The 54,727-nt window shown below is 43.3% G+C and overlaps 1 protein-coding gene across 1 annotated transcript; it reads right to left on the bottom strand.

The window, feature by feature from the left end:
* Nucleotides 1–2,414: 2,414 nt before the first annotated feature.
* Nucleotides 2,415–51,012, bottom strand: MYO7B (myosin VIIB). The gene is made up of 48 exons (XM_059822581.1): nucleotides 50,995–51,012; nucleotides 49,556–49,669; nucleotides 48,785–48,937; nucleotides 47,339–47,523; nucleotides 46,366–46,487; nucleotides 45,522–45,664; nucleotides 45,317–45,430; nucleotides 43,501–43,654; nucleotides 42,471–42,547; nucleotides 42,040–42,159; nucleotides 41,682–41,824; nucleotides 40,173–40,383; nucleotides 38,352–38,487; nucleotides 38,027–38,124; nucleotides 34,998–35,144; nucleotides 33,877–34,029; nucleotides 33,251–33,349; nucleotides 32,586–32,684; nucleotides 30,921–31,001; nucleotides 29,659–29,877; nucleotides 28,886–28,993; nucleotides 28,127–28,303; nucleotides 27,149–27,358; nucleotides 26,063–26,230; nucleotides 25,706–25,786; nucleotides 25,013–25,140; nucleotides 23,323–23,449; nucleotides 21,760–21,879; nucleotides 20,723–20,896; nucleotides 19,531–19,758; nucleotides 18,926–19,090; nucleotides 18,219–18,336; nucleotides 17,999–18,125; nucleotides 17,071–17,240; nucleotides 16,186–16,367; nucleotides 15,251–15,378; nucleotides 14,536–14,693; nucleotides 13,886–14,039; nucleotides 11,771–11,926; nucleotides 8,927–9,032; nucleotides 8,678–8,791; nucleotides 7,702–7,789; nucleotides 6,499–6,605; nucleotides 5,847–6,032; nucleotides 4,887–5,003; nucleotides 4,233–4,316; nucleotides 3,408–3,527; nucleotides 2,415–2,619 (listed from the first exon to the last, which is right to left on the bottom strand). The coding sequence occupies exons 1-48, from the start codon at nucleotides 51,010–51,012 to the stop codon at nucleotides 2,536–2,538; spliced, it is 6,471 nt and encodes a 2,156-aa protein (XP_059678564.1). The 3' UTR covers nucleotides 2,415–2,535.
* Nucleotides 51,013–54,727: the final 3,715 nt, after the last annotated feature.

Here is a 54,727-nt window from a genome sequence, read left to right as displayed (position 1 = left end):
AGTATGTGAAGCTTGTTTGTATTCAAAGGGTATGTTAATCACCTGCAATCTTTCTTTATGGCAACCTAATCTGCTCTCTAGGGTTTGCATCCTGGTCTTTATTTTTCCAGCAGTCTGTGCAATGTAGGCAAATATTGTGCAACCTTCTGTACAGAGAGTTTCTAGATGTCGCATGTTTTGTATTAGATGGTGTGACTGACACTTTTTAAAAAAGTGGTTGGATGGTGAAGGAATAGATTGCAGGCAAATATGTAATAAATGTGGTTGTACTAGTCTGTAAAGCACTATTAAGTGCTGAGGATGGTATAGAGTGAGTAAAAGAATAAGCAGCTACTTGCCTTGGTTCAGTCCTTGATGAGCAGTGTGGATTCTGCACCGTGTGGAGCTCTCATTTTATCATATACTGCTTGTGCTGTTTAACCAAAACATCTGATTGTGGATTGAAATGTTTTAATACTGTACCTTTTTATGTTCCTTTAATAAAGCTAACTGTAATACATTTTATATCTTCACACACAAAAAAAAATGTAAAAAAGTTGTATATTGTACAGTAGAAAAAAAACCCAAACCCCCAAACATTTGCAGTGCTGAGCCAGAGAGCATTACGCACTCTGAGGAGCTCTGGGGATTGCCCAAATCTGATGATGCACTGTTGTGAATTCACATTTTGGATCTCTGCTGCTTCTATGGTGATGTGTTGGTTGATGAGGATGTGTAGAAAGGGGTATCATCCTTTTAGAGGCTGTGCTGTACAAATTGTGCTGTGTATATGGCAAGTAGATGGGATGCTATGGTCATTTACAGGCTGTAGTGGATGTTTGGTAGGTTTAGGTTACATGGATCTGGAGCAAATACTCAATTTTTTGTTAAAAAAGACATTGTAGTTGGTTTTCTGCAGTGTTTATTGAAAAACCAGAAACAATACAGTTTGGCTGCAAAATTTTGAAGTATTGAATGCTTCTCACTTACAGCCAGTTAGACCAGACCTAGGATGACGAAACAACTCAGTGTCATTAGTCTCAAAAGTTTCCATTGCCAGCAATGGGCATTACAGCAGGAATATCTAATTGCTTGCAAAAGGATGAACTATTCTGACAAGTGTGGCACTCATTTAGATGCACAAATAGAGTGGGGCTCTTCCCTGCCACCCATGTACAAAACTCCCATTAGCGTCTGAATTTCACATGCACGCACATCTGAGGGAACAAGAGAACCATTGTGCATACGTTGGCAAATTTGAGAGATCTGGCAGAGCTGCTTTTCCAGCACTGCCAGATCGTGTCTCAAGAAACTTGGTGTGGATGCTTTAAGACATGTCCGTGTTTCACTGTGAGCAAGGGAGGGCTTGTCATTGAGGAAGGAGTACTTGTTCTCTGATGGGGTAAGCATCTAGGCTTACCATCACCACAGTGCATATACGCTTTACATATTCTGAGCACACGCTGGTTCCTGTAGGACCAAAGTTGTGTGTTTACAAAGGTCTGAGAGATGAACAAGTGCTGAATCAACTTTTACCACTCAAAATGCCTGCTAAACAGGAAATAGAAAAGATCAGGAGAAATTAAAGCTATTATTCTTGTCTCGTGAACGAATGTCTGCATAATTCCCAGCTGAGAACACTTTTATAGAGCGGAAAAATATCTCTTCAACAGATGTCTGTTAGACTTCTTTGATTCTCATTTGTACTGAATAGCACATCTCTAACTTGAAATAGGAGGAACTGAGTAAAAGTAATGTACCCAAAATCCAGACCCATTTCAGGGTTTGTTTATGCTTACTAGAAACTGCATAGTAGAAAGTAGTTGTTAGTTTCCAAGTGCATTATAAAATAGGGAAGAAAGAAAACCATCTAATTTAACCAAGGCAATCGTAAACCAGTGGACAGCCTGCAAATTTAGCAGCACACAGGAATGACAGTTCTATTCTGACAGTAACCGGCTGTCATAGTCTACTGTAACTTGCAGCACATAACCTAGCGATAAAAGGATGAAAACCTGCATCTTACCTTTCAAGGTGTCCAGTTATCCTACAACTAAAGGGCCACTCCCTTAGTTCTTTAATTCTCCACTCTTAGAATTTCCAATAACATTACCTTTGTTTGCAAAGACTCAAGGAGTTTATGCATTTGGTAAGAGCATATGCAATAAGGGAACATTTTCTTTCCAAAAGGAAGAAAACTGTTAATGTGTGTCTCTCTTTAAGAATGGAGATTTCAAGTATCAGAAGAGGCTCTCATATCAGGGTTGCTCTGCGTCCCACCCCCATATTACATTAAAATCCAGCTAAACTTTCTCTAAATCTAAAGTCTGAATGGAATTCTTACACTACATCTAAGACAGACAAGTGTTACAGGTATTTGAAAGCACATGCTCACTTGAGCTTCCCTTGTGGTAATGTTTCAGCAACACAGTTCATTCAGTGTGTGATCAGAAGACTGATCATCAAGATTAATATTTTTTTAAATGGCATTTCTTCTGGAATATGAAATTATAGGTAGTTTGGCACAGATACAGGTCATGGGTTCTATTTCCACTCTCAGGCTGGGAGGTTCTTTTGCTTGTTTACAGCATTCATTAGTAGGTGTACATAGGATGTTAACAGGTCATCCATTTTGTAACCCTGTCAGAAAAGAAAAAAAGTCTTAAATCTCTCAAAGAGCTCCAGAAGCAAATACAACTATAATTTCCTCCCTGTTTTATCTTCTTAGGTTCTCCCCTGCATGGACATCTCCTCTTCCAACAGCTATCACCGTTTTGATAATTATTTACTATTCCTCCCTCTGCTTTTCCCTTCATAGAGCTACAAAGCTTTACAGAGCATAGCTCTACTGTCTCCTTGTCACTCAAACTAAAATTTTATTCTATAGATTGACATCTTATACTTAGGAATCGCAGCTTTTCTGGGAGAGAAGTTATTCCTTAAATGTTTTTATGTTATCATTACAAATTTACCTTTAAATATCAATACAGTGATGCTTGTCTGAGTCTGTGGACAATCTGAAACCAATTCTTAAAAAGGTGGTACCACTCATTGACAAGTGTAAAATCTTACAAGGATGGTGTTACTGCATTGATGGATCAAACCATGCAAGACAAAAAGCCTCTTACATAGTTTTTTGGGTAAGTGCAGTCTTTTCTTAATGCTTCAGATAGATAGAATTTTGATGTATGGGCAGAATTTTGGAAATCACTATTTTTCCTTGTCTCTGTGGCTTACTTCTTTGCATCAGATGGCATTATATAGCACTGAATCAGTTCTAAACTACAGTTTTATTGACCTAGCAGTGAATGCTTTTTATATCTGCACTGGTTTTAACATCTGTTTTGGCAGGATTGTTTTATAGCAATTCTGGATGTAAAGGAAAAATTAGGAGTTTCTTGTGTATAAGTTAACAAAACTCTTCTTACCAGAGATGTCTCGCATAGGATCCGGCTTCCTCGTACCAGGCTCCCTATTGTCATGTGAAAATACGTGCTCCCACTGCTCCAATTGGAGATTTTATTGAAGGGGTAGACTGTTAAAATATCCTGTAAGGATATGCAACATTTCTCAAATGAAAATGGGCTGTTATGTAAGAAAACCTGTAAAGCCAGAGCATTCTTTTTCTTCCCCACTTCATTTATAAACACAGTGGATCAAGGTAGATCTTGCATCCAGAATAGTGGTATATTGTATTTTCACCAAGCAGGTGAGTCTTAATCGCTCTAATGAGACTTCCTTTCATTATATATTGATCTTTGCCTTAGCACACTGCCATTATATTTACAATAATCTAAAACTCGCTGGATATTTGTTCTCTTATTAAAAGCAAATAGTGATATTCATAAATGCTTTTGCCTGGGAATTTGGTAATACTGTACTGTTTGTCTGGGTTAGAGAGCTGGTAAAAGCTGTTATTTGACCTGATCTTTTAGACAGTTTGGGTTTCCTGCGAAGCATTTCTCTGAAGCAAATTCTCTAGTGCACTGTCCATCCATCTGCCTGATCTTACCGCTTTGCCCAGGTCCATTATGATTACCACTTTTTTTTCAGAAATGCTCTATACTGTTTCCTTTCCAGTGCAGAAACTGCAAAGAAGTGGTTTGAGGCAGTAACATTTTATTCGGTTTCACACAGAAAATAAATAAAGGGACTCTATCCTCTCCTTCAAGGAGAAGGTCCTGTCGCTGTCCCTAAACTAGCACTGTCAATGAAATCCTTCCTTAGACAGATTCTTGAGAAGCAACTGTTACCTTTGTCTTTTGATGTATCAGTGAGACTCCTTGCTTGTTGATTGCAATCAGCACAATCTCTGGGAAATTTGGCTCCGAGGTTTGCTATAAACAAGTAGCAGAGCAAGATAAGCAGAAAATGAAAAAATGATCCCTATTAGATGCATAGTGACCTTTAACGGTGTCCAATTATATATAATATTATAATATAATATTATAGCTTAATGGTTGGTTGCAAACCAGTTAAGAGCCTAGCGAGGGGAAATTAAAGGTAGCAAGTGGGAAATGATTCCTGGAGGTATCCACTGCAGAATGAGAGGATTAGTACAGTTCTGCTCTGAGGGAAGAGTCCCAGAGATACAAGGCAGCATTTTGTTGTGGAGAACAATGACAGGACAGTTAAGTATCTTTACAACTAAAAGACCCCATCTACTACACAGTTGTAATATGAAGTATTACAACTGGAACAACAACATAGCCAGTAAATAACAGGCATAGTTCAGAAGGGATAAAAAACCCATCTCCCCACTTTCAAGGAACTGAGGTTTCCTCAGCAGATGATGGGAAGCCAGCCTGTAATGCATTCTCACTTAACACAGATACGGAATTATATCACTCCATATCCCCCAGTGCTGGTCTACTACCAAAGCCATTCATAAAGGCCTTTAAACCTACCTTCACCTCAAAGAAGGCTGATCCAAATGTTGGCCACCGGTGTATCATTTTCAAGAAGGCAATCTTGGCCTCATCCACAGTTTTTCCTTCATGTTTGCTATATGCTGCAGTAATGCTCTGTTTAGAATAAAGGATACAAAGCCTATTCAGTTGGAGATAAGCAAGTTTCCGATGTCCAGCATTAGCACTAAAGACAGCATCAGACCATCACCAAGATCAGTCTTGTGCCCACAGCAACAGACGACTGTGGAAATGAAAATAGCCTACCATGCCATGGGGCAAGGTGGAGCCAGAACCTCCCCAGTGTCCCTCAGTTGGCTGAAGGAAGTCCAGGAGCCCAAGGGAATGGATTTCAGGGCAGAGGGGCAATATGGGATGAAACAAAATTCAGAAAGCCGGTGTTCAACACCCACAGACAGGTATTGCATTGTCTTCTGAAACGTGTAGGGTGAATTTTCCCTCTGTATTTGAAAGTGTCCTGTGTCTTCCTCAGTGGACTAAGTGATAAGTGCCTGCTGAAACTTTCTTGCCTTTTGGTGGAGAAAAGAGCCTGTTGCTATGAGCAGCATGCACACAGTGCAAGGTGACTGATTTGCTGGCCAAACTGAAATATTTAGGACACATCTTAATTTTCTGTTTCTCTACAAGATCCTCAAATGCCCAGTCCTATCACTGACTTTCATATCTCTAACTCTTCTTCTGGGCACTGAAAATAGATTAGTATCTCCAAGAAAAATGCACATCTGAAATCAATCATCCAGGCCTGCAGATACCTTTCAGAGATTTGGTAGAGAGGATGCAAAATCTAGATTCTAAGAGGCAAAACAGCAACATGCATTAGCATCCCTCCATGGTGCTTCCAAAGACTGTCAGATCAAAAAAAGTAGTGTGTCTTGCTGTCTGTCTTATCTCACAAAGCTCTGTGGAAGTAGCATGGTTAATGAAAGCTGATGTTCTTACCTTCTTCCACTCATCTGGTGAGATTGCTCGGAGCAGATTGTCTGGCACCAGCTCTTTCAAGATTTTGGGGATGGTTGCCAGCTGCATGCGGTCATTGTTGAAGCGCACTTTATAAATCAGCCCCGCCAGCTGGACAGCTTCATCCTTGGAACACTTGTGGTAGCCTCTGAGGTACTTTGGCAACTCCTGGAAGAGACTAGCTTTGAATCCAGATGGAATGGGCTGAAGCAGACACTGACTTATGTATGCTAAATCTGTGAGGTCTGGACGTGAGTCTCGCCAAACACAGCCCAAGGGCATCCCAAGATCTTTTGACTCCTTCTGGACGTTCTATGGATGATCTTTAAAGGTCCTTTCCAACCCAAACCATTCTATGATTCTCCATACAATTACAGAGTAAGATGAGTACCTCCAGGGAACAGTTAGATTAGGGAGCTGTGTTCCTAACATAAGCAATATAGCTAAGGTGTGAACACTGAGAAATAAATCGGCTCCCAAGGTGAGCTGTGCCCTCCAGAGGCATTCCTCTGGAGGGTCTATAATGCAGGCCTTGGTGAGGGAGACGGTAATAATCCAGCAGGCTTACTTTCTCAGGAGTGTTTCTTGGATCACATTGTCTGCCATTATATTTATGCTTTAGGGAGCTGGTTACCTGGTGGTAATGAAAAATGGAATCAGCTTTCAGGTCCTTCCCAGGAGTTACATTCAGCCACAGCTTTCTCATGAAGTACACCTCATAAGCCACAGACATAGCAGCCCCTAAGGAAACACACCTTGTTAGTATGTATCACTGTAGAGTTCTGCACTTTTTAAATGGCTTGTTAAGTTTCTTCAGAAATGAAATTCTGGTTTTAACAGTAACAAAACTACTAACAAAAAAGTACAAAAGGCCATTTTAGATGAACAAGAAAGTGATTAGTTGTCAGTTCTTGGGCACTGATCATGCAATGATCTAAGATGCAGGCTCTTCAGAGATGGAGGAAGAAGTTGACGATGCCAGCAATATGAGTGTTGTCATTTCTTGATGCTCATGACAGCTGCCTGCCAATGTGCAGCATACCTGAATTCTGTTATACTGATGCAGGTACATTCCCTGATGCCTATGTTTACAGAAATGAATTCTGATTTAGTGCACAGATAAAGAGATCTTTATGCTGTGATTTTCAGAGCTCCTAGCAGCTGCATCAGCTGTGGGGAGAAAATGGAAGTTAGAAAGTCTTAGATACATAGATAGTGTTTCAGGAAGTTAACCCTCAGCTGTCCTGAAATAAATTAATATGAAATTTGAGTGGAGTTTGATGTAGATTTCAAAATGTATGTTATACATGGGGTTGAAGTGCAAAGAATTGCTGTCATTAGTGTTATACTGACTTATTCCAACAAGTGTTCCCCTGGCAATATAACTTGTGCTTTGGTATCACCAGGTAATAATCTAGACAACAATTTTCTAACAACCCAAGGATGGGAGTGACACTGTGTAAAGAACCTATTTACATGTGTTGACTGATACCTGACCTGCCAATGCATGAACCTTGGACTGTAAAGAAGATCAACCTATCTAACTTGTGTGCGTCAGGCTGTGTGTTTCGGATGCAACAGGTCAAAAAATCTTTGGTACCAATTTAAAATTTCTGGAGAGGTGTTCTGGTGTTTCTGATAACCAGCGCTGGGCTGCATCAGGTCACTGGATCTTACTGCTGGTGCAGGCAATAATGGTGTATGTACAAACAAAAAGGATATAAGGCTCTGCCACACACTTCCCAAGATGGAGTAAATCCTACTGGATAAATTTGCTGTTTTCCCAGTTCAACACATCATCTCATGCAGCTTCTTGTCATGCTGGCATTCTCCTTACCATCTTTCCCTGGTTTGTTCCTTCTGTTCCAGTCTGTCACCTGCCTTAGTGAGTCAAAGAAGTAGTCTGCTTCATTCTGACTGATCACCTGGAAGAGGCCAAGCAATGAAGGGGGCAAAGGAGGGATTAGCAGATCATATCAAATACTGCCTGTGCCAACATACCCAAGTATCAGGCTGAATTTTCTTTCCCTGTCTATGGTAAGAGAGCACAATTATGGGAGGAAATACAGAGGCAAGGGGAAAGAAGTAGAGAAATAGGAGGAGGATGGCTCAAATGATTTACATTTTGTATAGGGATTTTTATTGCATCTTCTGTTGCTTTCTTCTTTCCAACCTGCTTATTGAAGTCAAGCTGAAGATGCCTGCTTTACTTTTGGCAATCTCCTTTTTGTAAAATATTGGCACATACCTGTTTCCTCTTTTCAGGAATGCAGCACATCAGAAACTCCCTGTGCTTGGACTCAGTGCTTGCTTTTTCCTTGATCACAGTTCCAGAAAGAAGGGACCTCTCAGCAAGGCAGCCAACCCAAGCGTCAGCTCAGGCAAGGCAAGCTTCTGAGAAACTAGAGAGCAATCAGCTGGTGCTGGACAGCCACTGCTCTCCCTAACACTAGTGGGTACTGTACACATGCAACACACCTCCTGGGCAAAGCCTTAGTGGAAAAGGGCTGAATACAGCAGTATGCAACACGGAATTTGCTGCTATCCCAGCAGCTGCAAGAAAGCCCGCATCTTCTCTGCTGTGTGCTGGTAGACTGATAGAAACTCTGCATCTCCATCCAGCCCCTTCAAGAGACTCAAAATAATTGTCAGGTCCTAAAAGTTCAAGTCTAGGTTCTATCCCCTCAGTAAGACAGAAGCAGTAGTGACCTGCTCTGTTGCTTGTCTTCATATATGGTTGTTTAGGTGGTCTAGTAAATAAGTAAGAGAGGAGGGGAGAGTCTGGCTACACTGCCATAGCTGAGATGAGTTACCTTGTCTGCAATCTTCACAAAGAGGCTGAAACCTTCCCAGGAGCTCAGCTGCAATTTGGAAGCGATGTTCTGACACAGAGTTCGGACTTTGGTGTTTGTTCCCACATCAAATGTCTATGACATAACAATACTCTTGTTACACAGAGGAGAGGAAGAAATGAGAACACTGCATGTCTTGAAACGTGCTCCTGTATGAACATATCATGGCTGGGAAAATGGTCAAGGCTAGGAAAACAAGGAAGTTCTCACCTGTTCTGTTTCATTGGGGAAGCAAATCTTGTGTGAGATCTTAGTGTTGTTCTGTAAGATGGCCTCAACCTCCACAGGATGAGGTGCCCACTTCCTGGAGCCACTCCTGGAAAATGCCACCACCGTCATAAGAGAGATCAGTGCTGGATGTTTAATCTTTGAGAAGGTGAACAACAGTATTCCACCCGACCAACAGACTCTACCCAAAATGCTAGTACTGTGACATGGGGCAGGCACTAATGGACCTTCACCCCAATGCAAATTAACAGCATTAACATGTATTAACAGCAAGAAACTGAGGGTCTTATTAGCATGTATATTAAAAGTCTGTTCTACTCTGCAAGGAGAGTGCATGAATAAGGCACCTTCCTAGCCAGCACCATCACCTCTTCTATATATTCAGTGACATTTTTCCTTACTGTTACTGAAGTGTGAAGATAGTGGCCACAAGGAGAAATACATTTTATTTAATTCTTGTGTCAGCAAAAAGATATGCATTCAGATGCAAAATGAGTTACAGCTCAGGAGGCAAGTACCAGAAAAGTTTGAAGGGCTGCTAGTAGCATTACATTTTATATAAGAGCTTGCACGTAATCACTGACTCAAGAGGTACTTAAACCGTACAATCCCAGTTCTCTGAAATTATACCTCATGCAGAGCTGCCTTCTGAAGCAAAGAAATTGTCCCTGAAGTCTGGGTCATGCAAAAGCCTTGATACAGTTAAAATGAGGACAAATCTTGCACATTACTATCTGGGGCTGGTATTTTCCTGCGCTCAGTGGCACAGAGCAGGCTGTTTGGAGATTTTGTACGCCATAGCTTATGGGCCAAACTCCTTTCTCACACTGGGCCAGTCTCTCAGGAAGGGAGCTTAGTCTGGCATCCAACTTTAGTCATGTGGATTTGAAAACTAATTTTTTTCCATTAAATAAAGTAGCAGTTCCATTTGGAGAAGGAAAACCTGATTGTAAACCAAGCTGAACACCACGTGCTCTAGTAATGTACAGGCACTGTAAGGAGTGTGGACCTGCCCTACTCAGTCATCTGTTTTTGAACTTGCAGTAGAGGGAGGCTGTGGGAGATGACAGAAGTGCAGCAGCTTGGCTGGAGGCACAGGGCCATCTCTCCTTGCAGCCTCAGCCAAAGCAAGATCTGCTTAACCCCCATGAGAGTACTCGCTGGTTCCCTGGCCAGGAGTCTGGGGATGAAGCTGTTTATGGAGGAAGAGGTGTACCCAAGGGCTCAGCTGGCTTCTAGTCTATGTGTTGTAGGTCAGTCCTTTGAACTGCCTCTCTCCCCTTTCCAAAGACAGCATATTACTTACAGGGAGAAGTTGGACTAGATGATCATTGTAGGTCCCTTCCAACTGAAATATTCTATTATATTCTATTAAAAGCAGGTGCAGGTTTAATCTTAGGAAAAGAAATGCTCTTAGAAAACAACATTTGTCTTTGTTCCTCTTCCCATCCCCCAGGCTCCAGATCTGGGGCAGTTTAGCAGACAGAATTCTCCCAAACAGCCCATTCTGCTTCCCCCCCCTGCCGCGTTTCACCACTCTAAAGAAGCTCTATACAGCTCAACAGGGCTTAGAGCATGAATAGCACATGATATAAGGAGGCAGGAAATTTTCAGTCTTCTCTGTAGAAAAAAACAATGAATAGCATTCCTCGCCATGCATTTTTCAGGCACTTCAAAAGCGAGTTCAATGTGCAGTGACATTTCCCCAGCAGTGCCAAAACCCATCCGCTGCAAGGGGGACAGCCATTGTGTTAGCATTCCCCTCGAGCCTGGCCCACAGACCCAACACAGGGCCCAGCCTAAGAGAAGGGGGAGGATGGAAGAGCTGGAGGGAGAAATCATTGGGCAGCTTCTTTACTGAAAAGGTTTGTGGCAGGCAGGTGGTAACTCACAGCAGCACCAAAAGGGAGAAGGCTGGGGTTAACCTTGATGCCAAAGCACTGTGCTCTCAGAGTGTCAAGCTGAGTAATTCCAGTGTCTGGAGGAATGTAGGGAAACCTTCCCCCTACAGTTCCATTGATCCTTCCTGAAAACCAGGTAGCCCTTCCACTATCTCTGGTCATGTCAAGTTCATTACACCAACAAGTCATTCAGAAGCTTGGGAAGCACTGGGGGCTGGAGGCCCTGTTGCTTCAACCCTCACCAGGACAGGGGTAATGCCTAGAGTACTGAGAAGGGCCTTGGTGTGAGCAGCCATGTAAATCTTGAGGCTTTGCTCATTTGGCTTTCTTCAAAGAATAGGAAATGACTGTGTTGGTCCTGTCTTCCTAGCATGGATTTGCTTTGCTTCACCATCAGAAAACGAGCAGAGCCGCATTAGCACTGCAGATGTCAGTGACTTCAGTGGTGCCACCCCACTATGAGTAAAACCTAGTACTTTTAGCTGCACATGTGCAGCTCTGTGCTGCTGAGATTCAACGAACTCAAGACTAATCCTCAGGCACATGTAAGGGGGATATGGATATGCTGCCTGACCAAAGGAAAGCAAGGTCAGGACCTCATGAATGACAATGCAAGATTTCATTTCAAGCTGCACGCCCTTTAGGATGTTTGAAATTCCCAGCTCTGGGAGTCAAGTGACTATGTGTGATGCTGAACTTCTTAAAATGTTGCTAACTCTCTGAAAGAAAAAAGGGAATCTGTGACACAGACTTCTCTTAGTGGTTCAAAGTCCATAAGAGAATTAAAAATAATGGTAACTTAAAAAAAAGGGATGTAAAGTGAGAAAGGAAAGTAAGAGTCTCAATATTTTTAGCCCCTGTGCTTTTTGGCACCTGATTCATGATTTTTTAACACTTTGAGCTGGCTACATGCCAGACTGTTTACCTCATCACTGTCTGAATCCTTCGACTGCACTCCAGGGCCAGTGTCTCTTTCTGACGTGTCTCCATGAACTTCTGGGCATGTTTCAGCAGTGACTTGCTGGGTGGGAACAGGCCAGTGCAGAGCCAAAGGAGCTGCCAGCCCTTGGTCACGCTATACCTGTGAATACAAAGCAAACGGTTCTGCTATAGCCACATATAATTCCTTGTTTGACCGCACACCAGCTACAGGGAAGAGAAACACACTCCCATCATGGTATGTTGTGCCATTCAGCAGAGAGCTACAAATCAACAGAGCCTTCACACAGAATCTGGCAGCCGTTTTCTGTGCAACGACCACAGCCTGTATGCAAAGACAATGCTAAATCCTGACTGATAAATATTCATGACAGTTGTGAATCTCATGAATAAATATAAGCTCCAGTTTAACAGTCATCTTGGCAGCAGTGACCCTGGTGCCATCCTCTTGGAAAGCCACTGTCAATTTGCTGTTCAAGCTCACATGAATTTGGATTGTGCTTGATCAGCTGTTTGTATTCACCTGCCCTCTGTGCTAGTCAGCAGTGCTCAGAGCACAAGCGCTTTGTTTGTAACTGACTTTCCCTTACACATGCTCCTGCTCTGAAAAATGAGCAGGTAGATGGCATTATGTAATGAGGTAGTTACGGTTCTTCAAAACTCCAGATCAAGTTTGTACAATTTTCAGGCAGAAAGACAGATCTTCCAGCCTCTGGACCTGTGAAATCTGCCAGTCAGAGCTCTTCTGGCATCTCACCCTCACCAGTAAGAAAGGCTCTGCAGCCAGGAGGTGGTCAGTCATTCTACCTTCAAAACCAGGAGCAGCTGAAGGACACACTTCAGCTGTGTCCCAGGGATTGCTCTGAAATGCTAAATGGTGTGAAGTGGTTTTGATTGGGAAAGCCAGCAGGTCTACCTTTGAATGGGCACCAGACTGCTGAATAAAGAGGTCCTGGCTTCTTTATTCCCATTTACTTTTCTAATTTTGCAGATGAAGACACACTATTTTAATCCCATTTATACTCTATAGATCAGTGGTGTTTGTGTCTGTGTGAGAGCGTGACGTGGTCCACAGGGCAGTAGCCTGGGAAGGATGAAAGATTTGTTGCTCTGGCTGTTCTAATGAAAACATATGGAAATAGCCACCTTTCAAGCATTGTTTTTTCCACATCAGTGATCCCTCTCAAAACACTGAATGACCCACAGGACTAAATTGGTAGAGTACATCAGGCATGGCACTGGCACCATGGTTACAGACTATGTGTTAAATAGCCTGTAACATTTACCGCAGGCAAGGAAATTTACCATTTAGTAGTTACACTCATGGTAAAAGTTCCACTAAGTTTAATATTTGTGGAACAGTAAGAAAGAAAATAAAGAAATAGAAGCTCCTTCTCTAACTTTTGCAGTGACACAATGCAGCTAGAAACAGACAAACCATATTGTTAATATTATTTTAAGCTTCTTTTTGCAATTCAGTTCCCCTGAAAGTAGGTCAAATTATAATTTTATGAGTGGGGAAGCAAACACCAGTCTGTTTCAGAGACTTATGCATGGGCAGGGGCCTGTGTAACCACTCTGTTCTGCAAGCTAGTTGTGTAACCTAATTAATGTAACGACTCAAAAGGATTCACTGGTAGTAAAAGATCTAGTGTGAACTACGTGCTTATAGGAGGGAAATACTGTCATTGGGAAACAAAAAAAAATGGAGAGCTGTCAGTGCAGTCACTGAAAGCATGCAAAAACTCTATGCAGTGCCATATTTTCTCTACAGCTGCCTTGGGAGTAAGAGGGCTTCAGTAACACCTTGCCTGTGTCACACCATACTCCACAGAGACAAGCACTGAATGCTTATGGGAGCAAAGCAGCAGCTCAAGGGAGACAAGTAACGGTCCTGCCAGTCAATGGTTCTGAGTGCTCTGCAAAGGTGAGCCCCACAGCACTGCCTGGAAAAAGGGGGAAGGGAAGGTCTCACTCCAGCATTTGGCCATCCTTCCCCCTCTGCCCCCACCCCATCACAGGTGTAGCAGGGATTCCTGCTCACCACCTGCACTTCAGCCCTGGCTCTGCAGAAGCAGGGTGTTTGCACCCAGGTGAGTACCTGTTTCTGTTCTCAGTCAGTTGCTTCATAATCTGACAGTAAATCTCATCCCGCAGGATCTCCTCCTGGATAGCTGCTACAAATATCTGGTCAGTGACTTCCACAGAGGAGTGTGCCTGTTTTGAGGGATAGTCTCCCATGAATTTCATGATGGGTGAATGTGCTGTTAAGGACAAAAGCAGGCCAATTTTGGAAGGTAAATGGGAAATCTCACCTGGATCCTAACATATTAGTGACTCTGTTGATGTCTAAGTGGCAAATACTGGGAAGAGGGTCTGCAACATATTCCCTGCCTGTCCCCTACCCCCTTTCCCCGTGCAGCAGTCACTGCTTAGCTGTGATTTGTACTGTATTAGCTGCTTGCTCTGGGCATATGCGGTAAATCTCACTCCTAAAGCCACATTCTCAGTTAAGTGAGCCATCAGGAGTTGTGGAGCATTGGGAAGGAATAAGAAACTTTCCTCTGTAGACAAGGGAAACATTGCTAAGTTGTGCAGAGTTGATGCCCCCCCCCCCCCCCACCTTGTTGTAAATGTATCCCCTGTAATGTGGATGCAGTATTATCTCAATGAAGGTGAGTTTAGTGGAGGTAGCTAGCTCTTCCTTCCCCTGAGTGTTCTCAGGTCCCAAAGAGAAGAGTGAAAGGATATCAATGAAGGCCTGACAAGCCAAGTCCCGAAGATCAGGGTCTGTGCATGCTGCCTTCAGCAAGGGCTGTTTCAAGGGCTCCTTAGAGTGTGCCCACAGTTGACTGCGCCCACGGGATTTCTGGAGAACAGCTTTGCTGATGGATTCCTTCTCAGGAGTCCTGAATGAAGACAAGTGCAGGCAATACAAAATCACTGGATCAGTATTGCTATGAACATAGGAGGTCATTATCACAGAGACTTATCTCTAGGCATGTTCTTTCCCAAGACAGTGATCTTGTATCTCCTTTGATTATGCATGTCAACAAGAACAGGAAAATATATATTCTTTTAGATCCAGAGGGGAGAAGGCTTGCAAAAAGAAGACCGGTTTTAGAAAACTAATTTTTCCCTTACTCTCCAAGGCCTGAAATATTGCGTACCCTAGCTAGCTGGTAAGTGCTGAAGAAGGGGTGAGAATTAAGAATAGGGCCTGCTAGAAAGAAAAGAAAAAAGTCCAGCTGGGGTTCTTCTACCCTTCCCTTTGCATTTCTGCAGACAAAAGATAACAAGCAGGCATGTGCCAGAATCGCTGCATGTCCAAAGTCACACGTCATTACAGGGAACAAAGAGAAGAAACCCAATCAGAAATGGGAGATGCTGTTACATCCTAGGCTTTAAGGATCACTAACGATCAAGTAGAACTTTCCTAGGGCACACACTATACAGAGAACTTCACCTGAAGTGTTCATAGGAGAACTCCTCCAGGGTGTAAGGCTTCACTTTGAGATCCTCTTCATCAGGTTCGTCCATGTAGGAGTTCTGTGAAGCTGTCCTCCTCTGGTCTGGAGACATCATCAGCAAACTCTGGAATGACACAGTCACGTAGAGATGTCACATGGACACAGGTCTCTGCACATATTGTCAGGTGTTACTCAGCATATATGCACAGATGGTGTATACTAAGCTTGAGGAGACCTTCTGTCCACTAAGCAGCATCTTCAGAGACTCAGGAAAGACTTGGGAGTAGTCGACTCAAGGAAGTAACTGCCATAGACCCAACAGTAGTGACCATCAAAACGATGGTCCAAAATTATTATCCAAAGCACAACATTTGTTAAAAATGCACCTGCTTATCACTGGTGTGTTTTTCTGTCACTTTTTCAGCTTTTTACTTGTTAGCACACTATCCAATATACTGAGTCTCTAAAACTAAAGATAAAATTTTTATCAAACAGAGTCATCAATGGGAAACCTTGGCTCCCTTGGAGAGCATATTCTTTTAAAGTAACCTGCTGCACTTAGAGCTTCCCTTGAGATGTAATGTTTGATCACCGATCAAGCCCAGTATGGATGCAGGAAAAATTCAATGGCACACCCATTTCCATTAATTGCTACCGATTCCAGGCACTGAAATCCCTAATGGTGAACGGCACGGTTTTTTTTGAAAGTCATTGCTTTTGTGCAACTGCAGTCTTCTCCTTAGAGTTTGGGCTAGGTTTTAGTTTTGTTTTCAAACAGGACGGAATGAAATGCTTTGCTTCAATGGGAGGTATAGAACTTGTCTGACTTTGGAGGAACAGTTAACTTCTAGTTGTAAATTTAATCATATTTAACACTGTTACTATCATTTATCTTCCAGTCTCTTCAAAGAGAGAGCTCAGCTTTTCTTACCAGCACTTGACTAGAGGGTTTTGTGAGAGAAGGAATGATGTAGATGTCTTCCAAAAATACATTCCCTGTTTTGCCTGTCCTTTCACTCTGGGCACAGATCCAGCCAGAGTTTGCATCCAGCCTTTTGTCTTCAGTGAAGATTAGCAAGTCTCCCTTCTTGAAGGACAGGATGGCAGGGTCTTCTGGAAAACAGAATAAGGCAGCACTGTTCAGGCTTGACAGTCCAAGAAAATGCAAAGGGATTGCAATGTGAAAGACAAGGGAATTGTATTTTGAAGGCCTGAATTCAGTTAGTAATAGAAAGTGATTTCTGTAAATATGGCTAATTATCCGGTAACGCTTCAGAGAAATCACTTAAATTTCCTCTAACAGCCTGATCTTGATCCACTGAGGGCAATGGCAAAACCCCATTTGATTCAAATGGATGCTGATTTTGTGTCTAGAACTGGCAGCAAAGCATGGGAAGAAACTCACTAGTTGTAAGTAGGTGAAGTTGTTTACATTCTAATCCCCTCTTGTCTGTTCCAGCCAACTATATTCCACAGAAACTTCCAGTTTACCACCTCTGTGAAACTTTTCTGGAAAGTATTTCCAGGGAGCCCAGATCCAACTTTCTACTATATAAGCAGGCTGAGTTGTTGGACACTGTAATATCTAAATAAAATATGCAAATAAGTAGAAGGGAGAAGGAAGGGAAATTTGTGTGCAAAGGTACTGAATGACATTGCCTCATGCTCTGTATGGTGTGCTGATCATTATGCATTCCTCCTGGAGCAAAGGGACTCTTGCTGAAGTTCTCCCATTTCCCTTTGAGCTCTTTCAAACAAGTGCTGCGGGTTCTCTCAAGACTTCTTCCCTACCCTGTAGTAAAGTTATAGGACTTACCTTGGGATTTTTTCTCATGCATTGCCACAGCGAATCGTGATCTCTTCTTCAGTCCTTCCAGGAACATGACCACCAGTTCAGCAATGACAACGCTGTTTACAGATGTCAGGACAAACTCCTCGGCACGAAGTGTGATGAGAGTGCAACTCTGTCCAAATGACTTCACTGCCCTATGTATTATTCAACAGTTTGTTACCAGAGCATCTGAAAAACTTACAGACCCATCTGCAATCACAGCCAAGGCTCCTACACCCCCTTGCAGACAACCCCCTTACAGTGGGTGTTGGTAGTTCTTAATTTGCCTTCTCATGAGTTGGTACGTATGAAGGACTGAATGGTTCAGGTTCCCTCTGGACTCTGCCATGTTTTGTACAAAAGTGCTTCATTATAGACAAAAGAACACCCTTCTTTCGGAGTAACTGGGCAACTAATGAAATCTGTGACAGTCGTCACAGAGGTATTTTTTGTGTATGTACGACTCTATTCTCTGACTGATCTGATTCAAGGATGTGTGCCCTGAGCAAGCCAATGGTTACCCTTTTCCCCTCAGTTATCCTGTTCAGGTCCATCACACCTGAGAAGTATACTAACTCCCAGCATGCGTAACAGACAGCGGCTTAACTATGTTAGTTATTTGGGCCATTCTTGTCTTGATGCCTGTCTGTGCTTCCTTACACCTTTCTGACTAAGCAGGATCATCTTTCTTTCCACCAGCTGGGAAGATGTAGAAATTTCAGTATTTCCTTTACAGTCTGCTCAAAACTTGTCCCCTTCTGTTTCCCAGACCAAGGCTAAATCACCTTTCCAGGCTCAGATCAAATCACCTAGGGGGATGGCAGAGAAAGTATACCTCCCTCCTACATGGAAGACCCTTTTTGAATATGGGCAGCGATGCCTTCTTCAGATCTTGCCTTTCTGGGGCACTCACCTGTTGGTGTGGATGCCAGTTATCTCTGGGAAGGTCAGCTCAAGGAGACGCTTTTCTGACTCATCCAAGAAGCAGATACCTTTCCAATTTACGGCAACGATAAAGTGGTTCTTGGGCAAGCTGGGACCTGATAATGCAGAAAAAACACCTTACCAATGCTATACAAGTCCTCCTCTATTGGTCTTATATCTGTCCTCTACTCCCACGCTCCAGGCGTTACCTGAAAACTTAGTGACTTCAAAGAATCGTGAAAAAAGCAAAGGCCACTGAAAGCGAGCAAAATCTAGAAGCTGTTCCTTCACAGTCTGACGGGAGAGACGGTCCTGTGTGTATGGGGCCTGCAATATAAAAAGATAGCCAAGGTTTTCTCAGTAAAATCTGGTTTGCATGATCTGCAAACAATAAAGAGCAGGCCTGATCCCAGAGGTACCCAAGAGCCCTCTGCTATCACTGGTGTCAAGGATACCTAGAGAAAGTCGAATCAGAAACAGCCTCCAGGGGCCCAAGCCACATGTAGCTGAGGCTGCCCACAGGCCTGTGAATCCCAAATTTCCCTCAAATCCCCACTGACTGATCTGTTCAGAGTCTAACACACTTTGAGTGCCATGGAAGTAATTCAGGTAACCCATCCAGATCATTTCATCCCATGCCCAACCTGATTCAATTGTCAGCTGTAAGACAGAGAGCCTTGAAAGATACTCTATTCAGAGATTTAAATACACTTTTTTCATTCTGTCCCCTGTTGAGCCCTACATGGAAGAGTGAGTGGAAAAGTTCTTCTTTCTCCCAGTCTTAATTATTTGGGATATACAAACTGAGATGTTTTTCCTTCTTCCCTCAACAGACTATTCATAAAAGGAAATGGTAAAAGAAGCAGAAGCTGGTGCTTGAGAGTGGTTACCTAGCAGTGCCAGACAAAACTCTTACCTTCGCATGTGCATAGGTTATAAGGCTCACCCACTTTTCCAGGGGCTTGGATTTCAGCTGTTTCACTGGGATACAATCATGGAGCACCTTCTGCACAAGTTCATTGTGGATGGAATCTCCAAACTGGATGTAACAATATTTTGCACCTATCTCCACCAAATCCTCCTCCTGAAACAATTAATCCATTAAAAGAGGCCTAGTAAGATGTCATAAAGTCCAGCTAGCCTCGTTCAACCTTGAAGCCAGTTTAGGAATGGGGTTTTCTCCTTTTTTGTCTGGATAACTCTCGACAGTCATCCAGCATAAGGAAAGATGAACTTCACACAACCATTGCATCAAAGAGATTATTAGCAATTTAAAAGGACCTAAACTGCCCCCTTGGACATGCCTCCAGCTGTCATATGAACTGTAAGCTGCAGAAAAAAAATATGTATCAATTACAGCTGCCAGTGTGACAGCTGGTATAATCACCTGGACGGGAACTGTCCATTAAGAAGGGAAGGGTTGTTCACAGCTACTAGAAACTTCATTCATTCTCCTGCTTTTTAATGTGGGAAATGTTAATATAGTTTTGTCTCTTTAGGAGGATGAATAAGGAGACCCACCTTCTCACAACGATACTCTCCAAACCGGATGCCGCGAATGACTTGGTGGTAAATGAGATCAGTGCTGACAGGATCCTCCTGGGAGTTGTGCCAGGGGGTGAAGATTTCCTTCCGGAAGTAAAGTCGCCAGGGCGCATTGCGTTCGTGTGTGCCCCGCTCCTTCACTAGCTGTTCACACTGAGAGATGGCATCCAGGACATGATCTCGTCCCCCACCCAATGACCAGACCTAGAACAAAGGGACACTGCATTTACTGGCATGCCTGCTTTGGAGGACAACAAACCCAAAGCTCCTGGTCTCCTGACAGCAAGAAAAACTCTGAAAAGGTAAGCGGATGGGTGTGCAAGTTATATTTTGGTAAATGTGTGTATTTTTATGCACAGGGATGTTATTGGGAAAAGTAAGTTGGAAGATAAGACAAAGCAGCTCTGGTTTGCAATCTTGTATTTTCTCCTTGTACTTTGTTTAACCCCTATATATCCCCTTAAGTGCATGTGCAAATGTTGCTGTAACCTTAACCAAAATTCCATCTCTGACTTAATTTCTTTGCTATTGATGCCTAACTCTGAGCACCAAGATGTCATCCTGTGGTGTATGTCTGGTTTACAGCATTACTATAAGAAAAAAAAGCAAAGGGAAGGAGAGGCTAAAATGCCAGCATGTGAGCTAACAGCAGCAGCCCTGGCAAGGACTTTGACTTTCAGTGCCACATGATAGGGGCTGCATCAGCAGCACTGTAACACAGGACAAGAAAGTTATGTGCAGCAGTGCAGATGAGAAATATGTCTTTGAGCAGAGATCCCTAGGGTGTGAGACCTGCTAGTTTCAGTCTGCTCCAGCAGTTCGGCAGTGCTGCAGGCATGATGAGCAGGTGGGATCCCCGAACATGGGGGGAGACCACAGTGCTGCACTGCCCATGCATAGGAGCAGGGACGCTAGTCAATTATGTGACCTGGCAAAGGAAACCTCACAGGCCTGCAGCAGGAATTGCTCAGTGGCTAGCCAGCAGAAAAGCAGAACAGGATTATCAGGTCCTGAGATTCAGCTGGGATTCAGAACAAATTTGGTCTGAGTGTAGGACTGGGCTGGGGATGCTTCCAGAAGTCAGAGGGAGTCCTCAGTGAGGCTGGGTGGACAGCAGCAACTCCACAGAAAGAGAAGGGAGCTTTCATTCTATTTTTCTACACTTTACCTTATCAAACACAGCAATGTAGAGCGAAAAACCAAACACATCCTTCAGTTTGGTTTTATCTGCTATGAACTGACAGATCTCTTTGGCAATGGAAGCAGAGTCTGCAGGGACAGTGATGCTCTGGCCATTCATCAGGGTGACATTAAACATAATGGGTTTCTTCTGCTTTGTTGCCTGTTAAGTCAGAGTCAAATGAGAGAAACAAATTATGGGAAAAGCTTACTTTTCTGTGAAGAATGAAGAAGGCATTTAGATTTAAGAGCTCCACACACTGTACACCCTAGTCAACAATCTTTAAGTGAATCTCCAATGCCCACACAGTTTCTTCAACGCACGGTGAGTCTTAAATACAAATTACATCCCTGAAGCAGCACTGGAATCAAGTTCCCTCCTCCCCACAGCTCAGAGGAGTTGATTATCACATAACAGTGTAGGCTGATAGACTTTTTGTGAGCCTTATTTGGCCTGACGACTTTTGGGTACAGCCTTACATGCATCAGTGGAGACATGGCCTGCAGCAAGCATTTTGCCCAGGGAGGTGTGTGTTAGGCAATGGGGTCACTCAGATTTAGGAAGGAATTGAACTGAGGTCTTCACTTAAGGGTGTGTGTGTGCGCATGTGTGTGTGTGTGATGTCTAATTACTAGGATGCTATTTAAAGGAAGGGGGAGGGTGATGTAGCCCTATCATACACACTTCCGTCCATTTTAAAAGCATAAGCCCTGTTCAGTTTTTTCCACAAATGATGGTAAGAGCTTCCCTCAGGAGGTGATTCTGGCCTGTGGCTCCTGAATTGATGGAGGTATCTCCCTGCAAATCATGTGTTAACTTACATCCTCCACTGGGTTTAGGTTAACTGAATAGCTAGAAAAGGTGTATCTAAGAAGCTGTCCAGAACAAGGCACCTGGTCTTCAATCCCCGTGTGCAATTGATTTCCATTATTGGTCTTAGGAAGATCTGTTAGCACAGGTTAGTAAATACAATCCAGCATAAAATGACACAGATCAATATAAATTATCAAAAAGACAGTTGCTACCTGAAGTTCCAGCCAGCTCGGAGGTTCAGTCCGTGCTCCGTTGACATAGGTACGTCTCAGACGTTCAGCACAATATGGTGCATAGCCTGTGGGCCCATGGTGGATGAAATTCAACAGGTACTACATGCACAGAGCATAAGAAAGAGTTAGGAAACGCAAATCCTCATAAAACACTAGAAACCTGCTGCAGCTGATGGACTAGATTAGAGTGATCGGTTAACTTACAGTTCACCAGAAAGTGTTAAAGGTTAGGCTTGGGATTAGTGTTTTGGAAAAGGAGGTTTGAGACACCAAGTTTTCCCTCATTCTGCAAAGCTTTTAGACTAAAGAGGAACGCTTGTGTCAGTCTATTCGCTATGTTTAACTGTACAATGAATATTAGACACCGGAGACTTAATTCTTATGATTAGGTTAGAGCAAGGGTTAGTGTTTCCAATTGAAGAGCCTGAAATCTTATAACATTCTGTATGAACCAAAGTGCTGGGAAGAGGGCTAATTGCAGGTTAGGGCTGCTGATTATGGTTACTTTTAGTTTTCCTAAGTTCTCTGGCAATATCAATAGTGGGAAGTCCACAACTAAGATTGGATATTGGAAGAGAGGGATTGGATAAACTGAGCTTTTGGAATTTGTATGACTCCGTTATCTTGGATGACATGATATAAGCATGGACTTGTATTTACATAATTGTATTTAGTGCAAGCATGGGCCAGTCATCTGGTTATTTTAATAATTAAGAATATTCCTAAAGATAGTGTATAGATTTAGGAAACGAGAACTAGAGGAAGTCAGGTCTTTTGTGAATTCTGCGTGGTTCACAGACTTTGGATTAAGACTGGTATTAAAATATGTCTATGGCTTGTGTCTGGTTTGTTCCAAGTAGTGGCCACTTGGCAGAATTTATGATTAGCTTAATCATTTGAGCTAGGGTGTCAATAAAGCAAGGCTGAAGATTCAGGGATATCTATGGTTTCTGTTTGCCTCTAAGACCTAGGAAGAAGGCTGAATCAAATTGGAGCCACAGGTCGTGTTGTTGTTGGTTGTTTTTTTTTTTCCTGTGATGAACTGGATTTATCATCCATTTCAATTTGGAATTTAATGTATTTAAGAAAATGATGAAAAAGCCCAAATCTCTGTTGGATTTTGTAGGGCTTGGAGATGTAGGGTAAGAACTGGTAAAACATGGGGAGTGATTTTATAATGGACTCCCGAGTATATTTAATCACTAGGATTGTAACTGGAGATAGCTTTTAAATGTTGGAAAGGAAGAACTGGAGAGGATAAAATTTGCCAGATTCTTTGCAGATCTAAGTGAGGGCTGCACTCAACAACAGAACCTGACTTGTATGGCATGTAATGAAAAAGAATTAAATGTGACTACAGCAGTCATTTATTTAAATTCCTGGATAAGCATATGAGATGAGATAGTTTCTACTAAAATCACAGCGCCAGCTGCTATGGCAGCCAAACAGTTTATGTGGCTATTTGTATCAAAACATCAAAATACGCAAGAAACCAGATCAGCTAAGGCATTTAAGCTGCTGTAGGAAAGATTAGTAGTGTACCTTCACAAACATGTCTGAAGGAGGAAAGCAACCAAGGCAAAGTGACAGAAGGATCCAGCCTCGAGCATAGCTACTCCTGTTGTTGTTTTCAGTGAGTTGTTTGCAAATCTGGCAATAAATCTCATCTCTGTAATAAAACATGTGAAAGCAACAGATAATGATTCACTGCCTGAACTGTCTTTGGCTATGTTTCCGCTGCAAGCTTGGAATGATTGCAGCATGATGAAGTGGATCTGAGCTAGGTTTAACCACGTCAGCTAGGATACCACCTGTAAGGTACCACAGGAAATAACTATGTCATTGGCTTTGGCAGGAGAAGGCTCAAGATATACTTAGTGCCCTTTGCTACCCCTTGTTACTCAAGCAGTTCAAGTGCAATTCCCATGCTGGATTACCTCGTGACAAGCAGGGGGACTGTGTAGGGATAACAATTGCTGGGTCATCCAGCTGTGAAATGGCATTGCTGTCCCTCCACATGTGAAACTTGCTCTAAGCTCTCTACAGTATGTGGCTTCTCTGTCTGCTCACATGTGGATTTTGGGATAAGGATAGGCGGACACCCTGCTTAATTTTATATTTTTAGTAAACTTGGAGTGAGTCCTTGGACAGGAATGGAGGAAAGGGTGCTTCAGAGTGAGCTTCTGAAAATGCAAGTTGCCTGCAGCAAGGACATATGGGAAACAGATGCAAAAATCTGCATACAAACAAAACTGCTATTTAAAAATAATCTTAAATTTTCTGGACTCTTGGAACACACATTTGGCAAGTCTGATGTGGATGAACACAAGGTGGATGAGGTTTTCGTTCCCAGATAGGATGTGTGATGAAACAGACTGAGGGAGTAGATACTTAGCCTGTGGCTGTTATGATACATTGATTGAAGGCAGTTTTTGCCAGCTGAGGATCTGCTTTGGGGAGCATCTTGACTGAAACAAAGCAACTATGTAGAGAGGAACGCGGCCCACAACTGAGGTCAAGGAAGGGCCTGTGCCTATTGGCTTTGTTACAGCAAAGTGTTGCATAAGCTAAAATGGGCTAAAATGGAGGAGAGAATTCACAGGGTCAGGTCAGAATGAACCAGCTTCTGTCTCATCCTCACACCATGCTTGGCCTAAGGTCCAGCCTCACACCACTTGTAAGCAGGATTTCTTCTTCTAGTGGCTGATATACTCAGCAAGCCAGGCTTTCAACCATCTCTGATTTGGAGACATTGCTTGAGGGCTCAGAAACAGGCTATTGGGAAACTGCGGTTATGAACACCTCTCATACACCTAGCGTACATTAACTCCATACTTCTTATTGTCTCTTCTGAGTGTTTCTTCTCTCTTATACTAGGGCTGTGTTCCACCTTCAGGTGTTACTGGATTACAGCCCTGAACTCTGCCCCATTGCATATCTATGGGGTATTCAAAAAGCCATAGGCAGCTCACCTAAACTATGAGATGAAGATACCAGAAAAGGCAGTAAGGGAGTCATTCTCTGTCCCCTCTGACAAAGGTGAATCATCCTCCAAAGAGGTGTGTGGCCCACAGTCTCGGTTCTATGTGACTAGCTTGGGCTTGCAGTCAGGAATCCCCAGAGATAAATGTGAGACATTTCCAGCATTCCGAAAATGCCCTGGGACTGTGGAAAGGGCGCATGATTGATGTAATGGGTGCCTGGTCCTAGGAAGGAGGTACAAATTTCCTACCTGATGGCAGGGCGCAGAATTGCATTGCCAATAATGAAGTGCACTTTTTCTAGGTTGGACATAGGTCTCTCAGAGATTGAGCTGTCCTCCTGGAAAGCCTCTTCTCCACTTCTCAGCTGGTCTGTCACCTGAAAGAAACCAAGCAGAACCCCAGAGTGTTCTAGAAACCTTCCGTCTTACCAGGCAGCTCTCCCAGAAATGAGAGACATTCCTTCTCTACCTCTCTGGCTAAAACTCTTTCTGCTCAGTGCAGGAGCAGTTATGAATAGACCATATTTCCCCCTCTCTCAAGCTAGCTCATAAAATGCTGTGTTACAGCACTATTACTGGCTAGGAGAACTTTTTTGTACTGTCCTGTACAGCCTAAGCACATGGTGGTTCTCGGCCTGCTCAGGGCTTTGGGCAAATTGTTCTGTAATGCCAACAGTTCTCAATAGTAAATTGTTCCCTGTGTTCAGGGGTCACTCTTCAGCAGGAAGGGATGAAGTGAATCTGCCAGAGAATGAATGACAGCAGTGCACTTCTTTTAAAAGAAGAACAGCGCAGCAGGTATCCCATACACAGGGCTGCACCGGCTTGGCAGTGGAACAAGTTTCCAACAGGGAGGCTGCTGTCACATAACATCTGTCAGAAGGTGAAAACAGGGTTCCAGGCAAAAAGACTTAGGGGAAGCAGTTTATTTCCACCTCTTACCTTCCCTGTCAACTTGGATGACCGTTTCAGCTTCAGGGAAGAGATCCCCTTGGAAATCTTGTTATCCCTTCTGCTTTCTCTCTACAATATACATCACCATTATAGGAAATTAGTTTAATGCACAGCAAGAATGATTCATTAAGGAAGGAAAGATGCTCAAATGGAGATGTTTTTGTTTTGTCCGCTCCTGCCAGAAGGAGCTGCAGTGTCCTTCCAAGATAACAGGGCCCTTTTTGCACTTCTGGCATTTCAAGTACAGTAGCATGAAAGGGTTCCTTTGCTCTTCTTACTCTTGGTAGAACAGCACAGAAACCAAGGAAAGCAAATGAAAATATAAACATATCCTGCTCCTCTCACCATATGTGGGCTGTCGTTCCTGAACTGGACCTGGTTTTTCCTGCCAAGTGTGTCATATATCTGTGTCATCACGGAGCCGCTCTTGGTGCTAGCATTCTTGGCAAACATTGCTGGCTCTGGCAGGTCCCCCATGAACCTCAGGATGATAACCCACACGACTAGAGAAGCCTGTAGTGGCAGAAAGCACAATCAGAAACTGCCAAGAGAACCAATGGCCTCATGCCGTTTCTTCCTGTTTAGATGACAGCATTTTCTTTCTTTACGCAGTCCAAGCTGTTAAAATTCCCATCTCCTCCCGCCATTTACGCCAGGAGTTAACCTTCATGTCAAACAACATGAAAGCAACATTCACAACACTCTTATGCTAAAGGAGGAAGAGGTTGCAGCTCTAATGGGAATGTCAGGTTTGCTCTGTGATTGCTGAGCCCTCACCATGCCCTTTATTGGCACCTTGATGGTGTGCTGTGGCTGGAGTGAGGTGGAGAAACCTTGGCTGATCTAGACTCTGCATTTACCCACCTGGACAGACAAGCAGTGGAGTGAACTCTTCCAGAAGCCCTCACGCCAGAACTAGAAAGCCAAGTAACAGCAAAGTTTTTGCAGCATGGGATCCTCCATTCTGCAAGGCTGCTTAGCATCAAGAAAAACTCCCCTCCTCAATCCCCCTATGGTTCAACAGGAAAATTGGAGGCCTGGGCCTCCCCCTTCTGTCCTAACTCACAGACCAGCAGCCCTAACAAGAGCAGAGAGATGGGTGAGCTCTGACACTTCTCTCCAGTCTGTTTTTGCCCCCAAAGAGTATCTGGAGAAATCAAAACAAGCCTCAGAGTTCCCTCTTTAGGAAGACTAAAGGTGATCAGAAATCTTGTGTTGGGCAGGTATCTGTGTGACGTGCCTGCCTGCTAAGCACCAAAAAATGCTGATGGGAACTACTACTTCCATACAAGTGCTTAGGACTATCTGCTTGGCTCTAAAGTCTCTGGTTCCCAGGGCTGTGCCAGAGGCAGGGGGACCCAAGGATGAGGGGAGCTGTAGAAGCCAGGGCTGTGGAGGGAGCAGGTTCAACAACAACAAGGAGCAAGATACCAGGACATTGTCCTTGTCATCATGGTAAAGTAGTGGGTGCCGCAGCTGTCTCCGGATATGTGTATGTGTAGATGACCCCTGGAAATAAGTAGCTGCAAACTTTGGGAAGGTGTACTCTTCCAAGCCATCTGCTTCCTCTTCTAGCTCCGCACTCATGGGAACCATGTCCAGGTCCACCTCATCCAGCTTGTTAGGCTTTGTTTCCAAGTCCTGTGCAGAACATGAGGAAGAAACATATTTTCTTTCCCTGTACTCTGATAATCTTATCTTACATTCTTTTTTTTTCCTTTTTTTTTTTTTTTCTTGGCCACAGGTGCTCCAGAATTTGGCTTCCCAGCTAACCCCAAAGCCATTTTCAGCTGCTACCAACAGATCATTGGGACTCAGAGCTTGTCCTTCTGATATGCACCCATTCCATATGACCTTCCTGTCTTAGTCTTCAGCAAGAACATTGCTCATGGAAAATCCAGGTGCTATCTCATTGCTCACATCCTGGCTCACATCCTGCACTAACACAGACCATTCTGCGCTGCCCACCTCTCCCTACCTGATTCCATCCTCCATAGCTGTCAGGACCAGTATATCTCAAATTTTGCTTTTAAGAACATGGGATAACTTGGGTCATGAACTTCCAGCTTGTTTCAGCTGGAAAATCACTGAGTGCACTGTCAGCAGAACATGTGGTTGGTGCCAAAATGCAGAGAATGGCACTATTTGGTGAGGGTCTGCTGGGCCAAAGAAACAAATGTGCAGTAGCTTTTGAAGACACATAGTACCCAAACTGCATGTGACCAAGAACTTTTGGGAACTGACCTCTGAAAGCAGATCCTGAAGAGACTGTCTGGATGACTGATTTGGGTGATTCTTTCACTGTACCAAAGTTCATTAAACAGAATTGACCACTGATGGAATTCCAACAAAGTCAATGGACTTACACAAGGGATGAACATGACCCATTACCAGTCTGCAGCTCTGTACCTCAAAACCCAGAGGAGCCTGTCCTTCTTGGCCTCCAATCATAGCAGGTAAAAACCCAAAAATTTTGTCCACCATTTCTTGATCACTGATAACATCATGATTTGTTGGTTTATTGGCAAGAGCATTCCTCCTTTGTCTTGCTTCTGCCTCCTCTCTCTCCAGAGTAGCCAGGTGTTCCTTTAAACATAGAAGCTGGTTAGGCATGATTGGAACATCATTCTGCTAGAATGAATGGGTGTGAGGATGAAACACTATTACAAAGGTGTTATGACAGTGAGGTCCAGCTCTGCTAGTGCAGTGTTGGAATGTGAAGTCAAATGTTGCTTGTGCTAAGCAGTGACAAAGACCTAGCACATCAGCCGCAGGGCCTTGCTCCTACAGCTGTCCTTATAGACTGTTGGCCTATTGGTAATGATGTGCAATTTTTCAAGAACTTTATCAACAAGAGATAATACAGGAGAAACACAGAATTCCTAACAGCAGAAAACCCCACATTATTTAAAAATTAAAAATGTTTTCTGTCAGGGGGCTGTAATAGCATTATGCATGTTTGGCTAAAGTGCCAGCTCATAGTGCAAACAGAAATGTGCATGTGTTTGCCTTATCCCATTTCTAAAGCATTGTTACAAATAGGTTTACAACTATGTCTGCGTTTTATCGAAATATAGCAGTGCTCAGATCTTTGAGAAAGTCTGCAGGTGTGAGCTGGGCAAGCCATCTTGTCAGCCAAGGAACATAGCATTCCACCAACGTACTTACCTTTTCTAATCTCATAGCTTCTTCCCTTGCTTTCACTGGTCCAAGGACTTGGATGAGACGTTTCTCTTCTTCCAAGCGGATATTCCTGGCTTCCAGCTTACATTTGTTCTGTGGACAGCAGGACCATTCTGTGACTGTTTCTACAATTGCTGAGCTGGCTCCCTTCTGCCATTAACAAGCTGTCCTCACCAGGACTTTATCCCAACATGGACTCAGTTCTAGATTGGGCATTTTAGGGAACAGGCCACAGGCAGAAATCTGCAAACTGGCTTTGTCCTCTTTGTACAGCATTAATACAGAAAGGAAATCATAGAAAGGCCTCCCATGTGCTATGGACCGCCAAGGTGGTACGTACAGAATTTTCTCTGGCAGTGCATACCAAGCCACACTGCATTAGGATTCCCTTTTGAATGGATCCCTAAGTGTCGTTATCAGGCCTTGCGGTAGAAATTGATCTTCCCTTGCAGGAGTAACTGATACACATGCACATCTTTCTTTTTTCCTCCCTTCTGTCAAAAACATTTCAGCTCTGTCAGTGAAGATTTGATCCGTGATAATGAACACAGAAAGCAAACGTAAACAAGATCATCTGCTTAAAACTCTGCTTTCATACTTGACAAGCATCAAGCTCAAAATAAAATATCCAAAAATAAATATCCACATCCAGTGCTATGCTATGGCAACACTTGCTGTCATTAAATCTCTATCAGAGCTTCATATCTCTATCAGAGCTTCATAGAAACAACATGTTCACAAGGTATCTGTGAGCATACCTCCCTGTTCATCCTCTGGTAGAGTCGGCGAGCAAGCATGCCCCTTGCATATGCCTGTATAACACATACAGCTTTCTTCCGCTCTGCTATCTTTTGACGCATTAGATAACCACGGCACATGGCTTGTAGCCTGATGATATGAGCCCGGGTTGCTTCATACTGTTTAGCAAGCTGCCGGCTTCGGTAGAGAGCCTGCAGGCGCCCGAAACCCAGCATAACCTGTAGGAGGTGGAGGAAAAAGAAGTGATTATGATTCAAAACCATCGAGACTGGGAGTAAGTTGGGACGGGTAGAAGATAACAAAATTCAGTAACTGGATAAAGACACTGGAAGGGGCTAAGGCGATACTGCCCTTTATGCTTATTTTCTGCCAGTAATAGGCTTTTAAAACTAGATTATATAGAGTTCTTTTGGGGACCTGTTCTAGGGAGTGGCTCCAGGAAGTGACAGTAATAGCCTGGGATTATGACAAGGGAAGGAAGACAGCAGAAATGAAGCCAAGTGAGTGGAAAAAAAAAAGGCACTTCCTTGGAGAGATGGGTGTGACAGTGCCAAGAGAAGCAGCAAAGGAGGATGGGGCAGACTGCAGGCCAACAGCCTGGCTCTTCAGACAGGAATTGCATCACAGATGCAGAAGAGAAAATGTTTCTGACTGAAACTGGCAGTTTCTCCTTCTGCCCCTCACGAATGGGATGTATGGGATATATTAATAATAATCCCTGCCACATGGATAAACAACATGTGAGTGCCCCCAATATGCTGTAGCTTTCCTCACCCAGAAAACCCACTGTCTATAGAAGATCAGACAATATTTTTAATAATCTGAGATTGCTATAATGATTTTTTTGGTAATTTTTTACAGATTCCCAGTGATGTAACTGTTGTGGAAGGCACTTTGCTTATAGCATGGTGGTGACGCACAAATGCTAGCCTTGGACTCCTGACTAGAAGAAGTGTGGGATCACTCATACATCAAGTCACCGGAGCCAGGCCTGCCAGAGGTTAGTTGGGTTACTATTGCACCAGAAAGCAGAAATATCACAGGTTCAGCAAGCCCTGAGAGGTCCCACAGCCCTCTTTGGAGTTTACAGCCTTTTTTACCCGCTGCTGTCTTGCCTGTCCTCCCTTCAGTTGTGAATATCTTCATTCCTAATACTTGACTCAGTCTGGCAGGGCATAGTATACAAACACACACACAAATATATATATATGTGTATATATATATTAAAATATATATATTTTTATATACACCTGCATCTTACCATTCTGAAATCCTTCCGGCAGCAGTAGCCTCGCCAGGCTGACTGAATGGCTACAGCAGACCTCCTCTGTTTCAGAAACTGCTTCCTAAGTAGACAGACAGGTGAAGTGACAAACAATGGGTTATTTCTGCTGCTTCTTATGATAATAGTAAAGAATAAGGTGGTGTTTTTTCCCTTTTATGGGATGTCTACAGTCTGATCTCAGCCTTGCCTGCTGTCTAGGAACACTAGAGCCAGGAAAGCGATTGTTAAGCTAACTAGCTTGATTATTAGTAGACATCTTGCCAGGGCAAGTTTGAAGCTCAGCGAGAGCTGTTCTTCCTTCTTCTCAGTAGCCCAACAAAAGTATTATGTTGCAGCAGAAAGATTATTCTGGTCAGATACTTTTGCACCATATGCTTCAAAATTATCCTCACTCAAACATTTTGTCTGCTTACACGTTCTCCTTGCTGATGGAAAGGCCAGAATAGGCTGTTTTGCCTGACCTTTGCTGTAAATAAAGGCCTTAGGTGATTTCACCTAGGCTCAGCTCATTCGGCAAGTGAAGCAACACCACGAATCACTTGAGCTCACAAAGTGTTTTCCTATTTGCTTTGCTATCCATTTGCTAGTACAAAGGATGAGATAGCAGTATTACTAATCCACCTCGACACATCTGAGCTGACTTTGCCTTAATGCTGCAAAAATACTCATAGCAACTGCAGACCAAATCAATTGCTGTGGTAGGAGAGCTCTGTAAGAACTGAAAAAGCCCTTGCATCAAGCCTGGATAAGTTAACTCCCCCATCTGATGACCACTTGCTCCCCAGTGTCCTAACTGCCAGGACTAGGAGCCCTTCTGAGCAAGATGAACTTCCCAGGGTAAAAGCTGTCACGCTGTGGCTGTCAGAAGCGGCACATAGCTCTGATGGTTTAAAAATAAAAGCGAGGTGAGACTTTTAGGGAGAGGTGATACTCTGTTAGATAGCAGACAGAGTTTGAAAAAAAGGGGAAAGTTTGGGGGCATTTGTGTCAAGTTTTTTAGTTCTTGTGTCTGTACTGTCAGGAATATTTCTAAACCAAACCAGGATCCAGTCCTATATCATGGTTCTGTCTGGGGGATACAAGATTAGTAAGTACAAATCATAATGTAAAGCATTTAATGAGGACAAACATTTACTTGACAGTGACTAAATTTCACTTCTGTAGATATTTCAAACTAAACCAGACAAAATGCAAGAATTGTGCATCTTTGGCAAAGAGAAGGAATAGTTAGTTTCTATCTGATTCTTTTCTGTGTCTTGTATTGAAGAAGCATCCTAAATAAGAGAGTTCTTGTAGCTCTGAGGACAGAGATTCCATGGGGATTTCCTGCTTTCCACAATATTACTAGAAATAATAAGTGCAAATCCTCCTTCCAGCCCTTCCTCTTCATACAAGCTGCATGTGCCACAGCCCTGCATTTTGAAAAGCATCATGAAAATAAAGAAACTGAGCCAGAACAAATCTTTGTGCAAAATCTGCATGGATGCACTGTGCACTGTTACATGACAAGCAATGAATTTAGGGCTAGTGGAAGGTATGGATTGATACATTTCATACTCAAAAATGCTTCACAGAGTGTGTTAAACTCCATCACAAAGATTACTGCTTCAAACCAAAGCAAATTCCTTTCTGTAAGATCACTGACCTGTCTTTCAATCCTCTCATCACCTTCTGGATAAGAAGAACCTTATCTGTGAGTATATTTTGGCGTTGCAGCTCCAATACTGTATCATGATGATCCTGTTAAAAGAAAGTGTGGATATGTCAGCTGAGGAGACACCCCCCCCCCAATTTCTGAAAACTGGACACGTGGTCTGAAAGAGGCCCGAAATCAGCACGATATAGTGCAAGCTGTGATTAAAATGCATTTATGGAACTGCAGTAGGAAGAGTGCACACCATCTGACCACACCACGTCTGGCTATAGCCATAAGCAATCAGAGAATCTGCCTGCAGTAAAACCTTTTTTACCTGGGGGTATGCTACAGGCAAGGAGGTCCCCTGCAACAGTGTGCTGGTATCCAGTTCTTTTTTATGCTTAAGACTTGAGCAGAGACCAATATATTGCACTGTGCTGTTTCAGCTGCAACCCTGGAGCACAGGAATGGGATCAGCCTCTCCTACATCAAGCTGTGTCCATTAAATTACTTGGCCTTCAGGAACAAAGACCCAGCCTCAGATTCAAGAGAGAGTTTATAAGAGAACCCAGTCCTCCTGGGTCAACACTCTTGCACAAGCAGGTCAAGCTATACTGTGAAGCACCCCGTTTTTCAGGAGAAGAGACAATAAACTGTCCTTTTTACTTACTTTAAGGAAAATCTTGGTCTTTCCGGCTTGCCAGCTTTCATCCTTGCCCAGCACTGCTTCAGAGATGCGGATACAGCTCTGTCTAGCATCATTCTTCAGCTGATGTGCAAAAGCATCATCATGTTAGGGCTTGGTTTGTGAAACACAGCAGCTGTACTATGTAAGGATCTATTGCCCTGCATTTCAAAGGGCAAAGAACAGAAACAGATGAGGTCTTACGGACCTCTGAGCTGACTATAATGACTGAAAGTGGTTCAGCTCAAATGGTCGAGAAAAGGAGGAACATGACAGCATGGCCAAACATTCCAGAGTGCAAGGATGTTAGAGACCTCAGAAGTGTGTGATTACAAAACAGAAACATCTGAGGGCAATGGGGATGCCACCCTGCCTGGGATGTCTGTGTGGAGCAGGTCAAGGATAGCTGGACCTAAAAGCATGTCTACCGTTCCAGCTAAGGTCCAAGTGAGTATGCAAGTATTTAGCTAAAGTTACTGGGATGACAGTTCCAGTGGTGACAACTCTCTCAACCGTGCCAGCAATAATCCAAGAACCTGCTACTGTGGGAAAGACTAAAGCCTCACAAGGAAAAGTTAGATTCGCCTTAAGCCACGTTTTTGCTTACACACCTGTTCTCGAAGAGACCATGGCAGGAGAACTCTGTATCTCTCAAAGAATTCCTCAAAGCTGTAGCGAATTGGGTAGCCAGCTTTCCTGATCTGAATGGTCTCCATCATCCCTGAATATCGCAGCTGTTTGATACACAGCTCCCGGTCGAACAACTGAAAGGGAAAGCAGACAAGGAGGAGACTGAGCACTAAAAGAAGCTACACATGCAGCATTCCTCAGAACATATCTATTAACCTCCAACCTCAGAACGCCTGCAAAACGGCCTACTATGCTTTTTAATTGCACTTCTTATTTCTTTAGTGCACTAAATTAATTCGTTACAGGCATAAACAAGTCACCCCAAAAGGTCTTCAAATTTCTGTTTATCAGCAGTGGAAACAGCCCATTAACTTCAGTCTGGCTTTAGCAACCATTTTCAATTCTAGAACTGCAATTTCAGGTGAACAATAAATTGTTCATATCACTTTGCAAGTCTGAATAACTGCAGTAACAACTTAGGCCCTTTGGGCATAGCCATGCAAAGCACAGCATGTGTGCTGCGAGTTTCTTGTAATGCAGATTAAAAATAGGCTCACTAAGCCACATGCAGTATTTTAAAAAATATTAACTCACTTGACCAACACCATACAAGGTTTTAGTGTAGAACTGGGTTGTGATCTCCCAAGTTCCAGCCAAGCATCTTAATGAAAAACTCACTCCTCTTCTCCTGTAGGGTCAAATTAAGCCACATCACCCCTCTCTCAAACACCAACAGCTCTCCTATTCTCTCTCAGGCTATTTCATAGTGTGATCATTGTTGGATCCTAACATTTTTCGTTTGTCCTCTTGTTGAGGGTCTAGAAACTCCAGTTTTGTCTTTATCTTTACAGGAAAGGCTTTCACAACTCCTCTCAGGAATACACCTATGTGCTTTTTTGCCATCTATTACTCTATGATGCTTTTTGGAGATGTTTTTGTAAATTAACAATGCTATATCCTACCACTCTCTTTATTGCAGTAATAGCCTGTAGTCCAGCTCTTCTTGGCTGAAGTACAGCTATAAAATGCTACACAGCAACTGACAGCTTTTTCTCATTAAAAAGTTTACTGAAGACAAAACCTCATATTGTTAAAAAATTACCAGTGGTTTCTTGTAGTCATTTGGCTTGATGCAGCGGATGAAGTATGGCTGGCACTGCTCAAGGATTTTCATTAGTTTTTCCAGGGATTGCTTGAACTGTCCTCCCAGAGTAGAGAGCCGTTTGGTGGTATCCAAGCCCTGGGAAGAGTAAGCACATGCTGACTGCTACATCATTCACTGTCAGAGGGCCAATTAATAAATCTTTGTATTTTTGTACAATGTAACAGTATCACACAACTGCCAGAAAATTATTTCCCTACATGGGAGCTAAATCGGCCATCTGCATCTTATTGATTTGGATTTATTCTTGCAAAGAAACCCCACTGAGCTCTTTCACCTACTTGGGCACTAAGTTCTAGCAGTGGGGGTGGCTGTGGTGGAAGAAAATTACACTCACATGAGCCCGCATAGGCCTGTCTCTTCCAACCAAGGCTGCGTTTAATGTAGGGCCTGGGTGCCAAGCTATTATTCATGGGTGTGTGCCTGAAAGCTTGGTGAGAAACAGCCACTCCCAAAGCAATAATAACCTCCAGGCCAGACATTTTGCTGCCATTTATCTCATAGCTAACCAGGAATGCTGAAGATCTGGAACAGCTCATTCTTTAGTGATTAGGATGACTGATGCCTTGCTCATTAATACTACAGTAAGCAGCGAAAAGGCAAACTTTTACTGGACGTTAAGGTAAGAGCTACTCCATCTATGGCTGCCTATAAAGTGCTTTATGTCTTACCACTCCTATGTTGAATTTTGCTCCCAGTTGCAATAGAGTAACCCCAGAGGCATTGCACTTGGCTGCGGTTAGCTCCTGACTTCCCCAGTTTCTCTGAAAGCACAGTTCCACCTATGTCTTTTTCACATAGATCATCACAATAGGCCTAAGCTTCTACCTCCTAGTACGTTTTAAGGGCACATTAAATTACGGTGACAACAGTGCAGATTCCAAGTAACAAAAGGACTCCACTGGCCTTTTACATACAGGCATGGAGCTAGTCATTGCAGCACAATACAGCTAGTTTGTTTGTCTGGGGGGTTTTGGTGGGTTGTGGTTTTTTTGTTTTTTTCCAAGTAAATCATTTAAAGTCCAGTGGCTCCCCTCACTTCCATGGTCTTTACGGTACCTGATTCTGCTGGTTCTTACCTTTCGAGTGCCCTTTTTAATGCTCATATGCTTTAGCTACAGGGCAATGCTGCCCTCCAGCGACCAAACACTCGTGCCTTTGGAAAACAGTTCCTGGGAATGTCTCCTGGCAGCTCTGATGTATCTTAGGGCTAGCAAGCATCCCTCTGAAGTAGATATGATAACAGCGTATACATGCTTAAGCTGTACAGGAGTTAAAAGCAATTTGCACTTCCAGATCTTAGAGGCCTTTCTGCTGTACCAGTAAGTCAGTGGGATGGCCAGAGAAGTCTGAAGCCCGTGCCCTCATGATCTCACACATATAACATCGCTAAATCTGAATTTCTTGTTGAGATGGCAGTGACTATTCCCCCCTGGTGTGTCCGGAGAGCAACTCTGAGACCTAAGGACTGCAAAGTTTTTTCTGGCACTTCATTCCCTATTTCTTTCTGTAGCCTGCTTCTGAGGCTTCCCAACCGTGGCCCAACCTATTTGAAATTCATAGGGGTATTTCAGCTAACTAACTTCCGTGCATTTTGAAATGGGCAGTAGCCCACATTTAGTATCTCCTTTCTTGACATGCTGCTGTACTTTCTAAATGTAAGGAAAGGTGGTTTTTTTCAATAACACAACCTTATTTATAGAGACAAAAACCATTAAAGCATTAGAGCAATGTAGATAGACGTTATATTTAATCTGAAGGTATTCATAGTATTTAAGAGATGCTAAGCAGTTCTCTGTTGCTGCTTGTACCACTTCTGACATTCTTCTCCCCCAGGATGTTTACCTGTCCATGGCCAGACGTTCTGGACAGCAGAAAGCCACATTGGGATAAAGACTGAGGAAGAAAGGACAGGATCAGAAAACAATGCCAGGAGAATAGACAGATAACAGGTAAGAGAGCAAGCTGACTGTTTGTTCTATAACCTGACAGGAAAACTCAACAATATAAATATTAAAAGCAAAAGTACTTTCACACAATGATGACACTGCATAGTTTAATGCTCAGCAATCAAGGTATGTGAAAGTTGCAGCAGGGCAGAGAACTTGAACTCTGCCCCACGCTGTTTCCAGTCCACTGCGCTTTACAACCTCATTTTCACTAGGCACAGGACAAGGCTCCCTACACAACTAGGCACAGATGATTCTGTGATAATTAGCCATCATGAACTTTGTCACAAAGCCTCTGGGCCAGGAGGGAGAGCTAAAGTTGCAGCAATATGCAGGGCAGTGAGACTGTGTCTACAGGTGTCCCTGGGAGCAGGAGACAGCGTTATCTTTCTGTGACAGCACAGCTATTTGCTCCTTTGTGCTAGCCTGTCAGCCCTCTGCAAGAACGAAAGGGCCAGGACCCACCTGCCAGTTGCCCAGTCAGACCCCTTGGTGTTACGGTCCCAGCAGACTGGCCACTTGTGCAGTAAGGCAGCAGTTTAGCTGCTGGCTTCTGAACAGGTGCTGGCTTTGCAGAGGGGTCTCTGGTTGGTGCCTTGTTCCGTTCCAACGAACCTTTTGAAGTACAGTTTCTCCTACTAATTTACACCCTTCCTGGCAATGTGGATGCAGTACGGATGCCCAGGCAGACACAGAGCAAACCCATCCCGTTGATGACAACATGTGGGGAGGCAGCACGACTGATGCTTCTGTGACAGCCTGCAGGCATGGCTACACAGATGTCGCAGGATGCAGACCCTGACTTTTCCTGCAGACTCATTTGCAGAAATGAGTTGAATGAAAGCGATAGGGATTTGCAGAGACAGTGCAAAAGAAAGAGGAGGTCAAGAACAGCCAGAGCCTTATGGAAGGGAGGAGAAATGAGTTGTTTCTGCAACCCAGTGCCAGTAAACCAACCTTGTAGGCCTGGTCAGCTCCAAAATGCCGGATGGTCCCGCGTCCCAGACTAGGTGGGGTCATTTCCACCTGGAAAATCTCTCTCAGGAATTTGTTTTTGGAGGAATGAACCACTTGCATTACATTAGCACTCAGTGTGTCACGATTTTTCTCCAGGAAATCTATAGGATGGAAACAAAATCAGCTTGTCACCTCGCCAGCCTGCTGGCTCTAGTGCCACTCTGTCTAGCTAAAATCCACTTCCTTTACAGTAACTTGCAGATCAGTTTAGAGTAATCCTCCTGATCTCCTGATCTGACTTCAGATCAACACTACCCTGGAGTGCCACACATCCAGGGCAGGTCATGCCCTTCTCTTCACCCTCCATATCCAGCAGAGATAGACTCACCTTTTGATTCGTAAAAGACAACCCCAGCAAAGTGGTTGATGCCAAACTTGGTGTCATGGACACTCTTAGGTGGGATGTAGACTTTACTTTTGCCATGGAGGGAATTGATTTTGACAAGCATGGTGGCATCTGTGCCCTAGAAACAAATACAGGCAAAAAAGGACAGTTAAGCAGATTCGCCCCAGCACTGGCCTATGCTCAGTGAACAAACAGAAGTGGTGCTCAGAGATAACAGATGCTCAAATTCTGTCCCTTATTTGTGTAGTAGATCTGGAGGAAGGTAGTGCCAGAAGTGTCTTCCCTTTTACACAGACCCTTCTCTCAAGCATAGGGACAGAACACACCACCAGAGCGTAAGGCCTGGTATTTTAAGGCTGAACACAAGCCCCCCTAACATTACTAACATCACCAGGTGCGCTGATAATTTCCCAAATCTTTGGACCTCACAAGCAGAGCCCCCCACCAACCTTCCCATGCCATCCTCTAAGGGGTGCATGCTCCTTCTCCCAGGCGGACACAGGTCTTCTTTCACTCCCCAACTGGTGCAAGACTCAGATCCCTGGAAGAAGGCTGCCCTGAGCAGCTACCCATCAGCATGCCCAGATCGTGACTTCCACAGGCAAGGCAGTCAGCTTCTCTTCAAGGGGTGCCATCACAATCTCATCCCCTGTGGTGCATGGGAGGCTAGCTCTGCTCACTGGCCCGTCCTAGGGGTAGTGAGTGCTGTGCTATCTGAGAAGTCATGTGCTCTGGGAATCATAGAAGAGATGCTTTCTTGTCCTGACTGCAGGACCACTCTCCTTTTAGGGAAGAAAGGGGAAAGCTGTCTGCCCATACATGATCCTCTCAAATTGTTACCTGAGGACTACAAATGAGCTGAGGCAGGGGCTTGCTTTTCTGGACAAGCCCACATTGCCATCTGATTCCTATACCAGCAGTCCTGCTTAGCCTCACCATGCTCTGGAGACTATGAAAATGCTCTGCAGTGTTGTCTGAAATCAGATGCTACTTTCATCTCTGCTCTCCTGTTTGAGAAGCCTGGCCTTTGCAGAATAACATTTCACAGAATCATAGAATCCTAAAATCATTTAGGTTGGAAAAGACCTGTAAGATCATCAAGTCCAACTGTTAACACTGTCAAGTCCACCACTAAACCATGTGCCTAAGTGCTACATCTACACATCTTTTAAATACCTCCAGGGATGGTGACTCCACCGCTTCCCTGGGCAGCCTGTTCCAATGCTTGACAACCCTTTTGGTGAAGAAATTTTTCCTAATATCTAGTCTAAACCTCCCCTGGCGCAACATGAGGCCGTCTCCTCTTGTCTTATCACTTGTTACTTGGGAAAAGAGACCGACCCCCCACCTCGCTACAACCTCCTACACCACTTGTGACCAGCTGCCAACTGGATTTTACTCCATTCACCACAACTCAACTAGGTCTGTCATCCAGGAGAAGAAAGAGCAAGCTGCAGCCCAGACCAACAGCAGAACGATACTCAAACAATATGCGAATTCAAAGATTTCCTAAGAAGCTCTTGTAAAATTATCTGGAGTCCTTCCTTCTCTGTCTGAAACAGCTTGTAAGAGTTTCAACAGTGAGGTACCAGGAAGAGCACATTCCAGCAGAGAGTGAAGCATTTGTATAATGCTAATTAAACAAATTGAGTGAGCTAATTTAAAAGAAACATCTATGGGGAGAAGACATTTTCTCTCATAATGTATCCGAAAGCCACTTTTGCACTTTTCTGTGTGTAAAGCCAAGCGTTACACGTGAGCTCGGTGCAAAGCCAGGCATTACAAGTGAAACCATAAATTTACCTTTGGGAACCTGCTCTCTTCATCAATGAGGGAGATGATATTCATAGGCTTGAGTGCGATGACTTCCAGAGCCTGTTGGTTATCAGTGAAGTCAATGTTATTCCAAGCAATGTGCTCTGCAAGGTATTCCTCTTGCTCCAGCTTGAAGACATGGTGCACGAAGAACTGCTGAAGGTGCTCATTGGCAATGTTAATGCAGAGCTGCTCGAAGCTGGGGGGGGATAAGATGGGAACCCATGGTCATCCTTGGCCAGTGCTGCACTGCTCTAGGGTATTTGTTTATTCTCTGTGTTAAATACATATCCAGATATACTACTGCTTTATTCCACAGTGTTAATGGTCACCACCACTGCATGTTGCCAATCTTAGCAATATAAGGGATGCATCTTCTGCTATGATAAAGATAAGCAGAAATGAGCCAAATGACAATTGAGTGTTGCTGAGTAAGCAAGGAAAGATCGTGTATGTGTTTCAAGAAACTCTAGAGATAAAGGGGAACATATAACTGTGAAAATAGCTTGACTGTATGAGTGTGTGACATGTTTTTACTTGCACTGGCACTACCACTTCTTTTGTTAGTTACTCCTTAATGCTGCACCTGAGTTTCATTACCTGGTAATTGCTGTGGCACACTGCGTGTGCCTGGGGAGTGCTCACCACAGTGAGGCCCCATGTGGATTGCAGCCTTTGGGAATAGCATAAAATAATAGGAGAGAACACAAAAGATAGAAGATGGGCTGAACAGATCCTAGACCATGTTCCAAAAGTCAGTGAGGAATATTATCTTGTTGAAAGCAAGCAAGATGCATCAGATGAAATGGATTGGAAAAGACTGCAGAATATGTGCTGATAGTTTGTGCAGTACTGATGATATGGTACCATACAACTGAGAGAACTGCTGCCCCCATAGAGAAGGGCAAACAGAAATGATGCTTTGGGACTGAAACCACCAGTAGGAGACGTAGCAATGGGACAATGGTATACTGACCAGGTATTTTGCTGACCTGTCCTTAAGAGTAGAAAAATGAAGCAGCCCCAAAAAAGGGACAGGAGAACAATGAGCAAGATGGAAGCATGAGCTGAAATGGGAAACACAACATGGCCTCCTTTGTACTATATACAAAATGTATGCCAAGAGACAGTGTAAAAATGCTATGGAACAAGAAAGTTTGGTACAGAGACATGGGGACATCCTCACAGAGTGGCTGCCTGCTCATAGCAGCTTCATAGCCATGTCCTCTGAGAAAATTCCTGAGGTTTTGGAATAGACATGTGCAATGGCTGCACCAAAATGAAGGTTGGGGGAGAAGGCAAAAATATGACCAAGACTAAAGAAAAACGTAATATGTGCATGATCATCACTGGGAAAATTCAGTGACAGAAATTTCACTGCTTTTCTGAGAATCAGGATGATAATGAAAGAGCATGTGTCTGTTTGGTTTTTCATTCTTTCCCTTTACATAAGCTGCTTTTCAGCTTCCCAGTGGAAATGAATCTAGAGCCTCCTACCTGTTGTTGCTAAAGTTTTCAAACCCAAAAATGTCCAACAGCCCAATGGACTGACGTCTCTCTTTAGGCTTCTGAGAAGTTGGGTTGAAAATGGCTGAGTTGATCTTGTTCACTATCCACAGGAAAATCCGTCCATATATACCCTGAGAAAAAATTAAAGAGGATTTAGAGCCCATCATTAGAGTCTTTGGACATAGCTTACTGCTTGCTATTGTGCTGCTACAATGCTGTCAAACTGCCTGAAAACTACGAGGGACTGGAGCCCTCTGGGTGAATGTTTGCCACATGAGGCTCCTCAGCCAGTAAGACAGACAGCTCTGAAAGCATCCCCAATCTTTAAATGGAGAAGCACCAGTACCTTCACAAAGGCATCCCTCCCATCTGCAGCTTGAACTATGTTCAGAGGCCTGGACACACTTTCTCCTCGGACAATGATGGAGAGGTTTGTGAGGCTGTTCTGGAGTTCACTGGCATCCACCTGGAGGAACAGTCATGGCAACCTGTCACTCTAGGTAGATAAAGGAGATCCAGCAAAGTCTGTCTCAGGAAGAGGGCCCTGACAAACTGCCTGTCCAGCAGCATTCGCTGGCAGCCTGCTGTCCCAGTTAAAGATCTCCTAGCTCAGAGAGACATCTGCAACAGCATCACTTGAGTGTCAGCAGGAAGAAGGGGACGTGCCCGTTATATGTCCATCCATACATAAACACTCCGCAGAGACATGCTTTGTCAGTGTGCTCAGGGAGCAAGGGTGAAGGAGAGAACTAGTAAGAGAAGATGAGAGTCCATTACCTCAAGCAATTTGGTTGCGATTGAGAAGTGTGGTGAGTCCATCACATCAGAGCAGTCCAAGTTGTCATACACAGCCGCTACAATGAGGAAACACTCAATCTCAGGGTGAATCATTTCTGCTGCGGTGGGGGGCTGTGCTGTTATTGCAGCTGTATTTCTGTAACCCTGTAGCTCTGACAGTAAGTTCTCTTTTGAAACTCCCGGGTTTGATGATTTTATTGAGGAGGGTCCTGATTTCACCCAGGGATCCTGGGATGTATGGGGCCCTCAAATCTCCAGAACACCAGGCTAAAAACAGCAGCAAAACTGACAAGGTTATTAATTTTAAATAGTAGTTACTGGGAATCTGGGGAAGTGGTATCTGACTTCAGAAAATGTGTTTCTGAAAATATTTTTTTCTGTGTATCTGGCTTGTGGGAAATTTAGACAAAGAAAGGGAATGAGGGAAATCCCTCATTTTAGCAGCCAGCATTACTCCAAAGAATCCAGCTGGCATCACTGTATTGGGCCCTCTGCATCACAGAGTGAGAAGGAGTCCTTTTCTAAAACATGAGAGCTCCTGGCGTCCTGCTGGTGGGTATCTCACACTGTGCCTGTGCCATACCAGAATGGCACTTATGCAGGTGAGTGTTCACCAAACCTAGCCAGGAGAATGACTGCTATCATCTCCACAGCAGACATCACTCAGCTGCTCCTGTGTCCTCTGGCTTGTGTAGCGCAACAATCAGCAAATGTAACATGGCATTATAGTATCTGTTGTTTCAGTTTGTGTGATAAGGGCCTATTTATAACCATGGAAACCTGATGGTGTGACAAAATAATGATAAGATAATGTTTTTCAAAACACTAGGCAGTGGAGTCACAAATCAGAATTTCATGGTGTTTATCTGCCTGCCCTTCCAACCCTGTTCACCTGTTTATACAGGGCAGAGCGGCACAACCTAATCTGCACAGATGGAAGCAAGCAGCACCTTTAGGCCTTTACCATTGAGTCTGAGGAAAGGCCAAGCACAGACAATGCTGAGTTTACCTTCGAACTCTACATTCCCTAGGTGCAGAATCGCAGCCAGCAGCTTGCTGATGTCCCAGTGCTCAGAATCTGAGAACATGAGGATCTTCATAGCTGAGCGGATGTGGGCATAATCCTTCGCGTCGTTCCGGCCATCGCAAGACATGCAGTTGCCCTGCAAGACACCACACCCACAGGTAAGGAAAATCCTCCCGGAACCCATACAAGGAAGAAAGGACCTGCAGGCTGACAAACCCTTATACACAATGTGGATACGCTGTGAGCTGCAAGACGCAAGGTAAAAAACCTATTTAGACATTCTATATGCTCTTCCCATGGCTCCCTCATCTCTATTCTCAAGAGGGCAGAGGGCTAAATAATGCATTTCTCCAAGGCTAGAATGAATAATGGGGAAGCCAAAAGGAAAAGCTGAGGGGAAGGCTGCTCTGGAGCATAGAAGGACAGGAAACTTTGACAAGATTACCTACACTTACAAGGCCATGCCTGTTTCTTTGGTTTCCTCTCTCTGCCTTACCAATGGACAATTAAGAGCCCTAATCCCAAATCAAAGCAAGTAGGATTGGATCAGTACTAGAAGGCAAATCTCAAAATAAGAATATTAGGTTCTAGTGGAAGGCAGATGGAAGCATCCAAGGCAGCATCAGAAGAACCTTCAACAAAGCCTGCACAGCGGGTCCTAGGATGCTGCTCCTGATAGAAACTATTTTCAGCCCTAATGGAGATGGGAAAATGCCTTTTTTATCCCTGCTATTACCGACAATATAGTGCGATGATTACAAAAGTGAAGTATTCCTAGACATTTCAGTTTACAGCTTGTAAACAGGCCATCTTGTGCCAACAGCTGAACTGAACAAAACCATGGATATGTTCTCCTTTAATCTAATCCACCTCTGTATTATACTGCCCTACTGCTGACCCAGGGAACTTCAGACCTTTTTATGGAATGGCCGACGTGTGAATTGGATTCATCAGCTCTTGCTGAAAGATCACTGCTATTTTGAAAACATTACATTTGGAAAAATCTCCAGCAACTTCAATGATTTTGCTTTTGAGATTCCAGAAACAGCTTTATAGGCTTGATCTAATTTCCTCTGACACTAGACGCCCAACTCCCATTAACTTCAGCAGAGGCAGGATTTAGCCCTATTTTTTCCAGGGCTGTAGAACAGCCCAAATCAAACCAGCTGACATATTTAATATGAAGTATTTGCACAGGCTAAAGAACAGGATTTTCAGGGTGGCTTTCATGCCCTAAACCAACCAATTAGCTATTTTCAAAAATCTCACCTATGAACATCCCATTGCTGCCACTATGGCAATATAAACCCAGACAGGGACATTAACATCAGCTGTTGGAGGTTAGATGTAATGCCAGCTTCCTGCATTATGTATGTAAGATTTATCAGATATGAGGACTAGGATTCTTGGCACTGTTTCTGCTTATTCATTTTCCCCTAAGGTATACATACCTGATTAGTATTCTCCCTGGCATGAGATCCCTTGCATGCATCTGAAATCTGAGTGCCTGTGAAATTGGGGGATATTTCCCACCTGCTTTAAGATGTTCTTTATGTTTCTTAAGCCTGACTTTGATGGAAAGCTTTGAACTGCCAAAAGCTGCCTCCCACTGGTGGACATTACAAAAAGTCTCTGGAACGGAGGCTCACAGCACTTTTGGTGTTGCTGCTTCTGGTACTCTAAAGAAAAGACTGTTCATATTTGGTAACTACCCATCTGCAGCTCCTATTGATTCTAATCGCTCACTGGGAGAAGCAAATGGCAGAGGGATAATGGAGAAGAAAGCAGAGACTATTACCATAGTGAGGTAAGTGTACTCTGAAGCAGTGCCCAGATTCAGCATCTTTTTCTGCTCTGTATTCATCCCCATTAGCATGCAGTAGAAGATGTGGTAGTTCCTCTCCTCTGGAGCCTAAAAGAAAGAAATAGGCCAATGGACAGCGTTGTCAGCATAAGCTTGTAGCACAGGAGCAGGCAGAATGTGCCTCTGCCAGTGCCCTCACCTGCCGGCAAACCCGGGACTTCTCCAGGAGAAACTGTTCTATCCGGGCTCCTTCTATAACACCATTTTGGTTGAAGTGAATATCAATGTATTTCCCAAAGCGGCTTGAATTGTCATTTCGAATTGTCTTGGCATTTCCAAAAGCTGGCGGGCAAGGGACAGAGACAGTATCTGGATTATTGCAGTTAATGAACATCAAGTCTATTTTTTATGCTCTTCCTTTTTGCTGCTAGTATTTTACACGTTATGTTCCAATTGACAGTGCTGACAAGCACTGAAGAATGTCTGGTCTCAGACTACCTCCTAAAGAGACAGGCAGGCATACTGTGCATCCAGATGACGGGGTCCTAAAAGACGTATTCAAATGATCCAAATGCAGCCTATATCTGGCCAGTCAAGAGAGCTGGGCAAGTCTGAAGACCTCCAGAAGGACTTACTGGGAACACACTTGATCCCTCTACAGAGAAAGATGGGTGTCTCAGGGAGCTCCCCTATAGATACATCCATGCTTGGCCAGTCACTTTGCCAAGATAGCATTTGCTATCTAGTGCAAATGCTAAACCGGGGGTCTTTACCTTGTGTTCCCAAGGATCTCTTGTACTCCCAGCAGTTCTGGGTTACATACCATAGCGGCACCTCCTCCTACAGCGTGGGAGCTGCCGTACACTTCACAGGGACATGGTAGAAAAGTATAGAGAACTTCTACCCTGCATCACCAGTGTTTCAGGGGTTTTAGCACTTATGGAAATACAATGGTTCAAAGATCTGTTTCTGAATTTTTTTATCCTGATACGAAAATCCTGAGATAAAGGTGGTAAATCAGGCATGTTTGCTAAATAACCCACCTTCCAGAATGGGGTTGGCCTCTAGGATTTGCTGCTCTATCCAGGAATGCTGGCCACTGACAGCTGCCAAAAACTGTAGTATTAGCTTTGTGCTTTCAGTCTTCCCAGCTCCAGATTCTCCACTGCAATAAGGAACAAGATCATTACAGGTTTCCTTTCTTCTTTTTTGGCTAGGGTAGCAAAATGGCAGACCAAGTTAAAAAAAAATAATCCCACTTATATTTACCCTGTGAATGGCAGATCAGATTGTCTTTCATGGAGGGCTGGAGAATTTCAGTCTTTCATCAACTTATCTGCTAAAATTTAAGTTGTTTTTTAAACACAGGCTGAGGACTAAATTCTTCCACTGATTAAAACCAAGCAAATCCATGGAAGACATTCTGTACCACTGCAAATTAAATGAACACTTGCTTTTCTTCTTTAATGCATTACCAGATTTCCAAGGTTAGTCTTAGCATATCAGCTGAGTTGCCTCAGCTGTAATCAGATATTATTGCAATGAGACTATCTGGTTCTTCACACTGATGATTAACAGAAAATGGATACATGTTATGTGTTTATAGAATGAAGAAAGCTTCCCTCCACCTTCAGGTTAGCAGAGGTTGTTTCTCTTCAGGAAATCTCTATTCTCAGAAAATACATGTAACATAAGTATCATGTCCCCAAGGTATAAGATAGCCTTACATCACACAGGCTCATATTTTATGTTTCTGTATGTAGTGACCATGTGCCGAATGTATCACCACATTCAAAGATTCTGGGGGAAAACAATGGACTTCAGAAACCCCTTGCTTATGTTCTACCTTTTGCAGCCCTAACTGAAAATGAAGTAGCAGGGGAGAAAATATTTCCTTCCTGTTGTCTCTAGTCTTATCTGTGCCCTTCCATTTGGAAAATCTCCTGTGTCCACAAAGGTGCCCCAAAAACATGCCAGACTTGGTTTCTGCTACTCGTCCTCTCTGAGTCCAGTCACCTGATCACACAGCACTGGTCTCTCTTATTCCTCTTCATATTGAAATAACAGTTGTCTGCAATGGCGAAGACATGAGGTGGCAGCTCTCCAATCCTCTTGTTACAGTACAGTCTGATCTGATCAACTGTGTACAGGGGCAGCAGCTGGTATGGATTCACTGCTACCAAGATTGATCCTGTGTAAGTCTGGAAAACAGTTATGAGCGTTACCTCTAGCAGTAAACCTGCAAACAAGAATAGAACCAAAGCCACTTGCAGTATAAATCTAAACTAGGCAGGAGGGAAGCCTGGGAGATCCATAGCAGCACTTAGGTGAGGCTGAGAGCCTGGTTCCTCACTATAAGCTGCTATTAAATATCCCAGGATATGGAGGTTTTTGCAAAAGGAAGAATGCTAACTATAATCTCCTTGCCAAATCACAGCTCAGTTCACTGTCTGAAGCTAAAGCACAAGAAAGTCCAATTTGAGATGGCATTTTTGTGTGCTATCATAAGCTGTTCTGTAGTGTTTTGTTAAGCTGCTTTTGTGTTCTAATTCAGATGTAGCTGAACTTTCCTAATGGGCAAAGTTATGGTTGTGCTATTCATACGGTCATTTAGTAACATTTGCAAACAACAGCATCATTGAAATGAAGGAGGCTGTTGAAGGCTGTGGAAATGCAAGGCAATAATATTGTTCAAGGACTTGTACATAAGACAACTGTAGGCTGCTGGAGTCTAATATACAGACATCTTGGTAGTTATAACTGCAGCATCTATAAAATCAGTCCTTGTTTACACTAAACATCACCACATCTCTGTTCTAATACGCAGTTCCTCTCCTATGAAGGTAGTAGCGTATACAACATGGGAGGCAAAGCATGCAAAAACCTGAATATTATTATCATATGACAAACTGGGAACTAAGGAACAAAGAAACTAGAAGTGTCAAGTTGCTCAAAGTCACAGATAAAACCTGTAATGGACAGGAAATGAAACCAGGTGTCCTAAACATCCAGATTTATTCTTTATCTATTTTATTACATCAAAATCAAGTAACCATTGACCTGGACTGGAGGACAATCCAAATCATGTCACTGTGTACTAGTTAGATTGATCCTGTGTCAGAGCTGCAGGTAATAGCAGCACTAAGCTGTAACACGGACTGGATTTAGCTAACTGTCAGTCACTGGTGGAAATGATCACTCTAGGAAAAAGTAAGCAGGGTCACTACCTATGCATATCTCTGTGATTTCAGAGACTGTGGTTAACTCCCTTCTTCGTGGCCAAAGTACTCAAATGAAAGAAGAGGAAACCTATGTTGTATCTCCTTGGCACCCACCCACCTTCCAGTAAAGGAAGCAGAGGGCCCCGTGTATGAAAGGCTTGCAGGCTGCTCAGGTCACTCTGCTAAATATGTAGCACAGATCGTTCCTGAAAGTACTATGCCTGGTGACCTTGGCACTCACATAGATTTTGTGCTCCTGGTGGCGGATGAGGAGGTTGTGCACCATGCCTGCTTCATGGAGATCCCCAAGGCGGATCATGTCTTCCACCCCCTGGACAGAGGAGGGGTGCATCAGGCGCACCATGTGCATGTTGCGAGCTGTGATCCAGTGTTCCTGAAAAAGGCGAGGCATCAGTTTTAATGTGTTATGCTGTTGTTCAGAGGCAAACAAAGGAGAGCCATGTTAGACCGGAGTGAGCTTCAGTATAATCCATGCTCAAACCAGCATATTCTAACAAACAGTTGACTGAACTACAGAAATTAACTGGTTTGCTGCTCCCCAAGACCAGATGATTTGAAACAATGGATGAAGCCATTTACGTGGGTTCTGGACATCAAGAAATTTAGCGTTGTTCAGAGTGCAGCTCTGTCAGGTTATCACAGCCACAACATTGTATGAGGTAGGGCTGAAACCCCAACTGACTTTAGTGGGATCATGACTTCACCATTAGGGATTGGAGCCTGTCCGTTTCCTTTTCTTAAATATGTAGCTATAACCTCTAGCTCAGGAAACTCTAAATCTTCATAATGCTGGGACATGGGGATACTAGGGTATCACCCTATACTTGCCTTATTTTTATATTCTTTCTTTTAGTATATCCTACCAGACATTATCAAAGTCAGACCATTTGGCTAGATGGAGCTTTGGTCTGGCCCAATAGGGCCATTCTTTTGTACTTTGTACTTTTAAATTTTATGTTGACCTTTTACAGAAAGTTATAGCGTAGCCCACCTTGCCTTCGTCATCCTCCAGCAAGATCCGTCCTGAGTCAGAGTCCTTCACAACTGCCCCGATAGGGACATTAAATTCACTGTTTGGTTGAGTGTCGAGCCACACATGATCACCCTGGGGAGAAGAAAAGCTATTGTCAAGTACAGTGACGTACTTGATGCCATGTAACTCACAGGCATACATCTCTTGGTCTTAATTTTTTAGTGATTTGATCTCTTTAGCAGTGTTTAACCGGATAAGTTCCTACTGCTTGTAGGCAGTACAGTCTAACAGTTATAGTATCGGGACCTCTGAGTTCTACTCCCAGCTCCACAGCTGACCTGGAACATGACTTTGGACAAGTTATCAAGCCCAGCTGTCTCACAAGAGGAAATGAGGCAATACCTTTTACAAGGACAGCAATTACTCAGCTCCACTACCTCCCAGAGATTGGTGGGGGGCACCGTGAATTCTGGTAAAGTGCCTTGGCAGCCTCACATTAGCTAAGGTATTCTTTCAGAAGAGATGCTTGAAAACATAGATATTACCATGATAAAGAAAAACAAACAGATGTAGAGGGCTCTGTTGCAAGTGTTTTTAGATATTTATTCTTTCTGTTATAGCTGAAATAATTTAGAAATGTGAGTGCATCCATGATCTCTCTTCAGAAAAAAAAAAAAAAAAAGAGCATTCTGTATTCAGCCCAGCTCCTCTCTTCACATTTGTAGAGGCATGGCAACATCCTGCCTCTCTGCAGAGCAAGCAAGCAAGCAGAACTGCTCTGCTGTCACTGGAGGAAAGGTGTGAGCTCTGGCTGCCTCCTAGGAACAAGCACCATCTTGGTGTCACCTGCACTGCTGTCCTAGTTATACTCCCCAACTCCAAGCCCCCAGGAATACCTTCTCTTGCTCCAGGCACTAATACAGATTCAAACAGAAAGCTTTACTGTAATGGCTGGAATGAAAATTGAACAAAGCTGTAGGTCAGATCTTCAGTGGGTAGTTCATACTTACACCTGCTGAGGAACCGGCTTTCTAGCTGAGTGTCTTGTCTTATACAACCTTTGTTACATACTGTAGCATTTACTGTCAAAGTTTCAAGTTTTTTACTGAAAAATTATTTCCTTTTCCTCTCAAAATACTTTACGGCCTTATGTTTAAAACCAAACAACTGTAGTGTAAAGCATCTATAAGCATTGCATGATGTTATGAAGAACGTTACAGACTAACAGGTCTCATTTGCATTGAATAAAACTCCAGAGGTAATCTGTGTAGTTCCAGTGCCACACCTTGTGACAGAGGTCACCGGCTCAGCATGAGCACAGCCAGGCTAGGCAAGACACCTCTGCATCTCTAGTCTAGATCAGGTTATTGCTACTTTCTTTTTGAGTTGAACCATGATGTTTTCTCCTCTTTGGGCTTCAGGCTAATCAGTAAATAATAGTAAAGAACCGGACTTACCTTCCTGAAAACCACCATTATGTTTCAGATCACTGTATGTAACCTGCAGTGCCAAGAAGAACAAAACATTAGGCCAGAAAAGGGCTTAGGCTTTGATCAGAACAGACAGTGGGGTTTCCTTGAGATGTTTCCTTGTAAAAAATAACAGCAAAATGCCTTAAAATAATTCTGTTCATGGATTTTGTTAAAGCAGAAGAGATCATAATAAGCTACACCCAATGCAGAAACAATGAAACCATCTACCCAAAGTGAAGAACCTGCAGCACTAGGGTGGTGGTCTGCTCTGAGTTCTACCACATAACCCTGGAGATGCTCTCAAGCCTGAAGAGCTCACTGTGCACATTTTCATACGGAATAGTTCCCTCAATCAAATGCTAGGCACATTTATTGGCTGAACTTCAAGTTCGGCTCACAAATAAGAAGACCCCACAATGCAATGTAATTCGATGTACAACAGAGTTACTTTTGGCTGGTCCATTGACCCAGCGGTTGAGTTCCTGCAAGTGGCTAGCCCAGTGACTCAGATTGAATTCATACTCTCCTAAGATGCTCAGTTCCCTCAGACTCTCACAGCTTGAACCTACCACTGTATAGAAACTGAGGTCTAGAGTTCACTTTTCTTGGCTGGAATGGGAGGGGTTGCAATGAAGGCATGAGCAGAAAAATAAGGAATAGGAAGGAACAACAATAAAATTAGGAGCTCACTATCAAGAGCGTAATAGTGAAAAGATTGGCGGCTAGAAATCTACACCAGTGCTTTGATTAAGGGATGATGCTGTTTAGGCTGTGATCCTTGGAACAACCAAGGAACCAAAGTCTTCAGAAGCTGCTTCCCATCCCATAGGCTGCTGCAGCTGGATTTTGGGGGTGATTCCAGGACTAGGTGTGATTTGCTGGCTCCCACTCTTGCTACAGTGGGAAGGCTGCTGTATGCCTTTTCCTGTGTGTGGGAAATCACAGGCCAAGACTCTGCAAAGTTCCCTTTAAGTGTTTCCAGAGTTCCAGACAGGGTTTTTTCCCTGTTATCTCTTCCTACTAGCAGGAGTGATCCCTGCACATTAAGGCTGTTGAGTAACCTGCGATTCAGTAGCTGCTGCATGCAGCAGACATCAGTTATTAGCCCAAGTCCCCACAGCCTCATATTCACAAACTTCTCACAGCTGTGTGACCCATTTTCCTCCCTCTATTTCTCTAAAAGATCTCTCCCTCTAGCCATTGTTTCAGCACACCCAGAGAAAAGGCTGAGCTGAAAGCTGATAAGAAGAATAAATGCTTGCAATAAGCAAAATGCTCCATAAAATGCTAACCTTGGACCAAAAATTAATTCTATTTTTACCCTTTTATGATCTATTATCAATGACATTTTCTTAGCATTTTATCTCAAACAGATTTTACAACTCATGCTCAATGAAGACATATTGAAACATCTGCATCCCTTCTGTACATTCCTGTTTGACAGCAAACCGCTTGGAAACTACTTTACAAGAAGATGAGTGGACACTAAAGGACCAGAAATTGATCTTTGGCACTTATTCCAGGCAAGTCCGTGACCTCTTGGAACATCCCCCATGAAGAACAGAGACACCTGCTCTGGTTTTCTCTTGACACTCAAATGCAAATTTCTTATTTTCTCATAGCCTTTTGAGAAATTATTTTATTCTGGCCCTAAATTATGCTTGTCTAGGTTTTGGACAGGTTCTCTGGAAAGTTTGAGCAAAACAAGAAAACCAGAAATTAACTGAGTTGAAAGTTCCATTTTCTACCTATGCTATACAGATAATCATCAAAATCCCAGTTTGAAGTACCATTAATATTAGTGATTAATGGGATACTTCATGAATAATTTCAATGAAATCCTTGAGATTTTTTCTATCATGTGTAAAGGCTTTAAAATCTTATGTTTAAAATTCCTAATAACTATTTACAATTCTGTGTAATATGGATGGTATACCTTTTTGAGAGGTACCCAGATTTCATTACTTTTCTGATTGAATAATTTAAATAATTTTATCATTTATCTTCATTTTATGGTGGAGCTATACAAGTTTCCGAGGTTTAGAAATTTGCAACTAAAGTATCAGAAAAGTGTTTCAAGTCACCACTTTATTTTTGGAAATTCATGCTCTTGAAAAATGAAGATTACCATTAAAAAACCTCAAGGTGAAGTTTGGGGATACCACTGTTTTCTCCCTCTTGTTTTAATAAACTTCAATGTTAGAAGAAAAAGTTGCAGTAAGAGAATTAGGGCTTATTCTATCACTTGCTTTCCTATAGCTGTCCCATTTTTTTTAATCCATGTTATTTGGGAAGGTATAAATAGCTTCCATAAATCATGGTCTTATTTAAAATTGATGGGTGCATAAACAACCTTTTCTTCAGACTAAATGGAGGGAGCAGTTACACTCCTGTATACAAGATACTGCCACTGTTGTGGCTTACACCAATGTCCCAACCATGAGAGCTATTAGGGTAGCAAAATGGAAGCTAGGAAGTGCTTGACAAGCTACAAGATCTTTGTGCCCTATTTGTGGCTATAAAGGGCTATACAGTAGCATGGATTGAAGAGGGTTTCTAAGCAAGCCCAGAATGATTTACCACTTTAAAGTCATTCTAAGATATGCTGAAAATAACTAACTATCAAAATTACAAAATGTATTGTGATCCCGAAGTGAAAACTAAATAGAAACTGCAAGAGATGACAGTCTGGTGATGTAGAAGTCCAATGCTGACACACATTTTAAAGCAGGAATTTTAAATGTGGTTTTCACATAGGTGACCCAATAACAAGAAGAGAAGTGGATTGTCACACTTAATAACAAAAGCTGGTGCTTTTTGTTATTAGAAACTGCAAGGACTGTGTCCCCAACACAACACCTGCTGACTATATTAAGAATTGATTTTCCCCGTGAGACTAGGGCAACTTCCAGAGCTCATCCTTAACTAAGACAATTCTCAATCTTGTAGCACAGCATCGACGAAAATTTAGCAATGCAACATGAATGTGTTCTTTCTGGCTGCTTGGTTTTTTTCTGTTGGTTTTTTACACTCTCTCAAGAATGAACTTCTGTCTTTCATAATCACTTATTCTTATGGCAAAGTTCTCATGTTCTTATTCAGGACTCAGGAACTGGATCTGTGTATTAACTTCAAGAATGTGATGACCTGTTGTGATGAGCAATGCAAGGTGGTACAGAAGCATGGGACTTAGCAAACATAGGCCAAAGATGGGCCACGGTCAGCCACAGCGACTCACAACTAACAGATACTTTCTCACCTGAGCCAGAAAACAGAATACTGCAACAGAGCAGAAATGTCTACCCAGAACAAAGAGGGAGTGGTACATGCAAACATGAAGCACAGCCATACTGCGTCACATCAAAGGTATAGCTAGCTCCGGATCCAGTCTACAATAGCAGCCAAGGATGGACATGTAGACAGGAGATCCCGTATAATCCTGGGATACACAGTTTCAACATTTAAAATGCTTATTCCCAGTTAAGTCATAAGTGGCCAGCCCCCAACCTGCTTGAATGGCCGCTTTCTGACAACACCTGGTGCTCTCTGTTGCTTTTCTTTCCAAAGTAATGCAGCACCGTAAACCAAACTGCACCCCACAGCATGAGAAATTACCTCTCCAGAAGAAATCTTCACTGTCTGGCTTCTGCAGCTTAGTTCCCTCTTTTTCATAAGCATCGGAATAAGAAGGAAAAGAAAGGTGAAACTGGTACTGGTG

The sequence above is a fragment of the Gavia stellata genome, chromosome 11 (assembly GCF_030936135.1).
Source record: "Gavia stellata isolate bGavSte3 chromosome 11, bGavSte3.hap2, whole genome shotgun sequence".
NCBI classification, from domain to species: domain Eukaryota; kingdom Metazoa; phylum Chordata; class Aves; order Gaviiformes; family Gaviidae; genus Gavia; species Gavia stellata.
This window is presented reverse-complemented; position numbering and strand designations above follow the sequence as displayed.

Bases quoted from the DNA above. Each gene is read 5' to 3' on its own strand.
- MYO7B (XM_059822581.1), bottom strand. The intron at 42,548-43,500 runs GTAAACTCAGCA...TCCTCATTGTAG, and splicing joins AGGGAATGTAGAGTTCGAAG to CGGCTGTGTATGACAACTTG. The intron at 8,792-8,926 runs GTGAGAACTTCC...GTTATGTCATAG, and splicing joins TCCCCAATGAAACAGAACAG to ACATTTGATGTGGGAACAAA.